Here is a 71,524-nt window from a genome sequence, read left to right on the forward strand (position 1 = left end):
CAACTGAAAAGCAATTAAAAGTCAGGAAAATCACATTTTCCTCTAACCATTATCATGTCATATCACACTTTGCATCTCGGGGTATGACTAGACTTGATTACAGGATACACAGCTGCTGATAGAAAAGACTTGGCATTGTTTGGACTTCATTTCCCGAAAAACACCGGGGGAGGAATTTATTTTTAATTTTTTTTAAGGGTCTGCTTCTTTTTTGGCGCATGCATGAGGCAACCAAAACTGATGATAAACAGATTTTTCCTTTAAAAGGAAAAAAAAAAACATTTGTCAGTTGTTGTGCCAAAAAAAAAAAAAAAAAAGATGGCGTGCCAGAAGCTGTGCCGAGGGTGCGCGCGCAGCCTGTTTGGACTCGGCTAACTCGATTCCCCGGTTTATTTATTTCGCTGAATCACGCTGTAATACGATACGATATAATACGCTTTGAATTAAACTGTTAGCTTGTTTGTGATTGATTTTGAAACACTTTATGTTACGCCAGATTTAATAGGTTTTCAGCCAGCAAATACATGTGCCGCACAGTCCACACCGGAAGTCTCTCCTCCAAAATAAAAGCTACTTACATTTTATAAAACAGCACTTTAGCTCCACATTTACATTAATGTGGATGTAAAACAAGAATTCAAGAAAAAATAATCTTATCTAACAAATGTTTAAAACAAAATAACACAAGTTTAAGGTAAATTGTCGTATCTCAAAAACTATTTTTTTTAACTTATTTTGGATTCTGTTTCGACTATCACCCTCTAATTAAACTGCCTTACATTATCCAGGTGTCTCACACTCAGGTGTGGCTGCCATTTGTGTATTTATTCAGTATCTGGGATAATCAAACATTATTTTCCAACATTAGTTTTTTTTTTTATGAACTACTGACACTTTTGTCCAACTATTTTGATCAGAACTTGTATTAGTCAGCAAAAGCACTGCACTAGTATCCCAAAGACCACAACTAACATTCAACTAAAAGGCAGAACGTGTGTTGACTTGTCAACATGTAAAGCTTTCGATGCTTTCTGTTCAGTCACCTACTAGTTTGGTCCAGTGGGCCACTACTGTTTTAAATATTATATATATTTAAAACATAAATAGCAATACTGGATAAAATATTATAAATATGATGAAAAAGTACAATATCAAAAGGAAGTCCTGAGTCATCGCTCTCCAGGTCTGTGACTATGATCACTGAATCATTAAAGGAATAAAGAAATCCCCTGAACTCAAGGAGTTTATTGGATTTTTTTTATTGCACATGACAGGTACCTTTAAATAATAACTTAGTTTTTTGATCTGCTCCTACAGAGCAATGTCCTTTGAAAATGAGTAAGACAAAGCAGTCACAGTTTAGAGAAACACTTGAGAAAGCCTGGAAAACGTTTGATCAAAGCCACTTTAAATGATTACAAGAAAGTCTGGCTTGTTGTGCTGAGCGCCAACCATGCAAGAGAATAAAACTATTTACATTTTAAACGGAGTCAAGCGTTCAGCCTGAGATGTGAAAGACACAGGAGGAAGAAAATAAAAGTTTTATTGATCCTATTTTCCTTAATGAGTCAGATCTGCTGCTGCTGCCTCGTGCTACGACTTCATGTTAGCAAAAGGAGTGATTCAGAGTGATCTGTCCTCAAACACTAGGAAACATCTTCGAGTGAAATGAACACCAAACACTTCACCCTCCACATAAGGTTTATTGATGCGATTTTGTTTTTCCGATATGGAAACAGAATCTGATTCAGATGAAAAAAATCTTGTTTCAAACTGCAGCACAACTACACGTTAATATTGCCAAAAAATAAATAAAATCCACTCAAGAATCAAACAGTTTTACAACCTGATCTCTTAAAACTATGGATTTCTTTTTTTTAGAAGTTTTGAAAAAGCACAAACATGTGAAATGGCTAATTTTATGAAGAGTTTAGCTTCAAACAGAAACACATTCAGAATAACTGCAGGTTTATTTTTTTCCAACTTGTATTTTATATTTATTCATTCATTTATTCTTCTCACCAATGATATGTAAATTACATGTTGTCCTGCACTTTTACATTTGTGTGCATTTCAGTTTCTAAGATAACAAAATTGGAGCGCTTATCTGGGACTAACTGGAACTTTTGTATGAAAACTTCTAAACATCGTAAATATTTGCAACATTTAATGTTCGCATCCAAAAAGACAGTCTGCAGTGTGTCAGATGAAACCTGGAACTACAGGCTTTACATTTAAACAGGTCTGTGGTGTATTTTGAGACATGTTTTCAAGAATAAATATGAATTTCAAGGCACAAAAAGCAGAAATATTTAAAGATTTCAAACTTCCACACTACATAAACATTTACCAACGAACCTTGGAACCGCATCTCTACGAGTTTGTCTTAATATTCTCAACTAAACCGTTTTCCCTCCAGTCTTGGTTCTCGTGTGTATTTAGGGAGTCCTTACAAGTGCCCGCTTTGTTTCCTATATGGCTTCTCATGTGTGCTTTTAGGCTTCCCTTGCTGCCACATATTTGTCCACAAACATCACAACCAAACACATTCTGCCTGGTGTGGACTCTCATGTGTCTGTTCAAGTGCGACTTTTGGCTAAATCTTCGCCCACAAACGTCACAACCAAAGGGTTTGTAACCCGTGTGGATTCTCACGTGTCTGCCCAAAGTCGACTTGTCCTTGAAAGCTCGTGCGCACACGTCACAGCTGAACGGTTTCTCCCCGGTGTGGATTCTCATGTGCCTGTTCAAGTTTGTGTCGTCCCTAAATCTTTGTCCACAAATGTCGCAGCTAAACGGTTTCTGCCCGGTGTGGGTTCTCATGTGTCGCCGTAAATTGGCTTTAGTTCGAAATCTTTGTTCGCAAGCGTCACAGCCAAATGATTTCTGGTCCATGCAGATGTTCTCGTGTCTGCTCAGGTTTGGTTTTACAGTAAATCTCTCGTCACAGTCATCGTACGGAAACGGTGTCGGACTTGTTCGGACGTCCCTGCACGAGTCTACGTTTTTCTTCACCCTGCGATGTTTCTCGTTAATAAAGCAGCTCGACGTCTTCGTCGCTGAATGACTTCTCACGTGCATCTGAAGAGACTGCTTGTGCAGAAACTGTTCACTGCACACCGAGCAGCTGAAGGGTTTGTGGACAGCGTTACCACCTGACCCAGGAGCCCCGTTTTCAGTTTTTGGTCCAGAGTCTGACGAGTGTTTCAGCTGAGAGTCAGAGTTGTCCCCATCTCTGTCGCCTTGATAGTCCTCGCTGACTTCAGTCTCTGAAGAGTTGAAATCATCTTCATGAGTATTCAGAGCTGGGGTCCAGGTAGTCCCTGCTCCTCCACCAGCTGCTGCTGTCATCTGGTCATCTGAGCTGCTGGTTGGAAGATCTTGGTCATCATCATCATCACTCTTCAAAGGAACTGCTGGGTATTGAAACCCGAACTCCTCCTTCCTGCTGAGCTGCTCCCCCTCCGAACTGGTCCAGAGTTCCTCCTGTTCCTCCTTTATGATGAGGTGTTCTGGGTCCTGTTGGTCCGCACCAGCCCTCTGTTCTTCGGGAGCTCCTTCATTAAGCAGCATCATCTGCTGAACATCTGCAGAGAACAACAAACCACATGTACATTATAAACATCAGTAACTTTAAAGTCACACGTATATTACTTGTGTTATAGCTGAGATCACTACCTCTCAAAACTAAATCCACATAAAGGCAGACATCCCTATGACCGGCTCCCAGAAGATGACAAAACAAACACAGCCGTGAGTTGGTTCTTGTTTGGAATAAATAAAGCCTGTTGCAAAACTTCTTTCAAATAGTTCGTCAGTGCTTTTAGTTTTCAGCAGCACGTCTCCAAACTTGTCCCATCTTGTTTCCACCAGCTTCGAGACACAGTTTGACACTTACCTCTGTCATGAAACGAGTCTGCCAGACTTCTAACAGGGACTGAAGCATATGATGAAGTTACATCAGCCTTAGCCTCAATGCACTGACTCTGAGTTTATATCGGGGCAGATTTTAGATTTTCCTTCTCTTGGCTTGGAAAAGTTGCAACAAACTTTTTTCTCTGTATTTATCTGACCTTCTAGTTTTATAAATGTCTCCACGGGCTCTGAGAGGAACAAGGCTGAGGGCTCTCATCTGTGTCTGAAAATGGAGGAAAAGCCAGACGTGTCAAGGCTTTTGCGGCAAAACATTTGAACAAGCTGCTTTTACTCATAACTTTAAATCGTTCCTTTTGGTGGAGAACTTTTACTGGATCCAGGTTCTCTTTGGTTTAATGCCTCTTCTGATTGTTACATTAAAGTCAACATTTAGTGCTATAAGCTTTATTTTGATTAATTGTTTGGTTTTATATTTTATACTCTCTTTTGGTTATTCTTCAGTTTATTATGCTTGGTTTTATTATTGTATTATTGTTGGTGTGGCCATTCATATTACCATCTCACATTATTATACCTGATAAGATATATGAACTGGACAGATATGTCTATATGTTTGACCAAAATGGCTACAAAATAAAGTGATCTTAGTCTAAAACTCTGGAATGAAAGGCGGTGGACTATATGCATTCGTTTAATGACTAAATAGTTTAAATCCTGCTGGTGTCCTATGGGGGTAATCTTTTTAACAGTCTGTCACCACTGTTATTTCTTTTTTTTGTACTTTGTACTTCTTAGTCAAAACCAAGGTTGTTAAACTAAATGATAAGCAGCAGTTCACAAACCAAATGTGTGAAATGAGAAGGTGAAAAGGTGGCAGCTTGAGTGAGAGTTGTTAGCCCCGATGCTAACAAGCTAGCACCAGCTAGCTGTTTTTAGCTAAGCTACAAGGAGCTAAACCCATTAGCCACCGGAAATCTGCGCCTAAATTGAATCTAACATCGTCACAGTTGTCAGGGTGAATAAAGGAAAACAAATAAAAAATACACACCTAATTGAAGTTGATAGGTTGCAAAGAACGTGTGGGGTTCTATTTTGTCACTCACCGGCTTTTAAACGCGACAGTTCCTGTTCATATTCTGCGACTGTTCGTTCAAAAATCCCCATTATTTCTTCCACTGATGCATCCAGTCGCTGTCTGATCTGCTGTTTCCACATTTCCGCTAGCTCCTGTTCATCCGCATTATTCTTAAACTCTTAATGGGCAGTTTAGATGATTTAACTTTTTTTTTAATTTTAGCATGCCTCCTGCTCCTGCTCTTCTTCTTCTTCTTCTTCTTCTTGCTAACAGCGTTAAGGTGCATGTACCGCCACCTGCTGGTAGGGATTGTAAATCACGACAACCAGTTCGAAAGGACAAGAAGAATAACAAAAAATTCACAATTATGTTCATCGGATCCGTTACTTCGAGATAATGAGAAAACACCGCGCTGAACCGTGACCCGAGCGGGCGCCGGTTGTGCGGACTCCGCCTGCCGGACGCTCCGTCGACTGCGCCGGAGTGTAAAAGGTGCGGAGCCCTCCCTCCCCATCGGTGAGGGCTGGCCCCGCGGCGGCTGAGCTGGGAGGCGGCGGCGCTGTCTGTCGCTGTTTTGTCTGGCGGAGGGGAACTTCACGGCGGCGGCTACGGGTGTGGCTACTAACGTTATAAATCTGCACACCGGGGGAGGAAAATAATAGGATGCGCTGTACGGATTAAGGTTAAATAGTTTACATTAGGAAAGGGGGAGAGATTTGGAGAAGAAAAACACTGAAAAGTGGTGAGTCCGTTACCGTGGCTGGCAGCGGGGGATGTGAGCGCTCGCTTCAGAACAGCTGGAATACTTTTTTTTTTAATGCTGAACTTCGTGTTTTCTCGTCTATAACCTGCTCTGGTGAGGACTAGTTAAGAGGGGAATCGAGGAAAGTTACTGAATGTGTGTTTTGCTGACCAACTGAGAGAGCCACGTACGAGTTTTTTGGTGAATTAAAAAAAAAAAAACTTTTTTCACGTCGTTGATGGAAATTATTTCTTTTTTTCTCCTATAAATCTTCTCTATGAACGGACTCCGTCACGTTTGTCGCAACTCACCAAAAAAAGGGAAGTCGCGTTGCTCAACTTCAGCTCCTTGTGGTTAAAGCAGGGGGAGTCAGTCGTGATATTATATTTTCTCCTGTTTTTTTTTTTTTTTTTACCTCCCCACCAACTAAGCTGCAGACCTGAAGCGAGCACTGGGAACCATGGGTTGCACGGTCAGTCAGGAAGACAAAGCTGCGGCCGAGAGGTCCAAAATGATCGACAAGAACCTGAAAGAAGAAAAAGTAAAGGCGCAGAGAGAAGTGAAACTGCTGCTGCTGGGTGAGTGCCTCCGTCACACCTTGCAGAAGTTGCTGCAGACTTGTGCAATTTAACAATTGAGCAGGGAGGGGGAGAAAAAAAGTCCTTGATTGGTTTGCTAACAGGAAGTATTTACGTGCTGTAACACATTTGTCACTTTACATGTGACCTTCAGTTGCAACCAGATCACACATGGATGAAAAACTTGGAGGTCTTTGACCTGAGGAGGCATGCTGGCTGCATTCTGTGGTGTGCATTTGCCTTTTTTCTTAAGTTTTAACATGTTAAAGTGCTTTAAAAAAAAAAAAGTTTGGCTCGCTCTCTGACAGCGCTCAGCTCTGCCGAGTCCCGGAGGCTGTTTCGCCTCGCCGAAGCAGAATGGACTGATCCGGGACAGGAGGCGAACAAGTGGGCTTCGCCGAGCCCTTTTCAGAGCCCATTTGGGTTCATGAACACCCAGCCAGGTGGAAGTAATCCTGCAGACCCACTGCCTTCTTCAGGGACAGATCCACTCATGATAATGTGGAAGGATGGCATCTATGTCAGCTCAGATAATACTAGATGCTTCTGAGCATTTAAGGCCTGTAAAGTAAAGAGTTATTCAAAGAAGTAAAATTTTATATTGCTGTTATACTGACATGCAGTAATGAAAACATTGTTACTATCTGTGTGTGTGTGTGTGTCAGGGAGGTTTCAGCTTGAGTGTCAAACCATCACACTGGTCCCATGAGTGGAGTGGAGCTTACACTGCACGTCTAGTCTCTACTATGAATGTCTGATTATTATAATTACTGTAAGTCTTCATCTTTATTATATGTTCCAACAATACTTATAAAATAAAAAACCCAAAAAGGGCCAAATTCCCCTCCAAGTCTAAAACTAAAACCCTGCTGTGCACTAGTATCTCTAACCGAGACAACAAACATTTGAACAATAAAAAAAATGAGATCTTTTTCTTGCCTTTAGGTGGTTGCCCTGAAGCGACTATCAGAATGAGATGCCGTTGTGTAAAAAGTAACAGATGTAGCCACTCTCCTTCTAGTTGTTGTGGATTCTGATTGGAAAAAGTGTCAATTACATCCCAGAAACACTGATCCAGAAACGTTTTTTTATTTTTTTTTATTTTGTCCGCTTCTTCAAGTGAGCCTTTTTGGTCGCCAAGCTGAATCCAGCCTCTGGAGCTTGATTTAGTCTAAGGAACAGTGCAGCTCATGTATTAGTTGGTCTGCAGGACTGGCTTGTTGTCGTTGTCGTCTTTCCTGCCAGAGCTCAGAAAATTGATCCCGGATTGGTAGTAAAACCCGCGGTGAGACTTTCCCTCCTGGATCTTTTGAAGACGAGGTGGCTGGTTAAGCCGTGCCCTCGGTTTGAGGGCTAATTACACCCTCGGCTCTGTGGAGCGGGATTTCAGATCAGCAATTACCATCCGGTGCAGTCGGTGAGGGTGGAGAGAATTACAGGAGAGCTCTGGATCTGAGATGAAAAGTTTGTGCCGGTTTGAGACCACGTCACGCCGAGCTGCATTGTTGCAGCTGTGTGAGAAAGGGATTACAGCCACTAAAACAGAAATACACCGGAGAGGTCAACTACGGTGCAGAGTTTGCCAACGAGGCGAGAACTCGTGCTGCCATCTTGGTAGGTGCTGCTTGACATTCCTTATTACTGCCAGCATGGCAGCAAAAACTAGATATCAGAGGAAAAGGCTTAAATTCAACCAAGGAGCCTAATATTTTGTCATCACTTCACAGAGTGTGGCATTACATTTGTCTGTTTTTTTTTGGCATCACTAGTCTAATACACTGTGATATTTATTATACAACCTCAATTCTGAAAATGTTTGGATGTTTATGAGAACTGCAAATCATTGCATTAACACTGCATATGAAAGTATCCCAAATCTGACTTCTTTGTTCTGACTTTATTTTTAAATTTATTTTATGACAGCCTGAACATCACAAATCAGATTTTGGTCCAGACATACAGTATGTAAAGCTGCTGTTTTCAAAGGGACCTCGGTCTGATTGTTCATGTCGCATTTCATCCGATTTCTGCCTCTCTGAAAGGCGACAGATATCCCAGTTCTGTGCTGGAGTTGGTGGGAAGAGGCACGATCGAACGTAGTACTGCACTGAACTTGGAGGGGGGGTCAAATTGTTACCCGGCGGTGTGACGTCACAGCTTCTGCGCTGCGGGTCACTTCAGTGTTGTGTTAAAATTATTGTGTGAACAACTATGCACAAAAAAAAATCAATTAGATTTCAGAAACAAAAAGAAAGCATCGAGATCTGCAGTGTGAACATAGTCTTAGTGTCTTAGGACCGACAAAATCTCTGTTATCCTCGACTAAATACTGAAGTGCATGTTAGAAAAGGAATAGTTACAGAATTATGAGGAAAAAGGTTACATTATATAAGTGGAAGTTATCAGTACAGTAAATACTGACACTGGTAGCGGAGCTCTGGTTAGACTAAGTACACAAGTAAATTATGAAATTATGAACTGGTCTGGCTAGAATGAGCCTGGTAGTTTTATCACTGAGTTGAATGTTAGCTACCTGGCCTGATGTGACACCTTGTAAAGGTTCAGTTTATGTTTTTTTTCTTTTTGACCTAATGTTTGATCCGTTAGTAGAGGCACAGCTGAGCACCGAGCATGATGGGAGACTAATTACAGCAAACTCTTAGACTGAGATAGCATCCAGGACACACAAGGTGTTGACAATGTGTTGTTTTGATATACAAACAATACACACATATATAATCTTATATCACATATAAAACATAAGCAGATGTCTGTCCTCCAGATGTCTTTTAAGCTGTTTGTTACTGTCAGATGTTTATGGACACTGTAGAAAAGTCTCATTTACTTTCTTCACAGCAGAGATGATTTTTCTTGGGAACTAGGAATCAAACAAACCCGACTTCATTTCTTTGAACAGGCGAGGACCGAAACGTCACATCTCATTTTGAATGATCCCTGATTCACAGCCTTTATTCAATAAGTCGAGGAAATCGAAGAGACTCGTTAAAATGTTTCCCTTATTTTTCCAAAGCTGTAACGTAATTAGACATTTCCATGGTAGGGGCTTTGTAACAATTCTGTTCTTTCAGTCTCATATTGTTTTTACACATAGTCAGGACATATTTTACTGTTTCTACTTGAGGACAAAAAAATAAAATAAAATTCCCACGTACCTATGTCAGGTTTTCCCCTTCTGTGTCCTCAGTCCACCGCGCAGCCAATAACAAAGACAAACATAAATATTTCTGCTGTGTAAACTGAAAAACCCTCATTTATTATTTTCTTTATTTGAAGTCTGAAATCTGGAATCACAAATGTGCCACCCTGCTCCGCCTGACAAACCCACAGCTAGTATGCATCTTTACACACGCAGGGCATCTTTAACATAAACGTAGACATGTTGAAAACACACCATAACGAGTCGTTGATAGGTGCCGGAGTTGAATTAAAAATAAAGCTTTCGAAAAATGGCCAAATCTACTGCAGCGTTGGAAAAAACCAAGGTGGGTGGCGCAGTTAGAGTGATGTTCATGTGATTTATTTCAAGCTCTGATGCTTTCTGTAGTACTATCCTTTCCAAACTTTTCTCAACATGGTTTTAATCTGCCCTGTGTGGGCTGGTCTTAACCTACAGAGGGATGAAACTGCTGACATGAAATACTTTTTATTGCTTTCTTTTCTGTTATTTCCCCATGTCCTTTTTCCTCCCCATATTTCTGTTATACATTTCCCTGCCTCTCTTCTTTTGGTTTTTACCTGTCTGAGCAGTGAGAGCTGTAAAAAACGGGCTGGTTTGAGGGTGAGGTGCGTAAAGAAGCAGTCTCTTAAAGCACGTCGCTGACTCAGCATCTTTCCTGTTGGTGAGAACTGAGGCGAAGGCTCTGTGGTTCTGGGATCGATTAGGCAGGCCTGGCTGTCCAGACCTGTGTAAGCGAAGCTCCTGTAGCATAAAAAATGAAGTGCTGTTTCGAACGAAGCGGTTATAACCTCAAACAAGGTGCTGATCTTCCGTTCTCAGTGAATTTGTGTGGCAAACAGCTGTCGGCCGAAGCACTCTGGCCACTCTTGAGCCGTATCGATGTTAAAATATTGATATAATTCAGGCGATTGAATGTGTGTTAGATTTCACGGAGGCGTCCGACCTGCTGGCGTTATATTTGCACTCAGCTGACAGCCCCGCCGTCTGCTGGGGCTCTGTGTTTATTCACACGTGGAGCAGGTACCCGAGATCTGACCGCTCCAAATATAATTTAATGCCACACGTGAGCTGTGGTGCTTAAACTGAACAGGGCTTATCTGTCAGAAAATACTCAGGATGCGCTTGATGTTTATAAATAGCGTTTTCAGACTTCAGTCTCCCTCGTCCTTTGGGAAACGAGTCTGCAGAGCTTGGGGAAGGGGGATGAAGGCAAGGAAGACGCCGGGGACTCCACCAGCTCTGAGGCGTCTCCTCTGGCACATGTGAAGTCGGCGTCCATCTCTTAGAGCTGGCATCAACGACTTGATATGAAACTATTACTCTGTGAAAACCGGTTAATATTGTAATGAAAGGTCACAGGCCGCGAGTTCTCCTGGATTGTTGTCAGAAGAGCTGAAGGAAACCGGCGTTGTCTCGCTTCAGCTGTTTGTGGCCAGTTCTGCTTCTGTCCCAGCTAAACCAGGGGCAGCCCTGCAGTTTCTAACACCCATCAGAGGTCATGCACAGTGGATCCACCTGCTCCACAGCAGGCTAGGTTTTTGGATTAGACATTACGCCTATCAAGGCGCCGCCTCTCAACCAATCAGTATCCTTCGTTTTTATTTTATCCACCATTATGTTCGACTTCGAGGGAGGGATCACAGCAAAACTGAGAACTTACGTTGCACAAAACAGATGATGATCACGCTAAAGTTTGTTCCCAATAACCGCTTTTAGATCAGGAACTTTTAAATAAGATGTCCTGCCTTTTTAAGCGTACAGATGAGAGCGTCTAAGTGCAGGGCACGGCGTAGTCACTGAACTGCTTGCCTGCGTGTTCAGATTTATTTCCACAGGGATTGTTTAAAAGCTTGAATTAAATCACAGGTTAACTGGAACGCTTTTAGAGGTAGAAAACAGCCTTCTTTCATAAAAACCCCACTTACTGGACTGAACTGTTTTCGCCTTTGTTTCTTATGAAGTGCAAAAAAGTATTTAAAACAGAATAACGTTCAAACTTTAGTGTCTTAATAAAAGGCAGCACATTCATTCAATAAAACTGGAGCCTTAGCTACATATATAATTGTATGAAAATAAATAAATTCCTGTCAGTACACATATACTTCAGTGTGAGTTTATCTATATCTATGCTGTAAACAGCTGCAGCAGTCATCTGCACAGTATGTACAAATACTTGCCATGTACAGCTGTATACAGTATTTATCTATATCTACAGTTTTATAGAGTATTTGATGTGATTATTAATGTCGTTATGCTACTGGATCCTTTTGAATTTCCATATGAGATCATCCAGGTGTCATTTTTTTTCCATAAATTTAGTGACAGACCTTCACCGACCTTCCTAAAATGGGAATAATTTAAAGTTTATTGTGGCTTCTAATCGCTCAACCCATATTTCATCATTGCCAGGAGATCCCCTGCTCTTAATCGTTCCTTTAAAACCACATTGTTGCCTGACGTGGAAGTAGTTGTATCAGTGAATGGACGGACGCCTGTCTCGCAGCTGCGTCTGAGCGGGCGGTGCCGTTTGCGCAGACTCCGCCGCCGCCGCCGCGTGCGCCGGAGTATAAATGGCGCGGAGCTGCCCCCTCGCTGAGGGTTGGTCCTGCAGCGGCGCTGTCTCGCGCAAAGAGAGGGGAACTTCGCGGCGGCTCACGGGTGTGGCTTCAAACGTGACAAATCTGTACGCGGGGCAAGAATGCGCGACGACTGTTCGGGTTAAGAGTAAATAGTTTATATTGGGAAAGAAGGCTTTGTTTTTCTTTTTTAACCCCCTCCCGCCGGAAAAGTGGTGAGTGCGAGTCCGCTACCGTCACCGGCAGCGGGGGATGTGTGCGCTCGGTTCAGAACAGCTGGAATACTTTTTATTAAGGCTGAACTTTGCGTCTTCTCGTCTTTAACCTGCTCTTTGTGACCCGCTGTGAGGACTTGTTAAAAAGTTTCTAAACCTGTCTTTTTCCCCCCTCCCATATGCTAACCAACTAAGAGGTATTTTGTGGATTTTTAAACTTTTTTCCACGTCGTTGAAGGACATTGTTTGTTGTTTTTTTCCGTATATATCTTCTCTATGAACGGACTCCGTCACGTTTGTCGCAACTCGCCAAAAAGGGAAGTCTCCTTACTCAACCCTTACTCAACTTCAGCCCTCGCTGTTAAAGCCGGGGAGGAATTTGGGAGTCCGGCGGTCGTGATATTATACATTTATCCTGGTATTTTTCCCCCCACCGACTAAGCTGCAGCCCTGAAGCGAGCACTGGGAACCATGGGTTGCACGGTCAGTCAGGAAGACAAGGCTGCGGCCGAGAGGTCCAAAATGATCGACAGAAAACTGAAAGAAGATGACGAAAAGTCGCAGAGGGAAGTGAAACTGCTGCTGCTGGGTGAGTAACTTTGTCACAACTTCTTCACACTGGAGGAGGGGGGTGCAGAAAGTTGCTGCAAGCTGGCTTCATTTTGTGATGTGCATTTAGCCCACTTTTTTTTCTGGTCTTAAATGGTTTTTGCTTTGCCTTCAGATTCAGAAATGCTTTGACCCAAACATGAGGCCGTGCTGAGTTTGGAGTTGCAACAGCAGCACTCGGCTCTGTGGAGCCGGTTTTACAACACGCTCAGTGTGGGGATTATTGGGAGATTGTTAGAAGGATGGTTAAATAAAGAGGGGCAGGTTTCTCTCTTCAGGATTTGACTTGATAAAGGGGAGGAGGGGGGGTCAGACTCGGCAGGGTCTGGTCCATAATGAGTGGGCGGGTGTTTGGACAGAGGATGGACGGGCCTGACTGTTCCCAGTTTCTGGCTGGAGAGCACAAACACACACACGTTACACACACAGTCAGAGGACTGAGGGGAAATATGGTTTAATGGGCTGTTTGTAAACCTGCATGCCATGTTTTCTTGTATTTACTGGATAGACACTTTCATCCCCCTTTCGTTGATTTTTTTTTTTTAAACTAGAGTTGAGGCCATTCATTGGCTCGTGCAGCATTCAGTCTATAGTTTGGGTTCTCATTGCTTCCATTGCTGCTGCTGGATTAAGCCGTAGCGTTCACCAAAGACGCGCAGTTGACCATGTAAGTTGCAGACAACTTTCAGATGACGGTCTCAACATTTGAGGCTCTCTGCTGCAACTCGACGGCAGCCTGTTTCCAGGAAGTCGGCACGACAAAATGTCCTCCTTGGGGAAAAATGAGCTGAAAAACAAATGTTTGTTTAGTAAGCGTTTTTGTTTGTCTTCTCTGATGTCCGCATATTTGACTAGAATGTAATTTTGATTTTTATCCACCTCTTCAAGCAAGGGTTTGGGTCGCTGGGCTGATTTTTTTTTTTTTTTTTTTTTCAGCCCCTGCAGCTTGGTTTAGTCTAAGGAACAGTTCAGCTCATGTGTTTTAAAGAGGTCTGTTGGTCACTGAGTCATAAGATTGACAAAAATAAATCTTGGATTAATAGTAAACCCGCAGTGAGTCTTTCCCTCCTGGATCTTTAGAAGACGAGGTGGCTGGTTGAGCCGTGCCCTCGGTTTGAGGGCTAATTACACCCTCGGCTCTGTGGAGCGGGACTTCAGCTCACTAGTTGCCATCCGGCGCAGTGGGCTGAGGGTGGAGAGAATTACAGGAGAGCTCTGGATCTGAGATGAAAAGTTTGTGCCGTTTTGAGACCAGGTCGCGCGGATCGGCGTTCGCCCTCCTCTTTCGCAGTTGGGAGAACGTATTGCGGCATGTGGAGCCTGTACCTGAAAACAAACCCGCAAAATCTCAAGAATGAAGGAAGGGATTGGTATAACAGGAAGCAAGGTTAAAAAAACAAAAAAGAAAGTGGTTTTGGCAGATGAAAGTTTTAATTTAAACAGATTTAGTAACTAAAGGATGCAGGATTGCAGCTTAGAGTTGCATCTGAAACAACAGCCTCGCTGTTAGCTGGATGAAGGTGTTAATCCTTTCATACGTGTCACATCACTCCTCCATGTTGTTGTTTTTTTTTTTTTTTTTTTTAAAGATATCTGCTTCCATCGGATCTTTCTCAGCATCTACGAAAACTCTCACCGCTGCTTTCTGGGCAGAGGTGATTCGTTTTGGAAACCGTGAATCGACCAAGCTCTGCTGCAGGATTTCCTGTTCAAGCAGAAGTCTAATTTCTTCGTACCGGCGAAGGGCGGAAACGCCGCTTCTCGTCTTGAATGATCTCTGATTCACAGTCTTTGTCCAACAAGTTGAGGAAGATGAACCAACCACACACACACACACACACACACACACACACACACACACACAAAAAGACTCATTAAAATGTTTCCCCCTTGATATTTTAAAAGCTGTAAACAGCCAAATGTAATTAGGCATTTCCATGGCAACGGCTTTGGCTAAATCGGCCTCACCTTAAGAAGGCTGTGTGAGAGTGTGCTTTGTCTTGTTAGTTGTCCCCAGAAGAAGCCATTAGTTAATGTAGCGGTGAGGATTTCATGCCATGGAGGCTCAGGCCTTCATTACCGGGAACAAACACTTGCTCACAGGCTCCTCTGTAGGATTTTTTTTTTTTTTTTTTGGATTTTGATTGACATCGAACATCCATTCCGTCCCTTAAAAGGACACTTCATGTTTGCGTAGGAACTTCCTTTCTTTTCTTTCTTCCTTTTTTTTAAAGCGCTCTGTGCCAAATGAGTGTTTCCCCTCTGCACCACGGTCCGCTTTAAATGTGGGGGCACCAACACGTTGGCAAAAAAAAAAACAACCATAGCTCGGCTCGCCATGTGCTCGCCGTGAAGACGTAACGCACACGCAGTCCAGGCTGTCTCTGGCGTAAACAGGCTCGACGGGAAGCGCCGTTATGTAAATACTTTGGCCCACAGACTTGGAGCGTACACGCAGCCCGTGGCCACTGTCCAGAGGCATTTCCACTGAACACAAATATTTGTTTGTGCTAAAAAAATATATGCGTCGCGTATAAAAATGAAAGAAGTGGAACTCACGCCTTTTTCTTACCTCACCGCTGTCACATCGACAGGGCAGAAGTGAGAAATGAAACCTGTTTTTCCAAGCTGGAGCTGAAATATACAGATTGCGATCTTGGAAAGGAGACAGCTTGGTTTGTTTTGGGTTCTTTACAACTGTTCCTATTGCCTTTTTTAATTTTTTTTTTATTTTGGGGGCGTAGTCTACAGGCCATATAAAGCACCACACATTACAGACTCTGTTTATGATTTAGTCACTCCTGCAGCGGTGGCCTCAATACTATAAAACAGTTTCCCGAGGTTACAGCAGTCATGCATTAACAGCCTCATTGCTGTTAATATTGAAGCGGCATGTTACGCAATCAAGAGTGTTGCTTCTGTAGTGTGACAGTTTTGTTGTTCTTGGATCTTTTTTTTCTTTTGAACAGCTATTTTGTAAAAGTAAAATAAATGTTTCTGAAAGAAACATTAAAATATCTTAGCTATGCGTATCTTTTTACTTTTCCTTGAGTGTTGATTCGTTGCCAACCACTGATATATTTTCAAAATGTCATATTTTATTATGCTTTTATTTTGTGATTTCAGCCAAATAATTTCATCAGACCTGCCACATATCTTTGAAGGAAGTCGACTGAAAACAGAAAGTTACTTTAGAGTGAGGCTCAAATTATTAAGAAAGGAATACTACCAGTTTTTTTTTTTTTGTTTTAATTTTTGAAAATTCTCTGAGCTTGGAGAACCTGAAGTAAAAATTCTGCATTTTCTTTCTGATTTCATCCCAGCATAATGCCTCATTTATCCACCAGGCGAGTCTCAGTTTGTTTGACCGACCCGCTAAAAAGTGAGAATGACGTTCTGTCAGAACCAGTTCGTCTCCCATCTCGTGCTTTGCGTCCTGCAGTTGCATTGGTGTGAATTAAAACGCACAGGAGAAGTTCACACTCTGCACCACCTTTTAATATATGGTTAAAATTAGCCCCAAATCCTAAACTTTTGACCGATTCCTCCTTTTAACCCTGCACAGTTTCAGCAGCACGTTAGCGCCGAGCTCAGTTTCAGCTGCCCTGCGTCTTTCATGCAGTCATTTATTTACCGTAGCCTGCAGACTGTCACATGTTCTGCTGCTGGTCAGCCCGTGTGGTCAGCGCTGCGCAGACACAGAGCACCTCCCTCTTATTAAAGCCCGAGGCAGAGCTTAAGTGGGTGTCAGGTGTAATTACAGTCATCTGATTATAGAGACCTGGGTTTCTCCTAGGAGAACTAGTCAGTGACCTGCTCCACAATGATAAACAGTTGTTTTTTTTTTCCAGTATCTTCTCTCACAGTTCAGGACACCATTGCAGCCCCTCACATAATCTAATCGGGTAAATACATACTGCCCTTAGCAGATTTCTTTCAATAGAAGAATATTAGCAGACGTGTTCCAGTTCTAAGAGTCTTCAAACAAATAAAACAAATGACTTGACCTTGTTTACTCAACAGTCTGTGTCCCAGCACCGACCAATTAGCTGTATGACGCACTGGATGGCGGTTCTCTGAATGTGTCTGTGAAGAGGCCGAATATCCTGCAATTACAGGGAAAGCTCTGAAGATAAGGCGTCCTCCTGCAGACTGCGCGTCTCGGTGCCAGTCCACAGAGACTTGACTACGCTGGCCTCTCTGCCCCAGAAACATCGGTGTCTTACTGCCTTAATTCCCACCTTTTTATCCAGACTGAACAGCCTTCTTATTGCACTCTTCCTGCTGCTTCAGGAAAAAAAACAAACTACTTGAGCAGTATCTATGCTTCCCCCTTCCTCCCCTTTCTTTTTAATGGGATTGTAGGTATCGTGCATTATTCCACAGAATCCTGTAAACGTGTGGCTTAAAATTCAGGAAAGTCATGCTCACATTTCCACAAATATTGCTTAATGACAGCAGCGACAGTCCAAAATGCTGAGAGGGAAAAAAACCCCCCGCACACAAACACCACAGCATTCCAAGACGAACAGATTTCCGCAGGGTATCACACTTGGCACCTACTCAGCTGTTGCATCTTTTGGTAGCATTTCCAGAGACATTCAGTTCATACGAACTCGAAGACAATAGCAAGTCTTTTTGTTTTCACAGCCACAGGTTTGTAGCAAGCAAGCATCAGTTTAGTTTATTTGGGTTTATTGCAAGCACTGTGCTTATTTCTGCCTTTTATAGTTTCTCTTTCTGGCACCACCGCAACAAAGAGAACGTTCACCAGACTGATCATCGAACAGTTACACAGCAGTGATGTTGATGCATAGCCAGCAATGTGCAAGTGGAGCTAGACGACCTTTGAAGATGAGTTGACTTGTTGTGGTAGTTGCAGAAGCACCAGGGTGTGTCACAAGGTGCCATTTTGAAAACTCAAATATAACATAATGCCGTTGTATTAAGGCGGTGGTGTCCAATCCTGGTCCTGGAGGACCACCATCCTGCATGTTTTAGATGTTTCTCTGCTCTTCAGCAGGTCTTTAAGGTCTGCAGAAGCCTGTTAATCACTCAGTCATTTGAATCAGGTGTTTCAAAGCAGAGAAACAACTAAAACATGCAGAACGGTGTCCCTCCAGGACCAGGATTGGACACCACTGTTAGGGTGTATATACCTTCTTCACAAAGCTGATCTTTACTATTGCTTACAAAAATACCCCTGGATGCAGCTCAAAAAGATGATGTCAACTAACGATAAAGAAGCACAACAGCGAGAAACGGCTGTATTTACTTCAGGGAAACCCTTGAATTGGAAAGTGACAACATTTAAGGTACAAACTCAACATTGAATTCTTGAGTAGAAAGTTGGAAAAAAAGTATGCTGGGAGCTTACGTAAGGCTTAAAGAATAAACTATGATTACATCTGCAAAAGAATAAGCACTGAAAGCTTTTACGTGTGTGTTTGTGTGTTCAGTTTAAACCATCAAAATTCAAATGGTGGAGAGTTTTGTGGAGAAAACCTGCAACAAGTTTTGGATAACCCACCGAAAGGGCGATTGTCAAAATCTTAATTCTTATATTAATAATTTCTCGATTAAACTGAGAATATGAATAGTTCTAGTTGTAAACACAATAATAATAATAATAATAATAATAATAATAATAATAAAAAAAAGAAATCAAAGTGAAGGAACAGAGTGTCTTTCAGCAGGAGAATGATTAAAAGTGCTCCACCAGCCTCCTGCTGAAAGAATCTTTTTCCCAGATGGCAATCAGTCTTAGAAGTGCCTCCCAGAGTCCTGACCTAAATGTCAGAGCGTGTCTATTTTACAGAGTACATAACTGAAAAAAGATGTCTGCGTTTCATGCTGGTGTGTGTGTGTGTGTGTGTGAATATGCCTTTAAGATTTGGTGGTTGAAAACATGGGAACAAGGGGAACAAACTTCCTCTTGACCGGCGATGTTTGTGTCGTTCTCATTAATGGATGCCATCTGCTTTTGGCGTTTAGTTGTTGTATTTAAATGTCCTAACGTTTTGAAGACGCTGCATATTTTCCCCTCTCCAGTTAGAGAAACCTTTCAGTTTCAGCCCAAAAATGATTGTAGTAATTGTGTTATTTAAAAACAACAAAAAAAATTATACACGGCTCCCTGTGGTGATACTCATTTTGCCTGAGTTCTGACCCCTTCAAATTGCAGAACCGCCCCTGAAGGCACCACCAGTACAAGTATACAAGTAAAAAACACAAGCCTTATGTTTTCAGAGGCTTTTGGGGAAGAAGAGCTACAGGCTTTTTTTTTTTTTTTTTTTTTGACTAGGTCATTAAGCATTTGTGGATGTGAACCATTATCCTCTGCCTCCCCTCCTACAACCTACAGTGCATTTCCTTTCCAGTGCACTCTCTGCTCTGAGCCTGTATATGTCAGATCAGTTGAAGTCCACTTTAAATAAAATAAAATTAAAAAAAAAAAAAGCTTTGGTTTTAAGTCGAGTCCCTGGCTGTTTGGTGCTTCCTGTCCTACTGTCATGAAGTGGATTTGAACTTGGACCCATAGGAGGAGGTGGTGATGAAAGCGGACCATAGAGAGGTCGAAAAATAAATGAACGCAAAAGAAAGCTGGAATCAGAGAGCTGGGCCGTAGTTCATCTTCAGCCAAGCGGAAGATGAAGCGTGTATGTGAGAAAGGTGACTTCGCTAGAAGACAAACGTCACTGATGTGCACGTGCAATGATTTCATCCTTTCAGCCTCTTCGTAGTGTCTTTTAATAAAGACGTGTCCTGCATGGTGTAGGACGAGAAAAGGAAAAAATCAACACAGAGTAAAAGAAAAGGGACATGGCTGAGATATTTACCAACTTCAGGAAATTCATCAGGCCAAATGTCATCGCTGATTGGTGCGACTTAAAGTCTAAACGACTTGCATAGCAGGTGGCAATCTGCGTGACAGTTTCAGACTCCTTGTAATTTCTCTTTGTGTTGTATTGTTCTTAGTCACTTCTGTGTAGGTTTTTTTATTTATGGTGAATTTGATTGTTGTGACCTGTTCTCATTACATGGCTATCTGCTATTAAAATCTCAAAACATTTACTTTTATTGCCAATTTTACCTTTTTAGTTTTCAGAAAATTTTCTTTATTGGATGCCTGTTCAATTTGTTACTTTGCTGATACAGTTTTATACGTTTTCATAAAGAATTCAGTAGTATTTATTGTAGTTGCAGCTTTCTTAAGTATTTTATAATTTTTTTTTTTTATTTTTATTTCTGGTGGAAATGGCACATTTCTGCTGAATGGTCCCTCAGCTTAATTTTCAAATTGTCACGTTGAGTCACTCTCCTCCCTCCTTTCTTTTTACCATTTTTGATCAAGGCTGCAGACTGTTGCAGACGCAGCTGATGTCATTTCCCGTTTCAGTCCTTAACCCCCCTCCGTGTCTGCGACTTCCTCCTTTAGCTGGCTGCATGTGAAAGAAGTAAATGCGAGGCCTTTGTTTGAATGGTGGAGGAAACCAGCACACCCATCCTGTCGGTTGCTCGGCGTTGGGCTGCATGTCGTAGGCACCAACGTCTGTCAGGAAGATTTCAACAAGCAGGCGTAAGGAGGCCTTAAAACAAGTCTAAGGACTCTTAAAAAAGTGTTCAAACATTTTTTTTTTAAAGAAAAGGGGTTAAAAGTCGCACTTAGTTTTACTGACTGTGCTCATCTGCCAGTGTTCAAATTATGAAATGCAAGTAAAAATGTGAATGTATAGTTAGTGTACTTCAAAATGACAGGAGATTTAAAATGCGTTTGCTGTGACACTCTTAACTTTGTTTGTTTTGAACATCTAAACCAGTCATCACTGTTCTTCTGGCTTAACACAGCCCTGAAACTAAACAATATAATTCGAAAGAAGAGCTAAAAAAAAATATATATATATATTTTCCTCTTTGGTGAGTTGTTTTCTTTCTGCCCCTTAAAGAAAAGTTCTAAGGCAGCAAGAAACAACTAGAGAAATGCCTTCAAGCCCCCATACCAACTTCTTACAGTTTCAGAAAAGTTTCTGGCGGCACAGTGTGGTTTGTCTGATTGGAATGATTTTCATCGTGTTTGCTCTGTTTTAACTGCAGTTTGGTTTCTGACATCCCTTCAAACGTGACGTGTAAATAATAATTTGATGAAATATCAATGCAGAAACTGCTCTCAGAAGGAATGAGAGTTGGGGAAGGAAAAGATTTGACATAAACGTGAAATACTAGTAGCTGTATGTTCATGCTGTTTGTAGTTTAGGCACGTTGTTTCTCTTGTAGGAGATGATTTATTAGTTTTGCGTATAAAAACATGTTCCTGTGGCTTCTTCCTGAGTTGGAACCCAGCGTCTGGAAAGTGATTTACTCACAAGGCAGAAGCGTGCTGTAAATATTGAACCAGTTGCTGTCATGTACGCAGTCTTATTTTTGCGTGTTTTATTAGTTTCACACGAATCCTTTTATGGTTTGACGCTGTGGGAATATTGACACTTATTACTTCCACGTATGGCATCTAATTAACTCGACAGGCGAACCAACACAAAACCTTCACACATCTGGCTCCTATTGGCAAATATTGTTCTAGGAGTGAACCTGAGAGAGCCTTTATGGAGGAAAGGGAGGTAGAAAAGGTCTTAGCCCAAGTTATCACCGGAGTTTGTATCTTAGAAGGAACGGGCAGAAAAAGGCTGACTCAGCTGCAGCTGTTTATTGATGGCCCTTCAGGAAGTTTCTAATCAAGCCTGCTGGTGATTAAAAGGCTCCTTTTTTGTTGTTCTGTTGATACATGTGGATGTGATTGTGTGTTTGAAATGAATTTCATACGGTCACTTCTTATTTGAGCTTTTTTTTGTCAATAATCACAGCAGCGTGTGTGTGTGTGTGTGTGTGTGTGTGTGCGCGTGTGCGCGCGCAGTACACTTCATCTGTTGGTTCAATTTTTTTTGTTCTTTTCAGTGTTTCAAGTGAAAACAAATGACTTGGCATAGGCAGGGACCCATGGAAAATGTCGGGAAATTCCCAAGAGCAACAGGTTATCTGTTCCTCCCAAAACAGGGTCGCTTTCCTCGAAATGGTTTCAGCAGCAGTAATGATATATGTTGTGTTAACATGCTTGCTGAAACTCTGAGCCGAGAAGTTGCACAATCCAGCAAGATGTGTCATGTCGGCTTGCACACAAAACTCTGAAAGGCAAATGGATAAAGTCACTGAATGTGAGGAATTTCACTATACAGAATAATTATTCTTTGGGTTTTAAAATTCTTTGCAAACGACAAAATATTCCTGGGGTATAGCTTTTACATGCCAACTAAATTCATGTCCACTTTCGGTGTCAGGCTTGTTTTGCCCTTTAAGTAATTAAAACTACAACAAGTGAGCCTCTGGCTTATGGAGCATCCCGTTATCCCCACCTTGTTCAGTTGTTGGTTGTTAGCGAGTCAGAAGCCAGGAAAACGAATAACTGGAAATTATTATGGACTTTCTGCGCATTCATTGAAAATTCCCTCCCATACACAGCCGAGTGTTCTGAGATTCAAACAACGCTGTGATTGTACACATTCATTTCACAGAAGAACAGTCCAGAAGGTATCAGCGCTTTTTATAATGATGCAAAGAACCCGAACAACAGGAAAATTACGAAAAGGCTTCGATCCACGTGTCTCCCAGTGAACTACTAATCTCAGCTGGAAACATTAACAACAACGAATGGCCAAACTTTGTATCGACAAATCCAAATATCCACAAAAGGCGGGATTATCACTTTGTTTTTTAAGCTTTTGAATCTTTTGGGGGAAGTTCTGCAGGGTTTAACCAGGCAAGTAAAGGCTGGATAAAAAAGGCAGAGCTGTGCCATTTCAGCTGTTCATCGAGTTACTATAAGATGTCTGTTTAAGGACATAAATGAAACAGGAAGCAACAGTAAAAAAGAAAAAAAGAGATTTTAGTTGAACATATTAGCATTATTGTATCTTCTCACAGACCATTAAGGAGTGGATTGGTTTATATTTATCCTTTAAATTGTTTGCATCTTTTCATGCATTTAAAATGCTCGTAACTTCAGAATCAGTTCAAAATGTCCAAATGTAAACTTTAAAAAAATGCTTGACTTCTTGTGTTCCTTTTCCACTTTTTATTCTGCATTATCAAGGCTGCACGATGCTAGTCGGTTTTCTGCTGAAGTTAAATCTCAGAACCTCGATGTAGTAAATGTGTAGACGAAACACATTCTGTTGGAAACCAGGCTGCTCCCAACTTTGCTTAAGACAAATATTTGGATGCTCTTTAAATGACCATGGTTCTTGAGAGCGTGAAAAAACAAGTTTCATTTATTTAAAATGCAAGATTTGCAGTAAAAAAAAGTTGATGTGACATTACTACCCATATTACTACATTAATGATTGGCTTTTTGTTTTAAGATGGCATTTTATCTCCCTGACAGACTGTATTAGGTCTTTGACAGTCGTGCCTATCCTTGACCAGAAGGAGTGTTTTTGTTAAGATATACATGGTGCTCTCGTTTCTGCTAGAGCAGCTGGTTCTTTATGCCATCTTTATTCCCGTTTCTGCGTGTTGGCAGCAGTCGAGCGGAAACGGATTCCTACAAATGTTCTCCTCAGGAAAAAAGCAGAGTTATAGTTCATAGAAAGCTTACTATTCCAAGTAGTGCATTTCTTAGCAAATGAGCTAATCATTACTGGTTTGCACTCTATACCTTTTGCAAACCTGATTTCAGTGCGAACAGAGATTGTAATGCAGTGCTTTTCCTTTAATCCACATGCCAGATTTGATCACATGTCGGGGTTGAGTGTCAGCCGCAGTTAACCTTTCAGAGATAGTAGGAAGTCGCCACTCAAGGTCTTGTCATCAGGGTCAGCTTAGTCAATGATGAACCTGCGTCGCGCGTCGACAACGCAGCTCCTTCATTCTGATGGTTGCCTGTTAAAATCTTCACCGCTCTGTTGAATTCTAGCTTAAAGATTCTGAAAGAGGAAATGGAAACACTGGATCGAGTCGAGATGTTTTGCAAGTTGAATTTTCTCTTTCAGAAATAGCTTTGGAGCAACTGAAGTTACATTCCTTAAACGAGAAGCACCTTCTTGTGTGTTTTAATTACGTTTGTGGACTTTAGAAGCCCCACATTGGCTAGCATTAGCTAACAAGTAACAGCAGTAGTTGCAAAGTTAAGATGGAGTCATAAATGTATTTTTAGTACCGTTTACATACATGACATTAAAAAAAGGAGGGGGGCGGGACTGAGGCTGCCACTTCAGATTTTTAGTGTTTTACACCTGTGAATCATTGGTACCAATTATTCATTAACTTTGTGATATCGTTAACCAATGCAGGTCTTTGGAAACAAACGTCATGACATCCCATTCTTAAAATAGATCCCAACTTTTTAAGAAAGGTGACTGTAATTGCCTTTCATTTAAAGTTGGTTTAACTGGAAGTGGTGTAAGAGGTTTTTGTTTTGTAGCGCAAAAATCCAACTCGCAAAATATGCCAAATTAATCTAGTATCATCTCTGCAAGTGTATCGTATGTGTATGGGGAATGTCTGAAGTCAGCTCGGGGCATGCGAACGCTGTCATGTGGATAAAGTGGGGAGGACTTGAGTGTAGAAGTGAGATGTGTCAGGTTTGGTGCCACAAATAGGTTATTTTAGCTAAGGCAGTTACAGACCCGTCGCTTTAAAAATGCAGCTTTCCTTTGATGCGAGGGAAGGGAGTACGAGTTGGAAACAGAATTGTTTTAGCACCGATTCAGTCAGACTTGAGCAACAAGCACATATTACTTTGCATTACTGAGCGTTTGTCCTGTTCCAGTGGATAAGCAGCTGTCTGTTGGAGTGGACTGTATAAATTATGCACTTAAACGGACAAACTTGCAGTTCTGTGTGAGGATAGGTGTTGCCGCTTTTGTTTTGAAATTCGCATTTAGGAAATGCAAATTGTGAATGGAAAAAAGAAGGTTCACAAAAATAGTTTTGTATGTTTGCCTGTTTTGATGAGGGCTTGCTGCGCATTAGAGGGGTGCAGGAACGACTTTTGTGAATCGCCCTGGCATGATGTTACTCACCAGCGCACAGGGAGGAGGTGTGATGGGAGGGGGGGGATTGTTCCCTTGTATTGGAGCTTTAGCAGCATGCAGCTGAGCTTCTGGCAGGGACGCAGCACTGAGGGCTTTATTGTGATTTGTAATTATGTGGTTTTCAGTGGGGCCTCAGTTTGGTGAGCTCCCACACTGAGGCTCCTTTTTTTAGCCGGGGAATACTGAGTAGGAGAACAGAGAACGGGCGGGACCCAACTGTTCCTGGTCATACAAGGATGCTCAGACTTGTCCACGGTTGTGTGGAGCTGACTGACATGAACCCAAACAAAAACACTGACATTCACAACTTCCTCTTTTCTTGCCATTTTCTGTCTGGAATCTGTGTGCTTAAACTGGCCTGTAGAATCAAAAAATGTATGTGCGTACAGTCTGAATCAAAACGAGAAATAAAACTACAACTCAAAGATGGACTGATGCATCAAGGATGTCAACACCAGCAGCTTCTCAGCAACCGTACCTTTTGAATCCATCTCAGATGAAGAGATGGTGACCGTTTTCTCAACTTTAGAAGATTTTTAGGTGGGGTTGCTTCTGGTACCAGCTTTTCCTCAGCCGTGTAGCCTTCTGTGGAATCGTAGGAGGAAGCAGCCATTTGTGTGTTTATTTGTATGGGAAAGCAATAAATTATGAGAGAGAGAGAGAGAGAGAGAGAGAGAGAGAGAGAGAGAGAGAGAGAGAGAGAGAGAGAGAGAGAGAGAGAGAGAGAGAGAATTCACCAGTACAGGTTTCACCAGCACGTGCATGAATGAAAGGGAGGTGAATGATGAAGAGGGTGGTGAAAGAATGAGCTTAGAGAGAATAGAGGTGAAAACCAAAGTGTTGGCGTGTTGAACAACTGTACTGAGTGTTTTACTGTCAGTCAGTGGTTTAAAGAGCATATGCCTGCGAGTAGGAGGAGCACGGCTAAACTCTCAGCCCTTCATGCTAGTTTTATGCCAGGATTCCTGTGTAATGTTATCGCCTACATTTATTAGAGCACTTATCTGAAATGAGCTTTGATGGTTTTCCGCTGAACTTATTATTATTAATATTATTATTTTAACTGTGTTATGTGATCGTTCTCCATCTAGATTTTGTGATGTAGTTCTTCTTCCCACTCACTATGAAAGCGGACAAAGCTGAAGGCAGAATCTTGTGCACTGACTCAGACCTGCCCACAAAAGCTGCCAGTTGCAGCAGGTTGGTTTCCTGTTTTTCTTTTTTTTTTTTTTTTAACCTCCTTTTTTTCTTTTTTTCCCCCTCTCACTCCGTGATACATTGCACACATTCAGCCCTGCAACTTGCACACAAATAAATCAGATTGAGAAGATAAGTTCAGGTATAAATTTTGATGTTGGCGGATAAAATTAAACTTTTATTTGCGATTTGAGTTTTACTCTATTCACACATAGTCTCTCCTGCGCACACACTGTTGTAGTAGAGGTCTATTATTTAACAGTTTCAGTGGAGTATTGGCACGGTGGTGAAAAATATCCTGACCTTTCTAATCCAGTTTGATTAAAGGCTGGGGTGGAAATGTGGCCTTGAAACAATGGCAGCTTCGGGGGAGGGCCGTGCTCCGTTCTCCAGGGGACCTTAAATACAGCTTTCCTGTCCTTCCAGAAGAACTGTTTGGTTAACACTGTAACCTCTCAATTACAGTGCAGCTCAGCCCAGGCACTTGTGTAATCCTGCTGTTTTCCAAGCTGTGTGTTACAGCATTTTCACCAGCTCCGTTTTATATTGTAGTTTTGTGAGCAGCGCCACTGCAGTTTGCATTTCTAGTCTAGAAAGCAGGCGGACAGAATTTGCTTTCTCGAGATTCTAGGCTTGTGTTATAGATAGCTGATACTAAAAGAAGCTACTTTTTTTAGAGCAAGCAGAATTGGCCATCATCCAGCGCAAAAGTGTGTGCAAGAACCAGCCTAAGGAACAGGAAGAGCAGGGTGGAGCTCTTCAGCGCGTTTCCTGTGAGGCAGGAAGCGAACAGGGTCAAACTGTAGAAGTTATTGGTCTGTGTGGCATCTGTTCAAAGAAAGAAAAAATGGTTAATTGATGCCTCAGTCTTTCAACTAACTTGATATTTTACTCTGATAAGAGTGCCACATTAGTTTTTGACCAGTCAGCGATGATGCTGTATAAAAAAAAAACCTGTTTTCGAAATGATGATCTGCGACTGTGAGGCAACGCCATGAGCAACCAGAGCAACAATTACCCATTAACCGCAGGAAGTTCTGTGTCTTTATTCATTATTGTGAGCATTACTTTGTTTGTTTTTTTCTTACAATAGTTACACACAGGTGCTTAATACTATAAACAGCTTTGTTGTTGTGCAAAAGAAAAGCAACAGCATGAACCTGACAGTCATCTGAGAATTAAACTGTGACCTTTTACTTGAAAAGAGAAGCTTAGGTGCAAAAAGATGGATGAGTCAACTGTCGGGTTCAGGTTCTTTAATATTGACGTTAAGCACTGGGTTGGTATTTGCTCCTTTTCCTGTTTTTAGCTGCAGATATAAACACACATTTACACACTTACAGGAAATAATCTTGACTTCAGACCAAATTTCATTCTGTTGTGCCACAAATTTTTATGACTTTATGATTCATCTATTACCTGCATGGCATGATCACAAAGTACTCCTACTGATTGGAACTTAAGGGTTCTTTTGCAGAAAATCTACAACATAAGTTAAGACTGTTTATTAAAAAAAAACTAACAAACAGACCAAAAGAAACCCATGTTACAGACTCTGTTTTTCAGTTCTCCTTTTTAAAAATCACGTACACTGTTGAGCAAAAAATAAGCAAGGCTTTTCATCCAGTGGGACATGCAGTTCATTTAATACCTGTATTTTTGTGTCACAATTTCCTAAATGTGCTTTTTAACAAAGAAAAAAAGAATGTGTTGCATTTTAATAGGAGTGGCTTTAGGTGGAGGAACACTCGATGTGTGGTCGAAGGTTTAAAACGGCTTTTGTCAAAATCACGTTTTATTACAATATCAAAGGAAACACAGATGACCGACCAACTTCTTTTTCATAAATTAAATATTATCCCAAAAATACACAGAGATGGAAGAAAATTATGTATTTTTTTTTTTCCTCATTTGGATGTCCGCCACAGTGGTTCCTTTTTTGAAACGCGGTTCTAGTTGGGATAACCACTTCTTCTGAATTACAGTCATTAGCAGTGAGGCCTATACTGCCAGCCTGTGGGCAAACTTCACAGCTCTTTGAGAAATGACTTCAAACAGCTTCTGCTAGCAAATAAATAAAAAAAATAAATGTGTTGAATGACCTACTAAAGCCTGAGGTAGTTTTTCTTTGACAGAAAAAAGTTGATTCATCAAGTTAGCGGTGGCTAAATCCTGTTTTCATTAGTTGCGTTGTTAGTCTGTCGTTCAGCCTTCAGTACTATTTATATATGGTTGATCCAGTGGAACATCACAACTAAGATACCTTTTTATATTGTAAGGTTAACAGACTCTTGTTGACAAATTCTGCTCTTTTCTGTGGAGGAAATGCAGTCCAGCCATATAACTTTTCATTTTGTAACCCATGTTCATGTCAATACACGAGTCCTCATGACTTCATGTTTTAGCTGCAGTTTCCGCCTTCAAACCGTCCCTCACTAGATTGGATTCCTAACATTTAAAGTCATCAGATGAGGCTCTTTTTTTGGTAATTTCTCCTATTTATTTCAATAAATGACAAAATGGAGAGAAAATTCTTGTAAAGTTGTAACTGAAGTTTGGCTAAATACATCAAATTCAACACTAGATTGTTTTGAAGTTTGACTTAAATTTCTCTTGTATGTTAAAACAAGGTTTTAATTTCGACACTCAGAAGTATTGTTGTTGTTATTATAACATTTTGGAACAAATGAATTTTAGGCACCAAATGTGTTTCTTAGAGCACAGACCCTAAATCATTAAAGATCAATTTTTGGTTTATAAACTAACAAACTTGTGAGAGCTCGGGTGAAGAGTTGTATGTTTTTATTGTTATATTTTGCAACGTTGCTTCTCTTGATCATGATTGTGCTGTACTTGTACAAGGAAGCAGAAATTCTCCACCAGATCTGAAGCTCTATCCGTTGCCAGATCAGCAGGGAATGACTTGACAAAACTTGCAACGGAGGGTAAAGGAGCAGAAATACAAGAACCTGGGAAAACATTGATTGTATCATGGAAAACGATCAACAGAACATTCAATTTATATCAGGTTTTTTTTTTTTTTTTTTTTCATGACGGTTTCCTTGTCACTTTAATCCAGTGCCAAACTTAGAATCCTAATTTGCATTTAGATATCAGCTCTCGGAAAAACAACCAGCAAGCAGTTTTAGAGCGGACTTTTTCAAAGGCTGAATTTAAATTCATTGGTTTTCTGATTCGTAAAAAAGGCAAATCTCTTTCCAAAATGTCCTGAAGTTTAGCCACTTTGGAATTGACTTAAGTACTTGACCCTGGTTCAAGTTTTTTTTATTTTTTTATTTGAATAAAATTAAATTAGCATTCTTTAAAGAAATTCTTTTTGCCCGCTGCCTTGCATGACCAAAGTCTTAATCACAGATCTTGTGGGAAATGTTGGCGCAAACAGAGCAGCTTTGGTCGATTCTCGGCTACTTCTCCACCACATTTAGCTCATTATCTGTAAAACTTAAAAAGTTAATCAGTTTGACCAGTGGGTCATGATATTTTGTTAATAAGCAAATGGATAGAAAACACAGAAATACAGGCAATTAGATGATTGCATTCCTTTTTATGGTGACAAGTGATACTGGGTAAATAAAGGAAATGGTAACAGAGCTTCATTTTAGATCAAATACATAAAAGAAGATATCGAACTAGTTATGTCTATATATGTATTAATTATCTATCTATCTAGATGTGTTTTAAGATTGAATTAAAATCAAAAGTTCTCCAGGAAGTGCAACTTTTTTTTTTTCGTTACCTTTTCATCTTTTACAACTTATTGCTGTTTCGTTTTTGCTTGTTTGTCACTTTTTACATTTTGTTTTATTTGCCTTCTGGAAGGTGCCAAATAAACAAAATTTGAATGATAAAAAAGGAAAAGCAGCTTCTCTTCTACAATCTGAGTTTACTTTAAACTATTGTGGTTATTGTAAGAAAGAGACTTTAAAGTATCAACCCATGGGTAAGTATTCTTTTTCCTTCCTTCCCAATATGGGAATCCTCTGCGTTTTTAGTTTTTATTGAGGGCAAAAGACAACAAACATCAAAGTGAAATTTACCTTTTAAGGAATATTCATAATATGGAAGCAAGTGTTCATTTGCTGATAGTCTGAAATGGTTTCAGTCCTTCTGGCACTCAAGTAAAGGAGCAGCCAGCTCTTGAACTTTTTATCACCGTGGACCTGAAGCACAATCCCTGACTTCTGCTGCTCGGGAGTCATTAGATTAAACGCCGGCTGTGCAGACCAGCCTCTGCCGTGTGTCTGAATCGGCACGGCCTTGCAAAAGAGCACCCGTGCTCTGTATCTTTATCCAAGATGAGTGGGAATTAAAAATGCCAGGAGCCACGTACACTTGGCACTGACACCCCATGTGAACCCGCTCCTTTCTGCTGCCCCTCGGACGGAGCGGGAGCCCTCTGCCACCAGGCATGTCGTCAAGGAAATGGGTTTTATTGTTGAGTCAACGCCGAGGCTCCGCTCTCAGTTCAACAGTTTAATGAATTAATCTGCCCTGTCTTGTCATCTTCGACCTGCTGTTTGGTGACAGTCTCGGTGCGTGGCATGTTCTCTGAACTGTAATTGTGTGGAAAGATCCAGATAGTTTAGGGTTTCAGCTCTGTGGTTACTATGGTAATTATCTATGGAGCAGACTGTGTTTTCAAAGCAAACAGGTCTGTTTTGGCACAATAACAGGCTGGAAGGATCTCTGACAGCAGGGAAGGTGAGCCCACATATAGCTTTCCATGCAATATAAAATAAATAAATAAAAAACAACTTTTATTTTCACACATTTGCTCATCTGTCTGCTATATTAAGAGTTTATGGTCGAGATGAAACTTTTTTTTGGGTAAGGATAAATTTTGTATTAAACAAAGACATTAAATGTTAACTTTCCTATAATATATATATATATATATATATATATATATATATATATATATATATATATATATATATATATATATATATTTGCATGGAGCAAAGCATCTGCTTCTAAAGTGGAAAAACCATTTCCTGCAATTATGTTTTTGTCTCTTTGTGTGTGTGTGTGTGTGTTTTCATCTGTCTGTACCCTTAGTAAAAAAAAAAACCCTATGAATTGCACATTTTAACAAGACTTTCAGAAAATAATCGTTTGAAGAATCTGTCACTTTAACATCTACAGCTAATTAACTTCTGGAGTCAACCTGATTCAAGATGGCCTCCACAGCAAGGCGATCATAGCGAACACGGAAATGGCTGCAACTCAGTCAGTTTTACAGATATTTAGCTAAAACGTGGCATGACGGTAGCTGAAACTGATCCCCAATTTATACGCTTTAGTGTGAGAGATCTGTCCTTAAAACCTTGCCAATAGCACTGTCTGTTAGCAAAATATCTCACGAACCACTAGATGGATTTTAATGAAACCTTTCAGGCGCTAGACCAAATAAACCCCATTTCCCTCCAGAGCTTTCTTTATAAACTTTACTGAAGCTCTTGTATTTTTAAGTTACTTTGGATGAAATGCATGCTAAATGATGACACGTAATACTAAAATGCACAAGTTGTGAAGAAAGTGAAAATGGTTGCAAAATGGATTTGTTCCTGCTTAGATTCTGATCTTTAACATTGTGCAGCATCAGAGCTCCACACTTCAGTAACAGCCGCCCCATCCTAAACCTTTCACACTGTAGAAAAGATAAATTTGTACCGTCTCTCGTTAACGGAGCCTCTTCAGCTTTGTTGTTTTTTTTTTTTAAAGTTCGTGGCTGCATAGCTCAGCTGCAGAGACGAATCTGAAAGGAAGTGAAATAAACAAAAGCCATGCTAGTTTGGGAGGGCAGCGTGTCCACACAAAGAGCTCTCTGTGAGAGTGGCCGTGCTTCGTATTCCTGTGGAGTTCTCGGTCAGTCCCACAGACACACATCCACTCTGAATAAAATCACATACCATTAGAGAGATAAACTCAACACTGTTGTGGAGTTTTCCTTTTTGATTTAAAAATAGAATTACTACAATAAGGCTTTCAGTATTGACTCTAGCTAACCGTTTTCTGTGTTTGTAACTTATAGTAGTAGCTCTTTATGTAAAAACCTTTAGGTCTTTAAACAGCCTCTTTTCTTACAACTCCAGAAAACAAAAAAAGCTAAATGTCTTGCACTCTGGTGGTAAACTGATATGAGAATAGTTTTGATATCTAACTATAAATACATGTTCAGTCTTAATAAACACAAATAAATACAAAGGTTTTCTTGTAATGACTCTGGTAAACTTTTTTTATTTTTTCTTCTACGTAATTTATGCAGCAAATCTTTATTTTTCGAACTGGCACTGGCCTATAAACTGCTTTGGATCGAAAAAAGTTGCTTTCCAACCCAAATGCCTCCTAAAAAAATGGTAAAGATTTAATTGAAAAACCACAGTGGGAACTTTTTCTAGGTTCCATCTGACATTTCAAACGGAGAGAACAGCTGTGTTTTCAGGGGGAATTTGGTGGAGGCTGCGGCTGTCTGTCCATCAGTCACCATGTGTGAGGGATGGAAAAGGGCAGAACACTCTTTGGTCAGACTGCAGGGAAAGGGAGGCATTTCTGCATCTGGTTACAAACTGTCATCACCGGTCCTTTTGCCATTTGTCTTTGTCATGCTGCATCCTTGTAGCTGAGAGAGCACGGTTTATGTCCCACTGAGTGGTCAAGGCTCTCAGACCGGGGATGCATGTGGCGAGGAGTCTTTTTTTTAAAAATTAAAATAGTCAGGTTCTGCAGGTGAGCAGGCCTCCGTGTTTGACAAGGCTAGGCATTTCCCTGGGGACAGAGATATGTCAGTGCTGCTACAACCTTCCCTGCACGTTTAGTTTCAGTGCGCTCGTTCAGTCGGCACGCAACAGATGAGCTCTCCCCTGAGCCGTAACGCGTTGGCAGCTCGGAGGACTGAGCTACTGGGAGAAGGTTGTCTGCTCATGTTTTAGTCCGATGGTACATTAATCAATGACTGTTTAATTCAGATGAAATCCTCCTAACATCACAACTAGGCGTTGAAAGCGCTTCATTTCAGTGATGTGTTTTGTATTTTGAAATGATCGTGTGTTGGTTTTGGTCTGAGCATTATGATCTGCAGTTTAAGGCTGAGACATTGCAGCAAAGCTTTTATAGTTTGTCCCAGACTTGATGTAATTCCTTTGAATGCTGATTACTTTTGTGATTAAGCATCTCAAAGTGCGTGCATGCAAACATTCCAATTGCAACTGGTTAATGATACAATAAAGCTTCTTTTTCAAGTTCTTGTTTTTTACCCTCGTACAGAAGCAATGTTTCCACATCAGAAATGTACAAAAAAAGCTCATTTTAAATGCTTGGAGTATTTAACTCTAGTGAAGCCTTTTCCTTGTGTCGTGAGCTTATTACCATTCTGTGTTTACGATTCGCTGCTGAGCCTCTCAGTCAAAGGCGGCAACACTTTAGAGCCTCTCGGCGCACCAGTCAGATAAAAACTTTATCTCTGAATTTGCCGAATTAAATGAGTGAAAGGTTAAACCCGTGGCTAATGTTACAAGTCAACCCGAGTTCTTACGCCCCGTGAAAAGATGTCAGTGAATTAGGTGTCTGCTTGTTTGCGCCGACGAAAACGTGCAAATTGTTGAGATTGCTCCCATTTCCCCCCTCCTCTTTTCATTTCCTGTGCTCCCCCCCCACCCCCCCACCCTTCAACTCGCAAGTAGAGGTTTCTATAGTGACACAGAAGGAGTAAACTTCCTGTCTATTTTTGCCTTTCCCACCCCCCTTCCTCTGCAATCTTCTCCACAGTTCATTTTTGATTTCCTATGTTATTCATTAATTCATGAAACTTCCTTCAAGATGCGAAGTACATTAATGGATCTTTTCAGGGCCACGTTTTAGATCTGAAGCCTTCTATTATATTTTACAATATGGCAAATTAGTCATTCATGATTTTGATAAAAGCACAATAGGGAATAATATTTTTTTTACCTTATGACTAAACTATTGAGTCAGTAACATCATGTAGCGCAGCATAAATTCCAGTTTTATAACACGTCTTTTTTTTTTTTTTTTTGATTGGTCATTCTTCATGTCTCAAAGTCTGCTCCAGAAATATTATTTTAAAGAAACTCCTTCAGGTGTGTAATAGAAACTTACAAGGCAGGTATGGAGGGATAAAAAGCTCATCTTTTAGCACTTTAAATCTGTATGGGCTAAACAATGAAATGAAGGACGACACATTGCTAATTTGATAGTTAATATGATTTAAATACTGTATACCTCTTTTTGGGTGCTACTGTATTTTTGCAGATCATGTACAGATTTATTTGATTCAATGTGAATGACACAGTTGCACTTTAAAACAATATGTTCTTTTCCAAAAATTATTTAGCTGTAACATATTTCATTAATAACCGTGAATAACATCAGTTTTTTTACATCTTTTGGAACATTTTGTCTTAATATGTACATTATTTTTAAAACTGATTTCTTTTCTAATTTGATATTTAAGTTGCCCTTAATCGAGAAAAGGTTTGAATTCGATGTTTAAACACTGATTCATGTTGCTGGGCGTCGTTTAAAGTCGGGATGAAATGCTGAGTGATAATGTTTGCTTTGGCCAGTCTGCTCGGGGCCTTTCATGTCTCCAGGTTCCAAGGCCAGGGCAGCATCTGATTCTTTTAAGGCTCAGAGAGGGCAGGTCGTCACGCGCAGCCACCGTCTCCTCGTCTGCTCTTTGATGGATGGCCTTTCAGCTCGGAATAATTATCTCTGCCCAGACGAGAAGGCCAGTGACTTTGTGAACAACCGTCTTCACGCTTAAGTCTTAAAACTTACAAAAAAAAAAAAAGCTACTTCTAAATGTCTCGCTTCGACTCAAGGCATCGTTTTGGAGAAGTTACAGCATTTACGGCGCTGTGCAGAAGTATTCTCATTTCTTTTTTATTACTTAGATGATACACAAATACATTAGACAAAAATATACAGTGGGTATAATGACAGAATAATACTTTCTTTATATTGAAAACATTGCTTTCAGATTCCGCTCAGAAAGACCGGAGAACTATTGCAGAAGATCACTTTAATAAATCACTGTTCTCCTTTAAGGCACAGTATGAAAAATATTTGCAAGACTTTGGTGCAATACTATCAGTCACCCTCTATATCAAAAGCATTTCTGTATTTAAATAATAAAGAATAAATAAAAAACTAAAGTTTAAACAGATTGTTATATGGATTCAGACAGATGCGGCTTAAAATATAACCAAGTATTTTTATGTATCTCATAATAGTTAATTGCATCCAAAAGAAAGCTAAATCAATTTTTGTTATGGCTAGAAGATTAGGTCCTAAGGTCTTAAAGTTAGTTTTCTTTAATATTACCAACATTTCGTTCATCTGTTTTAAAGTCCTTCCTTAGATTTAAAGAAAATCAACATTCTTCTTTTATTTAGGGGTACGGTGTATGTAAGAAACAACTAAGCTTTATTAGCCACCATTGTGTGTAAAACACAAAGAATAAACATAAAATGAATAAGAATCTAATTAATGATCAACTTTACATCCCTGAAGATTGTTTCTTGTGTGGACGAACTTGTATTCTGTGTAGTAATTGCAGTAATTACCACTGACTCGTACTGAAGTTTATTCAGTTAAATCTGTCTTTGTGTCTTCACCTTTTAGTTTCCTATTTTTTGCCACCTATAAAGCCCAAAACTGCATAATTCCTACATTCTTGAAATAGCTTAAGCTTCGAGAAGTTTCCAGTTTTACTGTTTTCTTACTGTACAGATTTTATTACTGAGCGTATTTTCAATCTTAATGCTTTAAGCATGCTCCTTCCTCAGCTTGTTGCTGAAACGAGCATCAATTCATAATTCATTGAACCTTTCTCCTTCATTCTTGTGTCTGTGTGCCTCCACATACGAAGGTATCTGTCTGAGTACAAAGATTAGTCCAGGGGGGGTGGGGGTGGTAATGGATGGATGGATGGATGTATAATGCATCAGGAGTATATTTCCCAGTTGCCCGTGACGCAGTAGATGCCCCTGAGCGGAGAACCTCCTTCCTATAAAAGGCATTCTCTGAACACCCAAGCCCAAATAAGATCATAACTCAGGTAAGCAATCCAACTGAACCAAATAAAGTATTCTGATCTTTGTCACATCAATGAAACATTTAGACACCTTTACTTCACTATTATATTTTATTAGCATTTAGTGAAACACAGGTCTTGTGAACTGCTTTACCACATTCACTGCTGTGTTTCATTTGATAACTGGGCGGGGTATAAAAACAAAATGCCACCTTAAGTCAAATGGACATTTTAATTGGGAAATTGTCTTTTTATAGAATTTATTGATTCGGTTAGTCTTATGAAACCACGGGGAATATTCAAACAAGCTTTATTTAAAATGCACAACAGTTTAGATGAGCATCCTGAAACCGTTTGTCAGTCCTTTCAGAAAAGACCATGTCAATACTACGATTGTTTCCATTGCTGAGGAGGTCTGACTTCCATATTGAAGCATGTTACAAAAACCTTGTGAACTTTCAGCACCATTTCTGCTTGGCACATTTTCATCTCAGAGAAAATAAATAAATAAATCAGCATCAATAATAGTCATTCTACCTGGTGTGGGATGATTACTGCTCCCGGCTCTATATTGAACCTCGTCACCGCTGGTGCTCAGTCTCGGGTGGAGAGTTTTCAAATCAGCGCTGACAAAATGAGGCAGGAGAGATGTTGACTCAACATTAAAAAAACAAAAACAAAACACTATAATAGGTTAACTCAAGGTAAGTGGTGGCTGACTTGAATTAGAGGTTATCTTGTCATCTGTGCCTGATATTCATGTTTAAGTTAAAGACATCAGATCTGTTTTAATGTTAAAACCAGGGTCTGAGCAGTTATTACTTTTCAGCATGACATCAGTCTAGTGTTCATCCACTAAAGGTTGCCCGTTTCTTTCTGTTCACTTTTGCCTCTTATTAGTTCCTGTATTCTGTCTCTTCTTATAAAAGGTTAACTCTGACTCATCTCCCTGTTTTATTGGTTTCTTCTCAACAGTCCATTTTCCTGAGCCTTAGTCTCTATTTGTCCTCGGTCTATCATACAACCTGCTGCTGTCTGTTCCTTTCTGCCTTTCATCAGCTGCTCCTTACATCCAGGTCGATTACCGACGAGCGGAGGATGTCTGCACAGCGTCCCTGCCTTCAGAAAGATGTAATGCTTCGTGGCTTTTCAGTGCATCCGATTTGATGTACACAATTATCGGGACCACTTATTAATAATTTGTATTGATTACATTTTTCTCTCTAATTATGTCCGTCTCATTCTCTTTTCCAAGCTTCTCCTCCCTTTATTTTATTACTTTTTTAAACAAGTTTCTCATCACTTTTTCAGCTAAATATAACTGAGGAAGATATAAAAATTCATGCTGCGGATGATTAATAAATGATGCATTGCTAAGTCGCATCCCTACAAAGAATTGTCTTCAAATTAGTCGACTTTGTGAACAAAAGTACAAATTGGTCAACCCAGATAAAATACATTAAATCATATAAGCAAAAGGCAAATGTTTTTAGATTTATTAAATTCTTATAAAATTGTTAAAATACCAAATCACAATTATCGCAATTTAAAGCTTTTTCCCCTCTTTGGCCAGTATCATTCAGCATTGGTCACATTTACTCAGCATACATAGTTGGAAGTGCAATTGGTCTTTTCATCCTTCTGCTTTTGGCAGCAGATGTCACCGGGCTGTCCAGACTTGATCTTTGCCCAAGGCATTGTAGCCATCTGTTGGATGAGACTGCCTCTCTCCGTCCCTGGCTTTCACTCACACCAATAAGACTGTTTGCATGTGCGCATGCATATTTTATTTTATTTTTTTCTATTTTGCATTTTCGGGCGCGCACACGCTCATGCAAGCTGCTACCATTTCCTCCCAAGACTGGCTCTGAGAATAGGAAGATCCACATGTGTCTCCCAGAGAACCTCTGCTCACGAGTCCAGATTGGTGCATTTCTGAGCGTGTAGCTCAGAAAAGCAGCCGGCATGGGGCCTCTGAAGATCGCTGTGTAGTTGGCAAGGAATAGTGAAGAAAAACTATTAAATTATTAAAGATGGCGATATTTGTGTTCATCTAAAAGTCTAATACATAATAAGTTTGTTCCTTCTGAGACTTTGTCCACATGAACTTAAATATTTTGCAAAACAATCCTTTTCTGCTGTTTGCACCGAGTGTTTGCATGTAAATGAGTTATTGGTAAGAAGATTTAAGACTTCGGCAAAGTCTTTATAAAATAGAGATATAAAAACTCTGTATCCATGTAAACTTGACAGGGATTTTTGTAAAAACAATGACGTCATAGCCTTCTTTGTGCCTTTGTGCACGCTCTTTAAGTATTGAGCATGCAGTTGATAGAAACCTCCTCACACACACAGTTTTTGTAATTTTTAAATTTTATTTACTTGTGAGCGTGTGGGCGTTCAGACTTTGTCACCAAATGACTTTGCGCATTTACTGGAAAGAATATTTACTGAGAGGAAACCGCCAACAAATGAGCTGCAGTGGCTTTGGGATCGTCTTCCGTTCAATTTTTTTCTGTAGTTTTGAGGGTGTTGCCACCTGCTGGCCTGGCATAGGTATTTCCACCTTTTGCAGAATTTCTGCGCTTTTATTTTCCTAGAAAGAATTTTTAAAATTTAGAATCCAGAGTAGTGTGGTTGGGGTGTTAAAGTGACATTGTGTGTAAATTTTATTCTTTCAAACGTTGTCCCTTTTTTTTGTTTTTTCTTGACTTTTGCTTCCTCTTAAACAGTTCCTGTTATGCTGCTTGGTTGCGTTACTGATCTTCACCTGAGGACACCGTCAGCACCCCGTCACTGCTGTTTGTTAGTTCCACATTTACTAAATGCCCTGCAGCTACTTTTAGAGCCACGGTTTTCTCATTACTTGTCTCTTAACATAACTAATGAACAGATTTTATTGTACTGAACTAAAACATGGTGAATGGACAGTTGAAAATACTGAAATAATCAGGCAGAAAGCAGATCTTTAATGGTATCAAAGTATTTTTGGCTCAGACACTGAAGTAATTCATTCTTGCTGCAGCTAATTGTTATTCTTTGCGGGCTCGTTATTGTAACTGTGAGGGCACATACTTGTGCTGAAAGTGAACTTGTTTTTTTAACGCAAGCTCCCACTTTGTCAAAGACATGACACAAAATATTTCAGAAACGCACCAGGGACGACGTCGGACCTATGCAAACATGTTCAGTTGCCACAAGATTAATTAAAATCTGTCAGCCAGTGAAATCGGCATTCTAAGGGTAATGGGTAATGGGATGTGTTTTGAATAAAGTTAAAGTGTTAGGTTTAATTTTTCAAAGCCTTGTGACATGCAGTGTTTGTTCTTCAGAGTGGAGCTTAAATATTTTTGCGTTCTTGAGTTTCATCCAGCGAACAGAGAGGACAAGTATTCATTTATCTGACAGATCTGGGGACAGGAAAGACCAGGGAGGCACCTTATTACACATTCAGTAGAGGATTGGAGAAATATACTCTTCATGCTTTATCAGATGTTTTCTTCAATTTTGTCCTTTTAGCTTCCTTTGTTGCTTAATTTTTTTTGCTTCATGCACAGTGGTAGATCAGGGACTTGAAGTGTTTACACCCCCAACAAAGCAGATTCACTAAACTTGTTTGGGAACGACCCACATGTGCAGAACGTAGCCACAGCACTGTCAGGAACCCAATGTACGCTTTTTAATGTAAGAAAAGCCAACACTTATACCCTGAAACTTCTGGTGTTGATTTGGGTTGCATTAAACCCCCTTCTGTTGTGGCTTCTGTAGACCAGTTTCATGTCAGACTTTGAGTGAATGATTGACAGTCATTTAATGATTATTCATTTTCTGTTGTTTCGCTTTTTTGCTGTGAAGCCAACAGATCACATTCTTCAGCTTAATTAGATCTTTTTCTCTAACTATCCTGACAGTGGAGGTATGCTGAAAATAGTCTGTTAAAAGAAGGATGCAGATGAAGGAGAATAACATGGAGATATTTCTCTTTTAGTTCTGTTAGTTTGAGTTTAACATTGACCCTTGTGTTATGGTGCTTGGGATGTTAACCACCCGGGTTGTTTCAGTCACCCAGCCATCTAAAAAATGTATTTTTATTGTTGCTTTTACCAAGCATCCGTTGGGAAAAGATTCACTAAGGAGAATAGTTTGCACCCCCAAATGAGTGAATCCATTCTAGCTCTCAGTGCTCTGGAATTAAAACTGTATTTTTAAATTACAGGTTAATTGATACTTTGATCATTAAGAACTATTATTATACTGATATATAGCACTAACTGATCAAAAATCCTTGTAACTTTTGAAACATTGCTAGCAGAACTTGAACCAAAGCGTATGGGTTTAACAGTTTTGGCTTGTGTTGCTTTGCTAAGGGCAAAGAAGCATCATAGAGCCCTAAAAAAAAGAGGAAAAAAACTTAAAATTTGTTGCCAGTCTGCCCCTTCAGATGGACAGTGTTCTTGTCACTCCGACTCCATTACAACATACATTCATTCGACATTTGCACAAGATCCCCTTTGTCGGCGATGAAGTTTAATTTCTCTTGTCTTGTTTCCTTAAGCATTTTCTCTCTCGAGTCCCGATAAGGAGGGTTGGCTGTGGCTTGTGAAGGCAGTTAGTTGTCACCCTGCCTGGAAGAAGGGGGAGCAGTGTGAAAAGCCCGAGCGCTGATCGGGTCGGAATAGTCCCGGCCCAAACATCAACAGCGGCTCTGTGTTTCCAGCTCGCAGAGAACCCACACTGCCGTCTTTGTGCGTTCGCTGCCCGTCCCACCAGAGCAGGTCGGGCTTGCTCCAAACACACGCACATCCTTCCACGCATATAGTGAAAGATTTAATGCCGTGATGGGAAGTTCTTTGAAAAATTTACATTTTAAGCTCAAGGCTGTCAGAGGCTTATGATTAGGAACTGCAGATAAATACGGGGGGGAAAAGTAGATTGTTTTAAGCTCTTTATTTCAAGTTCTAACATTTAACATTTGGAAGTAGCTTTCCTCCTTATTTGTTCATTTATGTTCATATTGTCTTGTTTCACTAAGTAACAGAGCTCCAGATAGCTCAGGTGTGCCTGGAAGATATCAAATTAAAAATGGATCATTATAAATGAATAGGTAGATGTGTCCAAGCTGTTTGACTGCTGTTGCATTTTAAAACGGCTCATGCTGTTTTCTTGGCTTGATGATCAAACGAAGCTTCAGAAACGCCGTCCCAGTATGGAGCAAACGAAACCGAAAGGCCAACTGATAAGACAACCACCTCAAAGACGTTCTGTGCGTTGGACAGTGACCGTTGGTGGTGCTGTCCTTCCAGTTGCCGGTACAAATGTGGCTTTAGCTGACTCTAATTAGGACGCTCAGTGAAGTTTGAACGTGTTGGAGAAAGTTCAGCAGGCAGTCTGGTTTGGAAACGCTGCAATCTGAGAATCTGCAACTTGTGAAGCAAGAAAATTTCCACTATCTTTTAAATGATTAAAATTGAACACATTGAGCGGCGTAAAACACAGCTAGGACCTCCACGCGCAAAACAGGCCGACTTCCTGATGCGTCTGTTCTCACATTTTATGTAAAGCCACAAAACGTTTGCTGTTGTCGGAGGAGGTTTTATGTAAAAGACCGGTTTAACTGAGGTGAGAATGATGTCATTTGGCCTGCAAAAATGTTGCAAGTTTACTACTTTTTTTTTTTTTTTTTTTCGGTTTTACACAAGCAGCATACTTCTTTGTAGCTTTACCGCTGACTAGTAGTGCTTGACATATTTGTTTTTCGTAGTGAGACCGGGAGAAAGAAGGAGCCATGTTGTTCTGTGTTGGGCCAAAATTGCAGCTTTAGTTTTGCTATAAACAATGGAAAACATATGCATTTCTCTTCTGTTGCTTCCGCTTCTTCTGCAGACTTGAAGGAGTAAAGGACATGACTCATCTTAGCTCACTGATCTGCTTCTGTAAATCTTTCTTTTTTCCCTTCCCATCATAACATCATGATTTGTGTAAGTTTGACTGTCCTAAATGAGCAGGTTTTTGTTGCAAAGATGTAAGCAAGTAAAAAAAAATAAACTGGAAAAATTGAACACAAAAGCTCACAAAATGACTCAAATGTTAAAAATAGCCTACAGTCAAACTTAACAACAAAAGATGAGCTAACATGGCATAAATTATGTATAACCAAACATCTCAAGGAAGCTTTTTTTTGTTTAATATGGAAACGGGGGGCTGTGATCTTTGTGACATGAGTTACATATGGGATATTCCTTCGTATTTCTGCTTACATGTTGCAGAGCCAATCGATGATGGTAATCGCATTACATATTACTCCTCCCCCCCCTTCCTCACCAGCATTCAAAGCCTTCATTACATCCATATCCCTGAAAAAGACAGAGCTTTACTCAGGTTTCCCCATGAAGCAGTCATATTCTGCACTGACTCTGCAGTAGAGAGTGTACACAGAAAAACTCTAGTAGGACATAATACCACAGTTAAGCTGCATACACGTCTAATTCTTCTTACTCTAATCAAATTTATTAAACTGTTTTAAATTGAGTATTGAATATTCTAAACGTGACCTAGTTAAGGTTATCAGAAAAGGCTTTACACATGGCAGTTTTTTATTAATGTATGCTCTTAATCTGGTTGATTTATAAGATTTCTGTGCATGTAAACATAATTCTCCAATGCAGCTGAAAAACATTGTATTTAGATCAGAGGGACCCTCAAGATGTAAAGCAGCAAAATGCAATCCAAGGTAAAGCTAGAACTCCATAAGACTTGTAGTCAAAGCTCAAAAGTCGTATTCCCCTCGGTGTCGGAAGTTTCATCTTATTTAAAGCAAGTAAAACGGAAGCCTTAAGAATTTCAGGCTGTGATTCCTGCTGGTTTAACTCCCATTCCTTCAAGGTGTTGTTTTGTGAAGTGGGAGAGCATAAATTTCTCCTGGGATAATATTAATTAAATTTTACTGCCAGGCCACTTGTCGAGCTGCTTGCTCATCTGCATGTACCAGTCAATACCCAAATGTGGATGCATTTATTTTGGGCCTAATGAAGCACAGAAAACAAAAAAAAATCCTGAGTCCCATGGTGCCTGTGCAGTTTATAAATTAGTTATTTTTTCCCCTTTTTCAGCTTTGTTACAATCACACTCCTGAAACCATGGTGGGAATGTGTCCAAAAAAGGACCCCAGTCACCAAGTTAAATCATCATGTGGCCTAAATGTGTCGCTGGTAATGACACCCTCTGTCAGTTTGTGAAAACTGTCCATCCATCACTGGTCAGACCTGCAACAGATGGAGTCTTTTTTTTTTTTTTTTTTGCACCAGTTGACACCATCTTCATGTTCTGACAGCTACACTGTTGCCCATCAGTGGTAATAAGGCAGTTTCATGAGTTTTGCAGGAAGTTTTTTGTGAAGTCCTACCTGTTTATAAAGACCACATATCTTTGTTCTGAGACTGGCTTTCTTCTACAACATGTATGAAAACAGATGCTCTTCATATGCATACCTGCTCACAACATGTATATACACCACCTTTAAATGCCTGAAATGAATGTGGAGACTGAGGCAGTCTTTCTTATTTTCAGCCATGAGTCAGAGATGGTCACAAATGTCCTACATGTTGCCTTGTTGCTAGGCAGTGACAGTATTTATTTATTCCCACAGAATCTTCTACTTTCTTTGCATAAGCAATGTTTTGCAGAGTTTGTGCTGAATTACCTAAAACAAGGATCAGTCTATCGACCGGTTGCTTGTTGTGTCTGCTAATGACTGTCCTGAAGAGTCCAGTCAGGGCTGAGTCATAAAATGTTTCCCCAAACTGTTATAAAACTAGTATATTAAAATTTGTAATGTGTGAGTTTTTATGCAGCTGTACTTTGTATCCACTGTGGTCCAAGAGGGATGTGGTGACACGCTCATAATGATGCTTTAGACGCAGATCAGATAAAGTTTAATGTTTGAACGTCACAGGATTGATGGTATCAGTCGGCAGGATGAATCGGAAAGTTCAGGATTTGCATTTGGTGTCAGACCTCTTCCACACAGAGCCTCCAGTTAAAAAAAGCTACTGTATTTATAGTTGATTGTTTTAAAATTTCCAGATAAATGAAAATGTGTTTGACATGTCTGCCTTAAGGTTATATGTTTGTCCAATTTACAGGAAAGTGTTAGACGTCTTTGCTACTTTCACAATGGGGGAAAAAATCCTGTTAAGTCTGTTAAAGTGAGCCATTCACATGTCAAGAAAGTATATATTTTTTTAGTATGAATAAAGATGTTAGTCCTACTTTTTGATTTTAGTGCAGAAATTGAAAATGTAAAATTCTTGATTTTTTTTTTATTTATTTTATTTTATTATTTTTAGGGATTTAGATTGAGCGAAATTCAGTTTTCTTCTGTTTTGCCTTTTGAATGCATCTCATGCGTCCATGTTTATTCAGCAGAAACTAATCAGAAAGTTTTATTAAGAAAGGCATAATTTATACATAAATAAAAGTTCTAAATTAGGACAAAATAGTCATCCATTACTGTCAAATCAAATTTTAAAACTTGAAAAAATAAGGTTTCTGTGGGAGAAGAGCTCAGACTTTCAAATCATGATTTAAAGTATGCCTGTTTGAAAATAAACTTTTTTTTTTTTCACCCCTCTGTGTCAGCTCAGACCTTGGCTCCTTTTTTTGATGTTGCATTTCTGCTCTCATATTTAATATCCCACTTCACCCCTGTTCAGGGTTAGTCTTTGGATGTTTAGCAGCTGTCTTATGAGCCGGTCGGCACTCCTGTTTCTTTGGAGGGGCAGGAGCTGACAGCTGTCTGCGGAAGATTTCTGTCCCTGCCCAGAGGCCTCGCTGTGCACACTGCCTGCTGTGTAGTGGTGTGCTTTGAGGGTCATCCCAGAAAGACTTCACCCCGGGGCGAGTGTGAATGGAGAGTGTACTGACAGGCACCCCTGGGTGTGTGAAGTGTTGAGATTCCTTGTGGCAGATGAGGTCTCTTCAGTCCCTTCATGCTGTTTGAACAAACACAACCGAGGATAAGAAAAAACCCGACAAAGCTGGACTCCTCCGTGAAAATCTGTGACAAAGTAACTTGGAGAGGAAAGAGATGCGGTTTGTGTCGATTCAGTTGTTGACTTGTTGTGGAGGACGACAACAGCTTAAACATTTAGGACAGCAGAATGTTATGTGCTGAGCAGAAGGCTTGTCCAGGAAGAAAACCAGCTGAAAGCAGAGCTGTGTGGTGTGAGGAGGGCAGGCAGACAAAGGTCCAGATGTGAGACGGTGTTTCTGGTTGCCTGTTTACGTTTCTCCGCTAACAGGAGCGTATTTTTAACCTCTGGCTGTTTTTGTTCTCTCTGCAGGTGCTGGAGAGTCAGGGAAGAGCACCATTGTGAAGCAGATGAAGTGAGTGACTCCTAATTGTTTTGCTTTTCCTCCCTTCTTAAATTCCAACCTAATATGTGTGCAGCACACATCTCTTTTTGTTGTTTTTGTTGCAATATACACAGAATACTATATGCATTTCCTTTTTTTTCCTTCGTTTTGAACCCTCAGTTTTCTACGTGTGTCAAGAATGCAGTAAATCCATTAAAAGATACACTTTGTACTTTGCTGGAAACATGGGTGGTCACTTAAATAAGACCATGGTAAAGTAGTGAAATTGTTACATTTCTGCAGAAATAAGAACCCAAAAGAATCAAATTTTCACATATCGCTACAAGTAAACGTGGATATTAACACTGAACAAAAGAGAGAAAATCCGATAGTTGCTTAATTATTAAAGAATAATGACTGTATCTGTGCTCTGCAACGTCTACATGGCTAATTTCCTTCATTATCTGATGTGACCTTCTGTGCAGCCTTTGGTAAACGAGTCTAATAAAAGTAAATCAGTCTTGCATATTAGCTCAGACAAAGTTTAGCTTGTTCCTCCGTGAAGATCAGCTTTAATTCTGGGTTGTTGGTTTGTTTCGCCTCCTGATCTTGTAGAACTTTCCCAGCATGTCTATTGGGTCAAGATCAGGATGGGATCTAGCCACCTCAGAACATCATTGATCCTTTTTATTCCTTTAAAAAAAATCTAAAAGACAAAAAGCACTGCATAGCCCACCTTTGAGCTTCTCAACTGAATTGACAGGTTCACATGCTTGTGACGCTCACAGCCGTGTAATAACTAATATTTCCTTCAATAATTATGTCTACAAGTTTCCTAAAAATGACAGAATTGCAGTAAAGGCATGAAACATTTTTCTTTAAACAACTAACTAAAAAGATGTCCTGGTTCACTCCAGATGTTAGTTACTTTAATATTATGTCACTAAGTACTTAAATCAGAAGAATCGGATCAAAAAGGTCATAAATTAAAATTTTACTAAACTACTGAGAAGTATAAAACCAAAGACCTGGCAAAGGTTATCTCAAACCTTAGATTTCAGTAGGATTTCAAGGCATTGTTTATTGGTGTGTGGAGCTCCTTCACCTGGTCAATTATAAACTTCTTTAGTCTGAATTGTAAATCATAAACTAAGATGTTGACGGTGTAATACCTTTTACTTTTGGACTTGAACCAAAGGAAAAATAATAACATTCCAGTCAAGACTCGGTAGGTTAAGTCGTATGTCAACATACAACCAAACATATGTTGATTAAAGCTGTGAATTTGTGCAAATAAGTACCGACTACTTTCAGTTGACTTGTTTAAACGCGCTGAGAAAATGTTGCGCCCTCAGATAGAGGGGGTTGAGCAACAAGCTTTCTAATTGCTTCACAGATCATTTTATAGTTCGTACGAGGGTGAAAACATCGTGGGCTTTCAGTGATGTTGGCTGAGCCTCGTAGTGTTTCACAGCGAGCTCACTTGAATCTTAATTAGATCCTATTCAGTGCATCGCACCACTGCTGAACATCTTGGCTGCGACACACCAGAGGAGACGGTTCTGTTTGGTTTCCAACCCAGCCGCTTCCTTCTCAGCCATGTGCTTTTTCCGACACATGCCCCCTTTTTGTTTGAGCTTTTTCTTTTCCGCATCTCCAAAAGCAAATTAATATTTGTTTTAGTGTCTTGGAGTGAAAGATTAAAGGAAGCAAAATAACATCTGACTGTTCTAAGAACAAATAGGTTTGGCAGAATAATTGCTGCGAAATGTTGGACAAAAATGCATCGGTGCATGGTCCCTCAAGCGTAACCAATTTGTGCCTTTCAGTATTTTATGCGACAGTATATTCAGTGTAATGGTTGATCGTGAAGCCTTGATTTTAACATAAATTTTCTCCGGTTGTTGCCTTTTTTTTTTTAATCACCTGGCCTTTTCCGCCTCCCCTCAGGATTATTCACGAGGATGGCTACTCAGAGGATGAGTGTAAGCAGTACAGAGCAGTTGTCTACAGCAACACGATCCAGTCCATCATGGCCATCATCAAAGCCATGTCCAACCTGAAGATCGAGTATGAGGACAGTTCCAGAGTGGTGAGCCTTCACAATCCACAACCTTTCACTGAGTCAGATTAGTGGACTGATAACAGGAATGCTAAAAAAGTTTAATTTTGCATAATATTTCCAGTCATTATTTTTAGATGCCTGCAGGAATCTGGCTAAAAGATACTCTCAGTGTTAAAATATGCCTCTACTGTACGTATTCACCACTGGATTCTTTATTTCCTTTCATCCTGACCTCCCATCTTCGTCCCTTAAGATTTGAGGCTGCAACTTATGTATTTCAAAACTTTCTTCTAAATGATGCAATATAGTTTTCCTAGAAAATCAAATCCAGGCTGCTTTTAGGTGGTAGACCTGCAGAGCTGTGTGTTTTCTGACCCTTCATGTGTTTTTCTAACACAGAAAACGATAAACGGTGTTCTTACAGTAGAGCACCACTGAGTGAAAGAATTATAATGTAGAAATGTTCCCTTTTTATATTTTTTGTAAATATAAGGTATGCATTTTCCTTTAAATGATTATTTGAGTAACTTTTGGTCATTATCAGCAGTTTTTAAAAGTTGCAATCTGCCAAGACTCCGATCAAAGTAAAGCTGAAAACCCGATGTTTGCAAAGAAAGGGAGACAGCTGCGTTGGCTCACGGTTTTCACAGCCCAACAACTCCACTAAATACATTTCTGCTCAACTTGTTTGTGTCACTGTCCTGTACTACATCAGATTTAGATTTAAGGGGGTTTGCAAGCAAACAAACACCAAGAGTTTTGTTTTTTATGTAGTAAAGAGCTTTTTGCATGTCAAGATTTGCCAGAATAACATGTCAGGCTCTGCTGGACAGATAAAAAAAAAATCCTGTTTTTTTTCTTGTTGCTGTGGCTTTAAGTTTCCTGAAACATTTTCGAATTCGGGGTAAAAATCTCACAATCAGAAACAATGCAACCATGATGATCATCATTTGCTGAGTCCGAGTTTTGCTTCCCAGTTTTAGTGGTTTTAGTCACATCTGTCACATGTTGAGCGCCATCAAAACATTGGAATTTGCTTCGTGTTCCATTATCACCTCAAATGTTCTGACATTTTCATGTCCTTATCCTGAAACCACCGAAGTATTAATTGTCGCTTTAGCACTTATGAAGACTTTCTGTGAGTCACACTTCAAAAGCATCAAAACAAAGCAGATACAATTTTTATTTTATTTTTTTTCTCTGCACCTTCTCATAAAGAGACTCCTGCAGAGCTGAGGGTATAAATGGATTAAGAGCTACATCTTGACAGCTCAGTGCTTTAGTTGAGGAGGGTGTATGTACACAGTGTTCTTCATTTTTCCTTGGCAACAAAGAACAGTTTTTGTTATTAACAGGATTTAGTTATTCGTAAATCTTGACCATTAAAAGGCACCATGTGGTATGCTGGCCATTTTAACCGACTGTGAGATGAAGCCTCGATAGATTTGAGGGTCAGCTAATGGTTAACCAGTACGTGGAAGTCTACCCTCCACAGCTGACATCAAAAGTTTATGTTCGTCATTGACTTTTGTCAAACATCAAGGGTCATAGTGGTGCACTTTCTGCCCTTTTCATGGTGCTGGTCAGTAAGCTAATTTCTTTTATTAATGTTGTTTTAATGGCTCAAATGTCCTGGGTTTAGGTAAGAAACTCTGTAACATGATCAAAAACAATGTCTATATGGATTAAAAAAGTTTTTGAGAGTCAAAAATACTTTAAAACTACTTGTTATATCAGGCCAGATCATTGGTGCCATCTTTTATCTAGTTGATCGTGCATAATTTATTATTTTCTCATCAGTTTCTTTGCCTTTCTCACGTCTTCACTGTTGTTGTATCTAATTGCATTGTTGTGCGTTTGTGTGTTCCCCTCAGGATGATGCTCGCCAGCTGTTTTCTTTGTCTGGAGCTGCAGAGGAGCAGGGCAACCTGCCAGAGGAAATGTCTAAAATCATCCAGCGACTGTGGAGCGACGGCGGTGTCCAGAGCTGCTTCACGCGGGCCCGGGAGTACCAGCTCAATGACTCCGCATCCTAGTGAGTTCCACACAACCTTGAGGGATTTACCTTGGATTATTTTGTTTCCTAATTTTGCTCACAGTTAACAGGACTTGCAGTTAGTCCAGAAAAATATTGTTTTGTACCAAAAATCAAAAATGCTGCCTATCAATTGCCAAAAAAACAAACAAGGGTTTTGAATTTTGCTATTGATACTTACGGGTTCAGACTTTTTGAAGTTGGATTCTGTGAAGAAGTTATCTCACCTGTGGAGGACAAAAGTCTTAGTGAACTGAAAAAACTGGGTTAAATCCTCATCCAGGAGTCAGACTTACAGCCAATCAGACTGAAGCTAATTTTATTGCATGCTTCAGCCAAATGTACTCAAATTTCATGCCGGTGCAAACAAACGGTATTTTACTTTAAACCTTTTGCAATTGCGAGTGTCGGCTGTTCTGACTGACGGATACAACCAGCAGCTTCAGCACACGTGATGTTGTCATGACACAGGCGTTGTTCAGTGGAGAAAACTGCAACAAACAAAACAAAATATCTTGCAAAAACATAGAGGTTTAAAATCCAATATTGTACCATTTGCTCGCACACAGATGATTTTAATTTTAAGTTTGAGTTGTTGATGTATGTGGCTAAAATCTCCTGAATGAAAGGCCTCAGTCTGGTTCTCTGTCAGCCTGACTCCTTTATGACACTTTATCCTCGTTTCTCCAAACTCAGTCTGCTAACACTTCTCTTTACTACAGGTAAGATGGTAACTACTGACAACTACTTCACAGAATCCTATCAAACTGTTATTGTCTGCCATGGATAGTATGACTTCCACTGTAACTCTCTGTGGCAGTAGTAATCAGTTGTCTGATGGTGTTATCTGCCTTCACTTTATCAAAGATGAGCCAGTGTTCTGCAGCTAATGATGAGCTCCTTTCCTCTGTTATTAGAGAATCCATCCAGCTTTTATCACAACTGCCAACTTAACTGCTTCGTTCATTCCCCTCAATTAAAATCCTCTTCACCTTGCATTTCCAGTTTGTGCGTTCGACGTGGAAGATATTGTTTATCAGGTGGCCCTGCTGTTAGAAAGCGGTTTGTAATCGGCGGCATCGGCTCAATCAGTCTCAGCCTCCCCTATTAAAGTCTTAATTTACCTGAAGGGCTCTCATCTCTTGAGTGCTCCGTTTGTCAGCCGCGTTGTTCTTATCTACCGGTGAAACGGCGAGAGCACGGGGTGAACGTGGGACTCTGCTGGTAAGAAACGAGAGATGGTTATCGATCTAATCCTCGGGGATGTGCTGATTATAGAAGTCTGGAGGATACAAACTCTTGTGTTTGTCGCAGTCCTCCCGTAAGCTGCAACATGAATGAAATTGTCTTTTTAAAATGTTTTTTATTTTTATTTTTATGATACTATAGCATTTTTATTTTCTGCCATTTCCTGTCAGAGTATAAAGTGTTTCAGATATGATCGTTCTTCAAAATTGAGCGCCCAGGGGGAGTATTTTTGTTTGCATTGGTTCATACAATCAACTTTCCATCTCTGCTTCACGGCTGAGGAGGGGCCTGGAAACACGCGGCCTCACAGTTCGCACCGGGGAACGGTGGACAACGCACAGGGTTTCATCAAGGGTTTATGGAGCACTGAGAGGGGAGGTTAATGTAAGGGAGGACTAAATGAGTCTTGCCCTGGACCCTAATTCATGTCTGAGCACCTGATGAGAGCCAGAGAAGAAGAACGGGAAGATGAACTGTGAAAGAGGTGAGAAGCACGCCTCCCGTTGACACAGGCCTCTGTTCTCTCAGAGCTGGGTTTGTTTACAAAAAAATAAAAGGGGAGAGCGGGGTTGTGCAGTGAAATTAATGGATGTGGGAGGAGTTATTTGTGGAACAAGTCTAACCTTTTCACACATCTGTGTCCCATAAACGATCAGATTCTGGTTCTGACTTTTATAGCTCTCTAAGAATGATGATCTTACACGTGGTAAGATGGTTTCAGCATCTCTTATGAAACCATCACTTGTGCCTCGATGAGCCTCTGTCACACTGCAGCCAAGAGCCAAACTCTGTTTCTCTCAGTGACTTTACACAGCGAAGCCGACGTCTGATGTGCCGACTATAAAAGCACCTTAAAGCACTTCTCTGTGGGCAGAGAATGATGATTAAACTCTCAGACATGCAGCATAAGGTAATGGTGTGAAGGCTAAAATAGTTGCAATTGAGTTGTCTGGGATTAGTTTTTTTTTTTTGTATGTACTTGTGCAATCTTTTTATATGTCTGCATACTGGGTCACAAGACAGAAATTACGATTTTGTGTTCAGTCATGTGGAATAAATAGCTCAAAAGTCAATCTTTTATCTAAAAGTCAATCTTTTATTTGATAACTGTCATTTCGTTTTGCCCTGGCAAAATGTTATATTCACTCCCTTGACCGATTGCTAACAAATTTAATCAAAACTGAGTAAAGAGAAATCACTACAGCTACCGAAACGAATCAGTTTTGTCCATTTCTGGTGGTTGGGATGGTACAACAAGTAAACATCCGTAACGTTTGTGTCTGATGGCCTGATATGTGTATCTGACATCCAGACTGTTAGAAAAATAGTTTTTAAAAGATTTCTAAGTACACAAACTTCACAATTACATTTTTTAAAATTAATTACATTGTGTTATTAGAGATAAATCTGCTATTTAAGGCTACATTAAAATGTTTCCTTATCTTATTTGAGAAAAACATTAGCAACAAATATTCCTCACTACACTGTCATGGACTAAATAATACAGATCTATTGTGATTAGAAATCTCCCCAAATAAATGTAAAATCTTTGTGTTTTCCTGTCAGCTACCTAAATGACCTGGAGAGGATAGCCCAGCCAGACTACATCCCCACGCAGCAGGATGTGCTGCGGACTCGTGTCAAGACCACCGGCATCGTGGAAACGCACTTCACCTTCAAGCAGCTCAACTTCAAGTGAGACCACTTGCGCTGTTTTTTTTTTTCAAAAGCTCAGGCTCATTTTTAGTGTGCAAAAACCGCTCGTGAGACCTTCAGGTGAAGTTCGACATTTCATCTCACTTTCCGAACGTCAGAATCGAAAGAGCCGTTTCAGAAAGCACTTTGAAAAAAACCCAAAACTGTTTAATGTTTCCATTTTTTTTATCTCGTGAAGACAAATTTCATAAAAGAGAATAAAGCATGCAGAACAGTTTTCACTTCTGAAGCAACACAGCTGAGAAAATAAATATGTTTGGGTTACTTAATATTTAGGGAACCAGTACGCTTTAAAATCTGTATTACAGTAGTCCTAGTGTGTGTGTGTGTGTGTGTGGGGGGGAAGCACATATTTTGGGCTTTAGTGAAAACTGTTTCATTTTATTTTAACAGTAACAGCTGTTATTCAGAGGTTGTTCCAAAGCATAATAGAAAATGTGTTTGTGTGCGTATGCATCACATATTTATCACTAATGCCTGTTTTAGGCAGCACACGGTGTCCCCTGTTTTTGGAAAGTCCAAATGTGTTGAACATACCCAACATAACCCTTTTTTTTTTTCCACGAGTTGTTTACTTTATCAACGTAAAATGTTTTCAACCCAAACAACTCATTGTATCCAAACGGTAACTGGACAGCAAAGGGAACTGCGTGTTTCCGTGTATTACTTAAAAAAAAAAAAAAAAAAATTAGTGTGGAAAATCATTAATGTCATGCAGTCTGATACGTATCTGCAAAAAAATAAGCCAAGTTTTTAAAAAAAAATTTTTTATTGTTGTCTTACTCACACACTTAGTGACTTAATATTTACCACTGAATGATTTAGCAGAGCAGTGGTGCTTGTTTGTTCATTTAATTGTCAGTCTTCGCCCATGTTTCTCAGAAATCCTTTTGTTTTTTTTGTAGAAATGTTTTCTCTTTAAATCAGTTTTTTTTTGGTAATGATGTATCCATCATTGTTTTAGTGAAAACACACACAAGCACATTGTACTTTTCATCTAATGGAGACAAAAGCAACAACTTAAAACGTGTTTAATCAGATCTGTAGACTATTTCACTGCTGTATAAATATTGAGGTTCCTGTTGTGGTATGTTATTAATTTGTGAATATTAGTTTGTGAAAGCCAGATATGTTAATCTCTAGCAGCCACTCTGATACCTTGTAGTATATACAGAATAAAACGGTGTAAACAGTGATGGAGACGAGCAGCCTGCTCACGTAAACCAGATAAACAGTGTCAGTGTTTCGGGATCTCTGCTGACTCAGCCTCGAGCTGTGAGAGCGAGGGACTGAAAACTCTTTCGGCAGAAGGTCTGAAGTGTCAAAGACGGCGTGTCACCTGGTCACACTCTTCACCCTTAAAACTGCCAGCTGATACACACCATCCTGATACTGAACAGTTGAGATTTTAGGTCTGGCACAGTTCTGCTTGCCCCCCCCCCAAGTTCACCTCCCTCTTTATGAGCAAGTCGGGCAACGTCTTAAAGAAAATCCAGCAGCCATCATGCCTCAACCTGTATTAGGTCCTCCTGTTACCATGGCAACCGCACTGTACAAAAATGCCAGCATTTAAAAAAAGGGAAAAGAAAACGTTGATTTATGTTCAACAGACCCTCTCTCCTAAAACAAGGAAGAGGCAGAGAGCACGAAGTTTGTTCAGTTTGTGGCGTTTCTTCTGCTTGCCGTCCCATCTGCTGTCTCGTTAAAAACAACGCGTTTACTCTGCGTGTGTCTGTGCAGGATGTTCGATGTTGGAGGTCAGCGGTCGGAGAGGAAGAAGTGGATTCACTGCTTCGAGACCGTCACGGCCATCATCTTCTGTGTGGCCATGAGCGCCTATGACCTGGTTCTGGCTGAGGATGAGGAGATGGTGAGCCAAAACAAAAACAACTATTTGCATTTCCTTGTAGAGCCCATTTCCAGGAAAAGCCGTGGCGAGGGCGGCTGCTGCTTTCGTCGCCTAATCATCTTCTCGTCTCTCCGTTTGTGCCCGTCGCTTTCAGAACCGGATGCATGAGAGCATGAAGCTGTTCGACTCCATCTGCAACAACAAGTGGTTCACTGAGACGTCCATCATCCTGTTCCTCAACAAGAAGGACCTGTTCGAGCAGAAGATCACCCACAGCGCTCTGACCATCTGCTTCCCCGAGTACACTGGTACTGTCTGAGCAGCTCAGTCCAAACACCAGCCACTGCCAACTCGGCCAAAGAGCATTTTTAATCTCGCTTCACAAGTCTGTGGATTACAAAGAAAACCTGTTCTGATTGTGACACAACAGGAAATAATGTAGTTTTATAAATACACGCAGAGTACCAAACCAGAACTGGATAGCTGTGGTAGTAGCAGACACATTCTCTGATCGTGACATCTCACAATATAGCATGAGATTCTTCAGAACGTTCTTTCTAAGGTTTGACCGAAAGATGATCTCAGTCTAAAATTCCTGCGTGAAGGCAGCAGGTGACCTTTCATTTCCTCAAGGATTTTATAATTTTAACATTAAGATCATTTTAAAAAACAGTTCAGATCTTTTTGAAGTTTCTGGTTCTGTGGAAAGCTTACAAACTGTTACTATCTTCCCTGTTGCTGCTAGCTTTTTGAACCACCTCAGTTTGGAAAAACGAAGTTTAATTCTGAGTCAGACTTGATGAGCTAACTGTTAGCCAAGCGTTAGCTGAGCTCAGATGAGGATGTTTCTGCAGCAGGTGTAGAAAACCGACAACAAAGGTCACATTCAGGTCATGTTATGTGAACTTTGGAAATACTTTATTTTTATTCTGCCGCTGTTAATGATTTTCTGTCATTACCGGGCTTTTCAGGTTTAAATTGATTTGTGGCCTATTCGCTGACAGAGACAAACAACCGCTCAAACGAGTTTTTTTTTGTTTGTTTTTTATGAGAAACGGCAGAGAACGGTGTTACTTTATCAGCGGGTTTGGTTTTACTCGAGTTCGCAGGGTGATCAAGTTTTCCTGGAACTGTGTGTCTCTCAGGCCCCAACAAGTACGACGAGGCTGCGGCTTACATCCAGACCAAATTCGAGGACCTGAATAAGAAGAAGGAGACGAAGGAGATCTACACCCACTTCACCTGCGCCACGGACACCAAGAACGTGCAGTTCGTGTTCGACGCCGTCACCGACGTCATCATTAAGAACAACCTGAAGGACTGCGGCCTGTTCTAAAAACATTTCAGAGAGTCATGGTGAGCACGGTTCGTTCATTAAAGTATGCCGGACATGACTGATTTCATTAATTAATGAATTGATTTTTTTTCTGTTTTAGATTACTTGAACAGTTCTGATGACCAGGATATGGGGAAGAAAACACACATGAATGACTGCACTGTCTAACCACGATTTCTGCTTTGATCTGCTTTTTATAAAAAACAAAATGATAAAAAAAACAACAAAAAAAAAAACACCTAAGAAACTGAAAACCCCGACAAGCTTCGCAGATTTTCAACGACCGCTGATCCAGCCGCTTGTATTGTTAACTCTTTGGGCTTCAACCACAAAAAAAAGAAAGAAAAAAACTGAAAATAAGAGAAAAAAAAGAAAAAAAATCATTTATTCTATTTTTGTTCATTTTTTTTTCTTCTTTACTTTCAATTACTAGAGAATGGAAAGGATACCTTTTTATATAAATGCATAAATTTTACTTTTAGATTCTATTTAGATTCCAAAATGTTCAGCTTTTAATCATGTGAAACTTTTTTTTTTTTCTTTTAAAACAATAAAGCAAAGGCGTGAACATAAATAAGATTGATAGAAGAAAAAGTGCTTCTTTTTTTAAATAATGTTTACATCGGATGATCATTCATAGCCAAACCTTGTATTGTTCTGCATGACTCCACATGACCAATATCAGCTCTGTAATCTGCACAAATTATCTAACATTCCTACAAAATGATTGCAAAAATAAAAACCAGAAAAAATTACTTCACCATGAACGGGGGGGAGGAGGCGGGTGGGATCTGACAAAATTCTAACATATATTTAAAGTATGTGTGTATCTAACATTCTGTCACTTTTTATAGTACCATTCTGTGTCTTTTGCAGTTTGTATGTGCCTTTTACTTTTGTTTACAGCCACGTCTTAGATATGCTTTCAGTACTGTTTGTCCTACTGTGCGATTGAACTATTATTTTTTTTGTTTGTTTGTTTTTTTTTTTTTTCACAGCCTAGAACCTATGAATATATAGTGATTTATTAATGAGAGACGAAAATCTAATTCAGAAGAAAAAAAAGGTTAGTGTTTTTGGGTAATATTAAAAACTGCTTTCAAAGTACTTTTATGATTTAATTTAAATAAAAGTAGAAATCACTCTTGCATATTGTTTTTCCGTCTCTTTGTTGCACGTATGTTTTCCCTCGGCGTTGTGTTTATTAATGTGGTCAGTTCTTGGAATTGAACAGCCTCGTTACGGCTGCTTTTAGGTGTACACAGACCGCCTTGAAGATTTACAAAACAAACAGTTGTGGCTGAAAATGTCACGATTTTACAATATGAGAGCAGTTGTTTCAGGGTTTTTTGGCTGATTTCAGTCGGTGTATAAACTGCTAAATTATGGAATAAAATGCCATCTTACCAAATAAGATTAGCCACAATAAACTATTGATCACACTGGATCCAGCCCTGACTGGTCCGTCTGGCTGATACCAGCACAGGAGGAGGAGGGCAGAAAAAATAATTATTTATAAATAATTAAAAAATTTCAGCTTTTGACTCACAAAATAAATGTTGCAGATTCATGACTCTGACTGCTGCTTGTTGAAACAAACAAACATTGTTAATAAGCCATTTGATAATGAGCCTTACCATTTTACACGTGTATATGTTTATATATGTTTATATACATATAATTATTTTATGACAGCTGTTTGTAACAATTAACGGTCAATATGTCACTGCACAGATCTTCTCAAGACCCTCCACCTGTATTATGACTCTCAGTGGGTCCCAGTCCCGACAAGGAACTCCAGTTAACTTTCAGCCATTTTTAAACTGTTTTAAAATGTTTGGATTATTGTTCTCTTTAATGCAGCCAGCATGTAGTTTCCACAGACACATACCACCCTCTGCTGGACACTGCTTCAGTTGGCATTTCATGAAGACTGTCCCACATCTACTGGACGCTTCTCTTCTTTGGGAGCTGCATCAAATGATTTCTGTCACTGTAATAAGTTAGTAGCACCGAGAACTTTGGATTTGCTCATTTAAATTGATTTGAGGTGAACATTGATGCTTGTACACCTTTAAGAGAAAACTTAGAAAGAAGCATTAGTTGGGCAAGACATTAGAGGATCCATCTGTTTAATTTGAAGTGTCTGAATTTAAATGTGAAATGTAGATTTATGCCTGAGCATGTTTTATTTGGACTTGAAATGCTCTTTGGTTTGAGTGGTGTTGATGGTGTTGGGGAGGAGGAAGCAGCTGCTCTGGTTAGTTAATGATAGCTGTGACTGTAATCTTCATGGGTCATAAAAAATGTCTTATAGGCTTTTTACTCTCTGTAAGTTAGGAGACAATGCATGAATAGAGAAGCTCCTTAGCTTCTAAAGCATTTTCTCACACAAACCTTACAATTTAAAATTATTTGAACAATGGTAGATCTATGCGACTTTTATTTTTAATTTATTTTTGTAATGACCAAACCTATTTTTTTTCCCCTATGCAAGTAAATCCAATATAACATCCAGGATCCAGGACTGATAACCAGCTCTTTATCAAGTCCTGAGCTGCACTTGATTTAATCAAGTCAAGTTTCTCTAGAGGGCGCTGCAGCTCTTTGTCTGAACTTTATGGAAGCTCACCCCTTGAGTATAATATTTCAGTATGCGTGTACCCAGGAATAGAAAAAAAAAAAGATGTTCATCTAGGCTTTTACAAAACTCATACAGGTCTGTCTGTATGACTACTGTTGATGCGATCGGTTTTTGAAAAATGGATTAGATGCTGTACATCAGGTTATTTTAATCAATAAATAATTGTTCATCCAGTGCAGACATACAGGAAGAGTCTGCCTTTAACCTTTAAGGATGTAGGTCAGTCTAAAACACTAATTGATGTAAATAGATTTGCTTGTGCTTTTAACTCATCACACCTGAGCACTCAATCTGGGGGAAAAAAAATCACTACATTTTGGACAAAACTAAAACTGTCCCATCCTGAACAATAAGAAAGAAGATCAGCAGTCCATCTCTGCCCTCTGCTTGTGTGGATTTGTTCAAGTACCAACTTGTACCATTAACCCGTGGAGGCATCAAGAAAGCAGGAATGAAAATGTTGAAAAATTAAAATAATCACAGTTCCATTAGAAGCCCTCGCCCCCTATGTGTAATTACCCAATTCATGGTTATGGGCTGGTTGACTGTAAAGAAGAGGGCTTTTAGGAGCACCAAATGGGCTTCTCCCTTTTATGGCGACATACTGTTGCCATGAGAGACGGCTTCATCTACAGACTGCACTCTGTCAGGTGATTATAATGGGCTTTGTGTGATGAAAACATGTACTATACGTTTTTCCTTCTCATTTGTATGTAGCACAAAAACAGAACCGTCATAGGGAGTGCAAAAAAAAAAAGATTTGTTCGTAGATGGGCTGCACCCATTAGAGAGAAATTGTCCCATTTCAATGAGTCTGGCACTGATGGGTTGTATTTACATGATAATCTGTGTTTGCAGGTCACATGGGTTTAGCAGGACATGTCCTCAGCGTTTTACATGTTAATGCTCAACTTGGTGTGAGGACAAATCTGCAACTAAACAGCAGGTCATCAGGCCTGGAGTACTCCCCATACAGTAAGGAACTAAAACATTCCTCTTTACCTTGTCAGATTTGCATAAACATTTAGTCTCTGGATATTGTCTGACGACCGTTCATGGTTACAGTTCAGTGCTCATTTGTGGTGCAGATTATTCTATTTGCATTGGTGGCACTTGGGTACACTCAGTGGTTTACAAAAAGCCACCAGCAGGACAAAAAGATTCAACTGGCTAAAATGATGATCAGGTAAAACAAAGTGTTTGAGTTTTGGGTTTGAGCCAAGATGGCTATTTTAAAAAGAACAGACGGCAACTGAAACATAACATAACTTTACATAAATGTACCAAATGGCGTCCATCTAACATGGACTTTAAACATATTTATAGCCATAATAATGAAGGCATAATGTTCAAATTTATGCACTATGTGAATAAACCTTCAGTGACAGAATGATACTAATAACACGAGGAGCAAACACATTGACCAGTTCACAGTAGGAGGCTGTCAACCTGTTAGTTTCCTCTGACTTTCACAAGATAATTAAACATGTTCGACACATTTGATGCAACTTACTGAGGGGAGAAAACAATGTACAGTTTTGCACACATGTCATTGACCCATTAAGATAAGGCCATCTGTATAAACAACAAAAAAAAGACAATTGTTTCTGTTAACAATGAGAATTAGAAGTCAAGATTTTCCTTGGATTTAAAAATAATAAAGGTTAAAGTAAACAAACATTTCTCTAGTAAGCCACAAATATATATTTAATAAACTGGATAATTCTTTCTGTTTAAATACAGAATGAACTTTCACAGGCATATGTAGTCCATAGTTTAAATTTTATCAAAGGGGGTATACCACAGGGATTTAGTTTTCCTTCTTTAATAGAGGTATCTTTTTGTTTTTCTCTAATGTAAAGTCAGGAGGTTATTATAGTTCTTTGAATTCAGAATGTCACAAACTAATAATGTTTTCTATGTAGTACTTATATAAAAACTAATGAATTGTTTTAGTTTTTCTGATCTTCTTTTCTTTTTTTTTCTTTCTTTGTTTCTTTGTGGGAGAAGGAGATGAATTTTCTTTTTTTATTTTTTTTGTAAAGGTTGCAGACACCTGTTGTAGGCAGTTATCGCTTGGAGTCCTGTCACATCACATGACTTCTCTAACTGAAGTGAAATTAGCTCTATGTAGTCCTCTCACTTTCATTTATTATTCCTACCAGCAGGTAAACTGTACTGTTATTAAAAAGCAGAGAAACCTGCCTACAGAACAGGGCGTTTTAGTTGTTGTTTTTTTTTTTTTTATCCAGCTCTGTGCAGAGATATCTTTTATGTCTATGGTTCTGTGTGCTTACACTGAGTGGAAACGACCAACACACACACACACACACACACCTACAACTACTGGATTCGCAAATGAGCTTCCTGCACGCTGATTGGCTGATTCAGACTCGAGCCGCCGTTCATTGGCCGTTGATAGAAAGGGGGCGGGGCGGGCAGGACTGGGACGTTCACTCAGCTTCACATCATCCTCAGGTCAGCTCATACAACCGGAGCACTGCACTCCATGAGGACCCAGACTCTTCAAAAACGCGACACCTCCTAACGAACCAGCACTTTTTCTATTTTTATGGAACATTTATCACGAGCTGAACTAAAGAAGTCACGTTTAGAGTAAGTGTTACCTGTTCTTGTTGTAATTTCTTTTTTGTTAGTAAATCTGTGTCAGTGTTTTAAACTTAGTCTTGCATTTGTCTTTTTTGCAGAAGGTGACTACTACAAATAAGAAGAAGGAAAACAAACATGGTGAGTTGACTTCATAATTGATGTATCCCTTTTAGCCTCTGTTTGCATTAAAGTAAACACTGATCTGTTTAGTTTATTGTGAACTGCACAGCTGTTATAGTTTTTGTGCATGTGGAGGCAACATCTGCCAACACTCTGCTCTGCAGGAGACTGAACATGGATGCTCTGAGCTTTGTCGAGTTTGGGTTTGTTCATAGGTTTCCCTGGCTTTTTCCCAACTTCGTGCAGCAAATGGAGATCCTTTTTATGAGTTGAAGTGCAGTTTACTCAATATATTTTGCATTACAATTGTTTTATCAGCAGCATATGTACAGATTTAAAGGTTTGTTGGTGCTTTGAGTCGCTTTAATGAGTCTTGATTTAGCTGAAGTCTATTGTTCTGCTGACTGATTTAATAGCAGTGGTAACTCAAGTTTTGTTTTTAAACGTACAATATAGAAGTGAGTTTCCCTCTCAACATGTTTCAGAAGACTAATGGGATGCATGTGAAATAGTTTCACATTGGTAAGAGTCAGAATTTTCTCTACCCTGTTGCAGAAAACGGGGCCTTGTTTTACTCGTGTTCTTAAACTTTCATACGCCCATTGTCCCATGATCTCCCCTGCCCTGTTTTGAGTTTGAGAGTAAACCAGCCTCACTCACTGGCTGCTCCTGACCAATCGGCTCTGCGAGTCGGAGAGGAAGCAGGGGTATTATATTCCTCCCGAGTGTCACTGCTTAGTTTCATTAGCAGGAATACTGCGCCAATAAAGAGGCAGGACCCGGAGAGCCGAATTAAGATCCCTTCGACCTTCCTTTGCATTCGCCTCACTGTGATATAATAAAGAAAAAAATACTTGAGGTTGAGCTCAACATCTGTCTGTGCTCTCCAGACAGATCCAGCCCTGAAACAATGAGAATAAGGCGTTCACTGGTGTGGTTGACTAAATTAACGGACAGATAAACAAGCCCTGTCATGAAATCTGCTGTCTTCTTTGAGCAGCAGGTCAGCGGGATTTAGGATTTCAATAGGAGAAAAGGTGTTGGCTTTGATTTGAACTTGCTCCAAACAAGTCTGAACCTGCCCACAAAGCAGTCTCCTTACTATTATTATTAAAGCCTTTTCGCAATACTTCTCCTGAAAGGTATAGAAAATTCCAGTAATCTGCCTCTGTAGGCTTTGTATAAGGACGTTTTGGATTGACTTTTCCTCTCTCGTTTCCCCAGCTTTGCTTACGTGATTCTGGCGGCTGCCTACAGGAGCAGATGCAGTACATGATGAGGTCCCTTCAAGACTTGAAGCATCTGCGGAAAACCTGCCCCGAAGCCAGGCACCCACTCGCCCCTCTTAAAGCCCAGCTCCCGGCTTTAGTGCGTCACTCCGCCTTGGCACGCGCTTGTCAGCAACGGGCGCTGCAGCGTGCGCGCCTGCGGATGTCCGATGCCAGCACGGCCAGCACCTACGATTCGGCGTGCTGCCTGGCTAGCCCTCTGGAGGAAGAAGACGAGGAGGAGGATGACGTCAGCAGCCGGCTGAGCCTCAGGCGAGATCTGCGCTCTCCCAGCAGTCAGAAGAGTTTGGAGTTTGACTCAGGCTACTCTGAAGCGTCCTGGCAGGACGATGGCATTGTCCTCAGGAGGACGAGGAATGTGCGTGTCTCATCCTCTGCCTGCCTGCGCACAAACAGAGCTCCGAGCGGTCGGATTCGGCCTAAATCCACTTCTGACGCCTGTCTGGAAACGTGGACTTCCTTTGAAGTCGGCGACCCAGGGGACTGGACAAACTCTCTATTAACCAGAGGGCGCAACCGCCAGCCTTTGGTTCTAGGTGACAACAGCTTTGCAGACCTCATACAGAACTGGATGGACTTACCAGATTGTCCTGAACCCACAGAACTGAAGTCCAATTCAAGACAAAAACTGGGAAGAGGCTTCTTTGGCAATATGAGGAGGAAGCTGACTGGTTTTTCAAAGAGCGTGGAGGACAAAGTGAGGATGAGGTCCACGGACTCTTCTCATGTTAACAGAACTGCCAACGCTTCGAAACGTCTGTCCTGTCCTGTTGTACCGTCACAGCCCAAAGTCCCGTTCTTCCATCAGTCCCACTCAGACATTAATCAGATGGACACAGACTTTTACCACTTTGCAACCATGATGAAGTCTGGAAGCCGACAACCAATTATATGCAAAGATATTATAGGTTACATCTGACAGAACTAAAACTGGAAACAGACCGGACAATCCTCAGAGTCACTTTATTTTTATATTATCGTTTTTTTCACCTTTTGTAGAGGATTGTTAGGCTCTCGGAAATAAAGATGTTCTCACAATTTAAACCCACATTCTTCTATTTATGTTATTAATATTTTGCATGTGACACAAAACGTATGTTAGCTAATTTAATTTTGAATCCAGCAAAGTTTCGTTACAGTGAGGCCGTGACTCATTAAAAGAAGCTTTTTTATGACTGAACGTGGATTCATCTGTTTTCTTTAGAAATGTAACACACAAGGTTATGTCTAACTGAGTCCGAAGCTGCCTGGTTCAGTGTAATTGTTTAATAAATGAGAGAAATCCAAATAAAGATGATATCGCACATCTGCAGATGTTTGACATTTTAATAATCTGTTTTCTGAGACATTTTATTAGATAACAGGGGGGGTTTAGTGTTTCTCCTAGGGGTCTGGTTTTCACTCAAGAAAAAGCTGAATCCTTCAGAGAGGCTATAAATGGGTTCAAGAAGGCTCTTTGCAGACCGGGACCAGAGGCTGTGTCAACACAGAGCACTGTGTGCTCGATGAGATAATTCTCCCGTGTGTGTCCAGTTGAAGGTGAAAGAGTCGAGGCAGCTGGTAGCAGATGTAGAAGTTTGCTTTGTGAAGCAGAACATCTTGCTAACAGTTCTCCACCTCATTTAACCCGGCGTCCGCTCCTGTTGTGGAACCAACTGAACCACACACATTGGCTAATGGTTCAATTAAGTTCTGGGCTCACCAAGGAACAAAAGGACAGAAAAGGGGTGGGTGCCTGTGCTGAGATAAGCTAACGATCAGTTCACCTTTGCCTTTACAAATTCACTTAGTTCATTAATTCTGGGCTGAAACGGAATGAGACAGTATAAAGATAAAAAACAGGAATTTCCCATGCTCCCCTCTGCAGCAAGTCTCACTAATCATTTGTTCTGATAAAGATATGGGACATTAGAAAAGAAAAACATATTTTTTAGACACTATAGTTAATCTGCGCTGCAACACTTAAGGCTAAACGCTGTTTTCACCTTTTCTGAGTTTGCTGTTTTACAGCCTTTCACGGTTGCCTTCAGCTGATTGCATCAACCACATGTATTGTCTTCTCTTGGTGAGCTCTCATTTATAAAAGTGAGAAGAGAAGACAACCAGCAATGGATCAATCATTTTTTTCAAACTCATCCCATCAGTTTGTAGCCAACAGAACTTCTGGAAATGAACATAAAATACTTTATTATGAAATAATGTAGTAAAACCTCAATGACAGGCACAAACATGCTTTTTAGGGATATAATGATTCAATAAGTGGTCGTATTTTGTGGAATTTCGTCAAGCTGACTAACGTTTTTGGTTCATTTCTCAGAAAAAAATGAAGAAATACGCACACAAATGAGTTTACTGTTAGTGACAAGAGTCCTCAGAGGGAAACCACCACATTTAGTCACCCCCATGAACAGTCATGGTAACAGCATAGGTTAATACTGATGTTCAGATAAAACTGCAGTAAGTCAGGTTTAAGTCATGCTGCAATGTTACATTTTAACCTTCAAAAATTTTAGGTAGCTTTTAGAAATACATGGACACACAGAAATCCTGTACATTTACTGAGGATGTAAATTCTTTAGGTAGACTTCGTCCACGCAGACACTTTGATGTCCCTTTTCTTATTTTTAAAAGCAGCATTTCAATCTCCTTTCGACAAAATAGTGTCCTCATTCATCAGGTAGTCACTGAACAAGTGTATCACGACAGTGTTGAAGTCCACCTAATAGCTTGTATTTAAAATCTAATGTTCCTGTTAAAAGGTGAATGATTTCTGCCTCCTCAGAGCCCGTGAGCAGTCCTATGAAAATAGATTACACATTTTATTCAGACTGACTACAAGTCCAGTTTGTTCATCAGTACAGAGTGGCTTAAAAATACCTCAATGGATAAAAGAGGACTTGTGGTTGCTGTCTTGTTCATAAAGTTAGACTCAGTTACACAACATAAAGATTACTCATCTGTTTGTAGTGCACATCACACTTTCTGGGTGGTCCAGCGTAACATGGTTGGCACAGAACATTTCTCCTGTTAATTAGAAGTTTAGCTTGGGGTTTTATTTGCGCTCCTCGCTATGAGCATGAACTTAAGCTCACTCATCCTCCTCTCTTGTCATTTGTGATGTAAATACAGTAAATGGACATTGTGATAAAGTCTGGCAAACCCCTCAGCTCTGTTGACCGACACATTCTCTAATTAGAGCTCAGATCTGCAAGACTAATAAGCTCTGAAGTCATATTTAGAGTTATTGCACTCCAGATTTTAAACTGTCCTTACATGTATCTGTGTTGGATGTTTTAAAGATCATTTATCAGGCTTTGATGGCCATACGAAGGATGGTGATGCTTTGAATGCAGAAGTTTGGAGTTATTCAGCTGGATATCACGGCTGCAATCAGAACTTGATGTTTTGTCTTCGTGTTTAACTCTTGACTGCCGTAATCTTTCACTGCACGTATGTCTGCTAAGAAGGGAAGGAAACAAAAGCTCCGGGAGAACACAGTTTGACCATTTTTTTTCTCAGAGAAATCAAAAGGTGGATAAAGATGGACAAAATGGGAGGAAAAACAATGAACTGTGATGGTGAAAGAAGTCCAGCCATTGTGCTTTAAAATGTCCTGGATGACTGACAGTCTACACCAACAATGAGTTGTGATGACTTTTAGTAGTTAGTTAAAACTCAACTTTTCTGGTTGTAGAATTGATCTTTTGACTTTTCACTTAAGTGAAAGGAAGTAACGACTCTTGTTTTCTTCAGCTGTAACTGATAAATATTTCATAGCTCTGTAAAAAAAAACGATTTTAATACACAACCTTGTGATTTTCTCAGTATTTTATAGAGTCTACAGGACCATTTTTGTAGCCAGTTTCTTTTTTTCAGAGAGCGGCTGACTCTGGTTATCATGGTCCATGACTGATTCAATGCATTATGAAACGGTTACTTAGAAATCAGAGCTGAATGGTATCACATGGAAAATTTGTTATGTTGCTGTAAGCATCTCTTCATGTGATGCTTCCAGAGACATCAGGCTTCCATTTAAGAGAGCAAGAAGCAAATAATGAGGATATCCAGCTACTTTAGGTGTTTTTACTTGCTTGGCTACAAACTGATTACTTAAAATAAAAAGATATATATTAAATGAAGGGGTTAGTCTCTACTTTGATTTACAGCCTTTAGCTGAGATCTGGTGCTGACAACAACACTGAGAATATCTTAAGTGAAATCCACTTATTTGCAATATAAATATCCCATAATCTGAGTACCGTTGCTGTAAGAATCACAGCACAGCACCAAAACACAGCACAGTATTAAAGTAAGCTCTCCAAATAAGTCAGGAAGAAGTTCTGCAGAGGTGTGCAGTGTTACAAAGAAATCTAATATATATTTTTTAAAAATCACCTTGTTTCAGAGTGCACCATTTATTAGTGAGATAATAGAGAGGTCACAGATTGTCCTGATGAAGCTGCAAAGTTTTTGTTAATGAAAGCACACCTAAAGCTTCACATGGATGAATGTGATGGAAAAGTAGTCATTGATTAAAAGGCACTGGAGATGCCAAAACTTGTGTAAGAAGCTCATCTCGACTAATGAGAGGAAAAAATAACTTTTTAGACTTTAAAGTAAAAAACAGTCAAGTGTAGCACCAACCTAATACTCTAAAAAACAACATCCTCAAAAGTGGAAGCACGAAGCATGGTGAAGGTAGGATCATGATTTGAAGATGTTTGTTTTATCAACAAGGCTTGAAAAAATTATCATAAAGGAAATTATTATGATTCAAAGTGAACAAAGACAAATTCTTGAGGTTCCCAGTCAGAATGCTAATGATTCCCAGATGCAAAAACAAACAAAACAGCAAAAACCAGTAAAATGGCCGAGGAAAGCTTTTAAACATCTTCATGATCTAGTCTGGTCTTTTTCAAATGTTCAGCTTCAGACCCAAAATAGCATTGTCAGAGATTTTCACACATTACAGTGTAATAATTTTAGTCCTTACAATTTTGTGCAAAAAATACAATACTAGCAATCATCCTCCTCGGAGGAGCTGCAGCTGTTTTGCCTTGAGGAATAAGCATAAATCTCTAGATGAGCCAAACTTTTAGAGATGCAGCCAAAAAAGACTTGCAGCTGTGATCAACACAGAATCTATTTAGTTAAAAATAAACCCATGCATGCTTCCTTTTTCTAACCCTATTTAAGCCAAAGGCACAGGATATAAACTGCATGAGGCTCTGCATAAATTCCATTGACCTGATTAATTGGAGGTCTTGTGTAGCTCAGAGTTTCCAAGCCTGTTTCAAAAAAATTAAACTGAAAGTGCATCATCACGCACAGCTGACACAGACAGTTGGATTGTATAACAGCTGTCCGCAGACGTTTCATCAAACAAAAAAACGTGAGAATTTATTTGGAGTTTTAAAACACTCGACTCGTGTATTGGCTTCGTGCCCGGCAGCTTCGGGCTCCCATATCTGTCACAGAAGCAGATGGTGATTAAAGGTCTGTCTGCTGCTGCGCAGCCATGAAAACGCTCTGTCACAGACAGAGTATCAGCTTTCTCAGGAGGAACCACTCAGACATGTAGACACACACACGCAGGCGCTTCTGATTAACTTATTAAAAGTGGAACAGGATGGGATGAAGAGTGAGGGGGTGTTTGGTCTAAGGTCTAGAAAAAGGCTGGATTTCATTAGCGTTCAAATGTTTTTTCTGTCCCCTACTGGCCAGAAAACATCAGGGTAAACAAAACTAGAAGAACATTCCATTTAATATTGCTAAAGATAGATTTGTAGCCACAAACTTTATTAAAAATAATCACTGCTCTAATCCTGTTCTGAAAATTAATTGTAAAATTACAAAATACTTGGCATTGAAGCGCTGCTAATGAATTACTAAACTGATCATTTCAAAAGCTATTCAATTACTTTAATTTAGATTTTTCACTAAGGACACGTTATAGTTATCTTTTAAAGGAAAATTAATGTACAAATATTTGTCTCGCGCTGTCCTTGCAGCTACGACTTAGCAAGTGATCGGAAAAGCATTATTTAGAAATCACACAGCTGCGTTCTTCTTCTGCTTATTATAAACCTGACTTTTTGGTTCATGGGAATCATAACAGTTGAGATGACACAGGCCAAACATCCCAGGAGACTTTGCTTTGGTTCTCATGGCCAAACAGAGGCCCTCAGGTCAGACCCTATTTCCTCTGTTAAGTGAAGCACATGGCTTTACAAGCAAACTCATAATATAAATAAGGACGCCTCATTAGAGGCTGAAAATGCAAACTATTAAGTGCTAATGTAAAAATGTTGCTGCTGTGATACTTTATGAGTGTAAGACCAGCTTCTTTAAAAACTGAACATGAGGAAAAGAGGTTTTATTTACATCAAACTCAAGGTAAAAGGATTATTTTAAGACATAATGGAAAAAAATTAAATTGACTTTCTGTATATTCAGTGATTTCCTGCTTTGTTGTTTTCATTAAAGGATCAAAATTGATCATTTTAATGTTGCTTGTTAAGACTTTCCGTATAATTAGCACATATCTGTTTCTTTATGAACCTAAAGAATACTTACCAGGAGTAAAGCAATCTCTTAAATTTATAGTTCTAATATTTTGAAGTGGGAGTCGTGAAAAGACAACAAAAAAAATAGTTAATGGCTAATGGCTAGTCTGAACAGCTTGCTGCCTTCTTAAAACTCCAATATCAAAACATTTATAATGTTTCATGCAAATACTCTCGTTGTAAACTTTTACATTGCCATAAGTTGCACATTATATGGTTATTCTGGCAGAAATATTATAATATTCCTGTTTTTTTACAAGCTGAACCAGAGGTATCACAACTAGCTGCTGATTCCACAATTTGTGCTTGCAAATATCTAGAGTTTTTTGTAAATACTGTAACTGTATAAGGTTAATTTAGCAGCCATGTAACTATTTATAAAAGTAAAGTTAGAATTAAGCTCTATATCCTCAAACTGAGGTTGATTAATGAGCTATCTACAACAGGTAAGATACTAATTGTCAAGATTATTTCCAAAAACCTCCCTTTAAAAAACCTAAACTATCCCTTTAACATCAAAAATAATCATTTAGTTGTCTTGCAGATTTCAGGCATCAATAAATACTCCTGGTGTCTTTTTTGTCCATTTATTCTCAGTGTGAACAGCTTTTTATGTAAATCTGGATCTGCCTGAGCTTGTGTCACTTTTTCGTCCCGATTCACACACTCAAATTTGGCACCGGGACATGACCGCGGGCTACTGCCTGAGCCTGCAGCAAATATGCTCACTGAGAGGAGCAGATCCTGCAAACACAACATTTCCAAACCCAGCTGTGGAAAAACAGAGGGGAATGTCAAAGTAAAGACGACAAAAACAACTTTAGCTTCTCTGGAAACAATGCTTATCCAATTCCTTGTTTAATCAATTTAATAAAAAAATTAATTTCTCCTTTAAGAAAGCTCTCCTTAAAGCCTCACCGGAAAGTAAAATTATTAACAAGAAGACATTTTTTTGCATATATTACTACTTTTAGCCATTTAAGGTTTTGTCCTTCACAGGTCTGTCACTTTGCAGAGCTGCAATAAAAATTAGTTTGAACACAGTGCCAAAAAAATGACACAAAGGAGACTTTCCAAAGCGTGTGAAAGATGCCAAAGCCACAAATTCTCTACATTCCTTTGTGCTTTTGCAGCTGCAGTATGCAAGTGAGAAAATCTCTTTCAGAGCCCATTCACAGACACATGACCCTCTGTGGTCACACAGCCAAGGCATCGACTCCAGCATCCCGGCCGAGTCAAACACACACTTTCACTGCCAAACACAAATGTTCACGGTCACTTGCTGTACACACACTGTCATTGTCATCTAGTTTGCCTAATAACAAAAGGGACAGGAGGTTACACACAGTGAACCAGCATCTCCTCTGGAGACCTCTCTAGAAGATGAGCTAAGGGATTTTCTTAAATTACTGCCAAAGGTCAGTGTATTTTGGCACAGAACCAATCATGATTTTTCACTTTACAGTTTTTTTCTGCACAGAAAGCATGTAAACACAAACGTCTGCACCAAAACAACTGCATACTCCTACAGTCTTCTGATATTAGTTCACAAAAGACACTTATGCTCAAAGTAACCTCTGTATTTTCTCCTGGGAAATATGCTATGGATGTTGAAGGGACTGACAAAAAGTTGTCCATTTTCTCCTAATTACTCCTGACCGTCTCATGTGACCAATATTCAAAGCTGACTGAGTTGAAAGAGCCTCTGTTCAGCCCAAATATTGCAGGCGCAGGAAGCAACACAACAACAGGATTGATGGTGTAGGAGAAAGAGCACACTGTCATGACTCGAAGTCTGCTTGAACTTAAGGAGCAGAGAGATAAGGGACCCTGCACTGTAAGGATAAGAGAGGGAGACAAAATATAGATGAGGAACAGCATGATGGAGGAAACAGACTCTTAAAGAAGTGTCTCAGAAGCAATCTGAGCGCAAAGTCTGGTCACACAATTGGCCCTTTCTGCTGAGCAGGAAACAGAGGTCAGAAGAGCTACCTTGATAAGTTGCTTCCCCATGGTGCTCCGCAGCATGTCCATGCCTCCAACTGTCCCTGCTCAGCTCCAGACAGAAAAGCCTCATTAGACATTTGCACAATGGAATCCCTTTTTAGTGTAAAATGGGCAATACTGATGAGACAGACAGAAAGCAGACATTGTGTGGCCTCAAAGATTTCTCAGTCTCCTACTTCCTCCCACTATTTATCGCTGACTTTTTCACTTCCTGCCAACCCCCCATCACACCCTAACATCCCACACTTTTGATCATGTCATGTCTTTTCAATTCAGTTAAAAATCATGCAAAATCAATTTACAAAACCTTCAGAATAAACCCCTGCGGCTTAGAGATGCACTTGTTGTTTGGCTGATTGGCGGCTATTTATATCTCTCAATGAAAGCTGACTTATTTATTGCCCTCTTGTCATGATACCTGCCAGAGCTGCATGAGCGTAAATAAAATGGTCGAGAA

At 39.9% G+C, this 71,524-nt stretch overlaps 3 protein-coding genes across 6 annotated transcripts; 2 read left to right on the forward strand and 1 right to left on the reverse strand.

Annotated features, from left to right (window-relative positions):
* Positions 1-1,683: 1,683 nt before the first annotated feature.
* LOC108235636 (zinc finger protein OZF-like) lies at positions 1,684-6,125 on the reverse strand. 2 transcript variants are annotated; one of them, XM_025005842.2, is made up of 2 exons: positions 6,005-6,125; positions 1,684-3,587 (listed from the first exon to the last, which is right to left on the reverse strand). In XM_025005842.2, exon 2 carries the CDS (start codon positions 3,574-3,576, stop codon positions 2,374-2,376), a length of 1,203 nt encoding a protein of 400 aa, XP_024861610.1. In that variant the 5' UTR covers positions 3,577-3,587; positions 6,005-6,125; the 3' UTR covers positions 1,684-2,373. The 2 variants fall into 2 exon arrangements, with proteins under 2 accessions (XP_024861610.1, XP_017271246.1); XM_017415757.3 differs by lacking the exon at positions 6,005-6,125 and adding an exon at positions 4,980-5,356.
* On the forward strand, positions 5,539-56,116 carry LOC108235740 (guanine nucleotide-binding protein G(i) subunit alpha-2-like). Of its 3 annotated transcripts, XM_017415938.3 has the most exons (10): positions 5,539-5,693; positions 6,125-6,271; positions 45,570-45,612; positions 47,533-47,674; positions 49,522-49,682; positions 52,497-52,625; positions 54,387-54,516; positions 54,650-54,803; positions 55,641-55,851; positions 55,932-56,105. In XM_017415938.3, the coding sequence occupies exons 2-9, from the start codon at positions 6,154-6,156 to the stop codon at positions 55,829-55,831; spliced, it is 1,068 nt and encodes a 355-aa protein (XP_017271427.1). In that variant the 5' UTR covers positions 5,539-5,693; positions 6,125-6,153; the 3' UTR covers positions 55,832-55,851; positions 55,932-56,105. The 3 variants fall into 3 exon arrangements, with proteins under 3 accessions (XP_017271427.1, XP_037831448.1, XP_017271425.1); XM_037975520.1 differs by lacking the exon at positions 5,539-5,693 and having other exon boundaries at positions 6,107-6,271; positions 55,932-56,116; XM_017415936.3 differs by lacking the exons at positions 5,539-5,693; positions 6,125-6,271 and adding an exon at positions 12,113-12,850 and having other exon boundaries at positions 55,932-56,116.
* Positions 56,117-60,938: 4,822 nt separating this feature from the next.
* On the forward strand, positions 60,939-63,806 carry LOC108235634 (PAK4-inhibitor inka1). The gene is made up of 3 exons (XM_017415755.3): positions 60,939-61,091; positions 61,184-61,223; positions 62,430-63,806. Exons 2-3 carry the CDS (start codon positions 61,221-61,223, stop codon positions 63,411-63,413), a joined length of 987 nt encoding a protein of 328 aa, XP_017271244.1. The 5' UTR covers positions 60,939-61,091; positions 61,184-61,220; the 3' UTR covers positions 63,414-63,806.
* Positions 63,807-71,524: the final 7,718 nt, after the last annotated feature.

Source organism: Kryptolebias marmoratus, linkage group LG4, assembly GCF_001649575.2.
Source record: "Kryptolebias marmoratus isolate JLee-2015 linkage group LG4, ASM164957v2, whole genome shotgun sequence".
NCBI lineage: Eukaryota > Metazoa > Chordata > Actinopteri > Cyprinodontiformes > Rivulidae > Kryptolebias > Kryptolebias marmoratus.

Coding starts and splice junctions, on each gene's coding strand:
- LOC108235636 (XM_017415757.3), bottom strand. CDS start 5,091: ATGTGGAAACAGCAGATCAGACAGCGACTGGATGCATCAGTGGAAGAA. Junction 3,588..4,979: donor ACTGTCGCGTTTAAAAGCCG/GTGAGTGACAAA, acceptor TGTTCTCTGCAG/ATGTTCAGCAGATGATGCTG.
- LOC108235740 (XM_017415938.3), top strand. CDS start 6,154: ATGGGTTGCACGGTCAGTCAGGAAGACAAAGCTGCGGCCGAGAGGTCC. Junction 45,613..47,532: donor ACCATTGTGAAGCAGATGAA/GTGAGTGACTCC, acceptor GCCTCCCCTCAG/GATTATTCACGAGGATGGCT. Junction 49,683..52,496: donor CTCAATGACTCCGCATCCTA/GTGAGTTCCACA, acceptor TTTTCCTGTCAG/CTACCTAAATGACCTGGAGA.